The 72089-nt window shown below is 37.5% G+C and overlaps 1 long non-coding RNA gene and 1 pseudogene across 2 annotated transcripts; one reads left to right on the top strand and one right to left on the bottom strand.

The window, feature by feature from the left end:
- Positions 1-28115: 28115 nt before the first annotated feature.
- LOC113603161 (uncharacterized) lies at positions 28116-28209 on the bottom strand (annotated as a pseudogene).
- Positions 28210-42716: 14507 nt separating this feature from the next.
- On the top strand, positions 42717-52520 carry LOC106985267 (uncharacterized). Of its 2 annotated transcripts, XR_008296040.1 has the most exons (5): positions 42717-42736; positions 46212-46397; positions 46499-46625; positions 47783-47955; positions 52314-52520. It is a non-coding gene; the product is annotated as an uncharacterized LOC106985267 (long non-coding RNA). The 2 variants fall into 2 exon arrangements; XR_001431868.3 differs by lacking the exon at positions 47783-47955.
- The last annotated feature ends 19569 nt before the right edge of the window (positions 52521-72089 follow it).

Below are 72089 nucleotides of genomic sequence, written 5' to 3'. Positions count from 1 at the left end.
AATTATTGATAAGTAAAATCACTCTTGCAAACAGCTTTTGAGTTTTATGGCCAGACAGATAACTTATCAGGGATATTGTACATCATGGGCTATAAAAATTCTGTAAGTCTATTAACATTCACAACACTTGTGTGACAATTTGCTTTATTGTAATGCTGATATTCTAGAAAATCCTATATGCTATGATAGCCAGAATAGACAGCAGTTATGCTTCATGAGAAAAATTCAAGTTTTAAAAGTGACTAATAAAAATTTAACTGATTCAGCATAACTAGTTTTTTTTTATGTCTTATAGAGCTAGAAAAGCAAAGAGAAGGAAACAAATTGGTAGCTCCTATCCCTTAGAGCCAGGATAGATACAGAAAAGCAAAGGAGAATATTCTATTTAATTGGTTTCCTTTTATATACTCTGTTGGTATTTCGCAAATCCCATTTTATTTTTATTGACATCTTAGCTCCTCTGTTCATGTGCCCCACAGCTAGTGATTTTTTTAAGCATTCTCAATACTCTGGCTCTATTTCCTTTTCCTTTGTGTTTAAATAACTGCTGGGTTCTATTCTCTTTTCACTTGTATCCCCCACAGATGATTCTTTAATTTCCTCTCTGTTCAAAACTCCTGTGCCTGGATGACTCCAAATTTGTCACATATAATCTTGATGATTCCCCGAATGACATTTTCATAAACTTTTCAACCTGTAGTACTATGTATGACCATAAATAAGTAAGTAAGTAAATAAATGTATGTGAGGCCAGTTTTGACATGAAGGATAAACATAAAGATTCTTCCCTGAGCAGTTAAGTGGTGTATAAATTTGACCAATGAGTCATGATGAGAATTACAGAAGTTAACAATAGGTAATAAAACCTTATGAGAAAGCACCTTGTTATTCCACAGCTTTGATAATATTGTGGGTCAAATCATCTCTCTCAATAACAGAAAAAATGTCATGACTGTATCTCCTTAATGTAGTCCACATAATTATGTATCATCATTTTTCAGCAGATATTTGAATGTCTACTTTTTGTATAATATACCAATATTATGAGTGGGTTATTTTGTTATTGAATTTACAAAATTTGTTTCTTTTCATGACTCAGAGAATACTTTTTGGCTTATCTTTTTACAGCTTTTAAAATTTTATTTTATTTTATTATTATTTTTTTAATATGAAATTTATCATCACTTTGGTTTCCATTGAACCAATGTTCATCCCAACAGGTGCCCTCCTCAATGCCCATCACCAACCCTCCTCTCCCTCCCACCCCCCATCAACCCTTAGTTTGTTCTCAGATTTTAAAAATCTCCTATGGTTTGGATCCCTCCCTCTCTAACCTCTTTTTTTTTTTTTCCTTCCCCTCCCCAATGGTCTTTTGTTAAGTTTCTCAGGATCCACATAAGAATGAAAACATATGGTATCTGTCTTTCTCTGTATGGCTTATTTCACTTAGCATAACACTCTCCAGTTCTATCTTAAATTTTATTTTAGAGAAAAAGAGAGAGAGAAGGGGAGATGGGCAGAGAGAGAGAGAGAGAGAGAGAGAGAGAGAGAGAGAGAGAGAGAGATTGTAAGCAGGCTCCATTGTCAGCATGAAGCCCAACATGGGGTTTGATCCCACAACTCTGGGATCATAATATGAACTGAAATCAAGGGTTGGATGCCCAACGGACTGAGCCTCTCAGGTGCCCCTTTTTTTGGCTTATCTTTATAGCAGTTTAAAATGGTAAGATATTCAATAATAAAGCAAAATATGAGAACCCACAGCTATTCAAGAAACATTTATAAAGCACCTACTGTGTGTCCAATTTAGCAGCAGGCATGTAAGGAGGCAGGATGTATAAATCAGTCCCAGACTTCAGCAATCTATGTCCTAGAGAAGGGACTGGGTGGGGAGGGGGAGAAGAGATAAACCAATATTGATTGAGCAATGTGCAAGATCCCTCACAAGTGTTCTTATTTAATCTTAATGACAATATTGCAATGTACATGTTACCTTTATTAGTATGGACTATTAGTATTACCTTTATTTTGGAGAGAGAAAACTGACTCTCAGAGCAGTCCCATGGTCACAAGGCCAGTATACACCACAGCGAGGATTTGAATTCAGGTCTGTCCTCCTTAGAGTTTGTGCTCTGTCTCTGTACTCTACTCTGGCCATTAATAGGAAGAAAAAAGTACCATGGAAATAATTGACTATGGGAGTTCATAGTAGTATGACTTCATGAAGCAGGAAGTGAAGCTGATAATCTATTGGGTGAAGCTGGTAATTTATCAAACTGGAGATCAGACTTTCCCTTACCATCCTTGAAACAGTAAAACAGACCAAAAAGCCCAGAAAAATTATCTACACTTGATTGAAGCAGAACTTTTCAGACTGTGCTTGATTTCTATTTTCTCCACAGCCCGACTCTTCAGATGTGTTCCATCTAATATCAACAGCTCTTACAAGTGCAAAGACAAGTGGTTGCCTTTTTATAGGCATGACTCATGGGAGAGGACCGATGGTGAGATAGAAGCTAAGTTAGAAATGAAAACGCGTCTCATAGCTCAATATAGAGCTCAATATAGAGAGATAATAATAGTGACCTAAAACAGGCCTGGAGATACACATTAATATATATAAGTGTTTGTCTACTCTAAATTTACTTGTCTTTCACTTTCTGCTTCTATTACTAATCTGAGAAGAGTATTTGTGTGTGAGTGTGTGTGTGTGTGTGTGCGCGCATGCATGCATGTGTGTGTGTTTGTGTGTTGAATTCTTCACTATCCAAGAAAAAATTATTTTCCCTGAGAGTATTTTCAGTTTGGTACAGTTAGAAGATGTACCAGATGCATGAAAAAAACGAACCGAACCGAGACTAATTTGAAGTAGGTTGGAGTTGGTATGAGCTGTGCTTGGTCGCCTACATTAAGTTTTGAGTCCTTGTACACTTCAGTCACAGATAATTCCTAGGCTGCACAATCTGACAGTCATTTTACATTGGGCAAATTAAAGGTTTTTGTCTCAACACAGTGGTTGGCCAACCAAAACTGCCTGTATTTGTAGGTGGAGTTTTGTTGGGACATAGCTATACCCATTTGTTGACATATTCTCTCTGGCTACTCTCATGCTACAATGGTAATTGATTAGTAAGACCTTATGGTTGGGAAAGTAAAAAAATTTTACTACCTGAACCTTCAAGAAAAAGTATGCTGACCCCTGTTGGGAGCACCCAGCCTTCATTTATATTTGCTTGGACTCAGTACTGAAGTAAGTTGTGTTGCAGTAGAGCTTTCCAAAACCCATGTTGCATTAATGATCCTTTACTTTAATCATATATCTATATCTATATCTATATATCTATATCTAATTATATCTAATCTATATCTATATCTATATCTATGTCTATACATCTATATCTATCTCTATGTCTATATATATATTTAACGTTTATTTAATTTTGAGAAAGAGAGAGACAGAGCATGGATGGGAGAGAGGCAGAGAGAGAGGGAGACACAGAATCCGAAGCAGGATCCAGGCTCTGAGCTGTCAGCACAGAGCCCAACGCGGGGCTTGAACTCACAAACCGTGAGATCAGGACCGGAGCCAAAGTCGGATGCTCATCCAACAGAGCCACCCAGGTGCCCCGCCTTAATCATATTTTAAAATAAGTCAAAGTCCTTTGGATATAGAAAAATAGGAGTGGAATGTTCATACTTTTTGGATTTTGTCTTGCCCCAAATTCTCATCCATAGACTTCCAAATATGCATTCTCTTTCACAGAAGCTCAACTTAGTATTGAAATCTGAAATCTTTAAAGAAGATGCAAGGCACAAAAAGTGTGATATCTGGCAACAAGGGATGGGGTCAGAATTTAGTCTGTGGTTTTTAAATTAATACTCTGTGAAGTCTTCATGTCCCTTTCCTTATCTCAATGTACAGCTTGAAGATGTGCATCATTCACTATAATTCATCCTGCTATATTTCACTTTTCCAATTTCCTGAATTTAACACTCTCATCACCATTATTTGCAAAGTGCAGCAAATAAAAACCCTGTTGAAGATGGTTGGGAATTTCAATAAGCTCAAGTTTTGACTGCTTGTCATCTGAATAATAGATAATTCCCACGGTGATATAAAAGGCAATGAACACCACCAATGCTTTTAAATTTCTAGTGGTAGAAGCCTGCACAAAACCATGTATTTGCTGCATATAAACAGGGGACACTTTGGGGTGGTTTTCAGAGAAAAATCATTTCTAAATTCTCTGTGCCTTTAAGTTTTATTGATACTTCACAATACAATTGCTAAAAAACTTTTTACAAAACTGGAGAAATTTCTTGTCTGGTAATATTAGTATTATTATGACAAGAAGAGCATAGAAAGGTTCTAAAATCTGTTTTAAGGTGAAAACTCATGCCAGCAGGAAATAAACCACAAACAATCTGGAGAATTTAATGAGAGCAAGCACCCAGTTTTAATTACAGCATTACAATTATGCAGATATAATAATTACATTACCTTGATGTATATTTTCACGAGGAATCCATAAAATAAATTCAAAGGCAAGCAGACTGCTATCACTAATAGTATCATTTCTCCTTAGAAATAATACAATTGCTGCATATTGTTTTGTAAAAAAGAGATTAATGGTACCATCCCAACTCATAATACAACATTTAAATATTTTCTGTTTCTTATTTAAGATGGTTTTCCTTATGGTTTTTTGCCACAGGGTTAGAGAAAAGTAAACCCATCAAGATACTAGATTAGCTTGGTTAATTTCAGTATCTCTAAGTTTTCTCTAGATGGCAGTCAAGACACAGCATTTTTAAAACTGCTCTTGTTGAAAGCTGCATTAAGAATGCTCTAATGTTTCCACAGCAAGATTTTTGTTTGTTTGTTTGTCATAGTCCTCAGATAATGGTGTTCAGAGCATTAAACTCAGGAATTGGACAGACCTGAGATACAGTAGGTTGAATATGGAGAAGGATACACATCTTAAGGCTGTATATTGAGGCAAGAAGGAAAGGGGTATGATGAATCTATAGAGAATCAAGGGAAAACGCATGGGTTAAAATTTGATCCCATCCATGTTGCCAAGTATCACATTTTTTGTGCATTGCATCCCCTTTGAAGATTTCAGATTTAAAAACTGAGGCCAGTTGAGAAACTGAGACCATTCTCTTCTGTGAAAGAGAATGAATATCCAGAAAGTGTGAATATTCTGTTCTTAGTCTTCTGTATCCAAAGGACTTTGTCTTATTTTAAAATATGATTAAAGCAAAGTATCATTGATGCATCACTGGTTTTGTAAAGCTCTAGTATAACCTAACTTATTTTAGGATTGAGTCCAGGTAAACTTAGATGAAGTTTGTACTGGTGCTCCTCAATGGCAAAAGTGATCAGCGTTAGGAGAAGAATCTTTAACTTGCCCACTTTAGATGATTGCAAATCCTGAGGAAAACTGATCACGGAGGATAAATTCTGCATACAACAATTTTTTTTTACTGCCTACTAGTGACAGGGACTTAGGTAGGCATTGGTCCCTATTCCAATGGCTTTCTGAATGTACACTCTAGTAAGACAGATAAACCCAGAGTCAAATGGGGGCACCTAGTTTTCGTTTCATGCTTCCAGTATAGGATGGAGAAGAATTGAGATGACGTAATTAGATTTTCCACCAAGATCTTTGTTCAGGACTGGGATTTAATCAAAGAATAATGAAAACATCCACAAAATTATATTCACTAATTGTATATCCAATTGAACTGTATGTTTTAACTTTATATTCATTACATGAAGCCAGCAAGGTGGGCATTAACATCTTTATGGATAATTAAATTCAGAGAAGTAAAATGGCTTTCCCAGGGGCACATGCAGAACCATTCTTCCACTTGGAATTTCTAGAACTCTGAGGCTTATGCTATTCCCACCGCACCATGCTGCCCCTTCTTTGGAGCTGCCCTGTGTGTGCATTCAGATGGACTCATTCATGCAGGGATAATGTGTACAGGCTTTCCCAGGTTGATCTGTATTTGGGAAGGCTCTGGAGCGCTCAGTACTTAATTTAAAGGACTTTCTGTCTGATGACACAATATCATGGAATAATAAGGGAGATGTTTAAAATATTTCAAGAATATTTTAAATCAAGTGCTATCTTTTCTTGTCCTTTAAATCAAGTGCTACAGTGATTCCTATTCCTCTGGTCCTGATGTGACTTAAAATATAGCACAAAGGAAAAAGAAAAAAATGCCTTTTGCACTTGTAGGCTTGTGAACTTTGGTGTCTGAAAGTGAGTGTGAGGTTATGGTGACAATAATTGGGGATATGGAGTAGTATTTCTGCACTTTCTGTGATCGTAAAGACAAGATCATTCTACTCAGAAGCAGCCCCATGGTAAATCTCTTGATCATCCCCAGGGCTCAGTTTGAGCGATGTGGTGGGAATAAACATTTTTCTGAGAGTGTGTGGATTAGTTTCTCAGGGATGGAGTACCAAAGTATCACAAACTGGCCTAAAATAACAGAAATTTATTGTGTCACAGTTCTGGAGGCTAGAATCTGAAATCAAAGTGTTGGCAGGACCTTACTCCCTCTGCAACCTACAAGAGAGTCTTTTCTTGCCTCTTTCTAGCTTCTGGAAAAAGTTTCTGGTGTTTGCCAGCAATCTTTGACATTCCTTAGCTTGCAGCTGAGTGACTTCAGTCTCTGTCTCCATCTTCCCGTGGCATTCTTCCTTTGAATCCCTGTGTCTTCACATGACTGTCTTCTTATAAGGACACTAAACTGGTTAGGGACCCACCCTATTCTAGTATAACCTCAACCAATTCTATCTGTAATCACCCTATTGCCAAATAAGGTCATATTCTGAGGTACCAGCAGGTTGAAACTTCAAAATGTCTTTTTTGGGGAGACACAGTTCATGCCATAACTATGTGTTAAGTAAAAAGCACATTGTAGTACTAACTCTGTCACTAACTAGCTATGCAACTAGCATTGACATCTCCCTGGACTTTAGTTTCTCATCTTTAAAATGTAGGCATTAAAATATTTGACCTCTAAGGTCCTATTCTATTAGTTGATAATGGGAACATGGCCTCTGCTCGTGTACCTCTGGCCCATGGACATTTCTATTAGGACAGGATATGGCTCCCCAGGCTTGGCATGGTGAAATTCCCTTCCTATCTTTGATCCTGATCTCCTTCTTCAGTCAGTTGCTAGGCTTTGGGAATACTCAGGATCTGATATTCTATTAATTTTGCTTCTATACAGAGCTTTCTGGCTCTGCAGCATGCCATGATGTAACAAAGAAAATGATGTAAGGAAGGAGAGTCAGGTATATAACCAAGATCCTATAGAGATAAAGGGAAAAACAAAGAAAATGACCAATGCTCCAATAGGTTAACAGTGATAGACTGCAACTCAACTACTGGCTGAAGGAATCAAAGTTATTGTCTAGGTATTAAATGCAGACTATATCATGTGACCATGTTTTTCCAGTGGCTTATTTCAATACAGTGAAACAGATGTGTTTATGACCAATCATCTAAATAGCATGTTCAGAGCTAATTAAGGTCATACATGAAATTGCCAGTGGCCTTAGTTCAATATAGATCATTTCCTTTAGAAGTGTTATGATTTTTTTTTCTCAACATCTGGTATTCCCTGTCTGGATCAATGCATCCTACCTGCCCACAGTGCCCATCCAGTCCCTTCTATGGTCACAGTCACTTCTGCTTATGAGTGGTCACTCAGAAGGGATGTTAGGGGCTCTCTTTCTGCTCTCTAGTTAATTACTGTGTTATGCATCTGAGCTTAAGAGTAATAACATGTGAGGTGTCACCACCAACACTGTCACTCAAGAGAGGGACCCAGTCTGAACAGGTTTCTGGTGGCCAGAGCTTCTCTGTTTCCCTGGGTCTCATGCCTGGGATTGAACCCAGCCCTATACCCTGGCCAGCTGAACTGTTAATAAAATACCTGAATACAAATGAACAAGAAATAGTTAGTTGCTTTTTCGTTTGCCAGCAATATCTTGTTAGAAGGCTTCCTGTAGAAGGAATGTTATAGTCATAGATGTGAGACAGGAGAATGGTGACATGCATATCACATATTTGCCAACTTGCTAATTTAGATGGAAAGAGGAGATAGTCTCATTGTATTCTGTGCTGGTCAGACCACATCTGGACGCTGTGTCTTCTAGTGTTAGTGATAAAACAGAGATGGGGAATCAGAATATTGAATCATCAGAAAATTATTGCCTATCAAAAATGATTATGGGGGATATTTAAACTGAAGAAGGAAAGACTGAAGGGAAGCAAGGAAACAATGCTTGGAGTCACGAAGACAAAAGCAGATTTGTGCTACATAGCTTTAGAAATGGAATGTTCTGATGCAGCCACTTTAATGCCATTACATTTTCTTCAGCTGTCACTTTTCATGAGTCCATTCTAATTTTGCGTGAATTAAACTGTCTAACTGAGAAGGATTTTTAAGTGACCAATTTTCTGAGCCCATATTTTTATTGTATTCAAATTTCCTTTAATTTGGCACATTTATTTTCAAAACCTGGCTTAGGTTTCTCTTTTATACTTGTTTTCATGAATTTAAATTGTTAGGAAATTTCCTTGTTATCATGATACAATTAAAAAATCAATAGAATTCTAGTGTGTTAGTGACCAGTGTGCTTTTATTTCCACAAATAATTATGTATTTGAAATATATGATTCCACAAATTGTAAAGAGCATTCAACAGCAAGTATTCATCATTTTTTTTAAAAAAAAAGTTTTATTGAGATATAGTACATACACCATAAAATTTACCCATTTAAATTGTAAATTTCAAGGGTTTTTAATATTTTCACAGCACAGCATCTTAGTATTCACAGTACATATCATACTATATTCACATTAGTCAACTTTCATCACAATCTAAATTTTAGAGCATTTTATTAACTCCAGAAGGAACCTTCTGACCACTAGCAGTCACTCCCAATTTCTCCCAAAGCCCCCAGCCCTTGACAACTGCTAATCTACTGCCTGTCTCTATAGATTTGCATATTCTAAATACTACATGTAAATGGAACATACACTATGTGGTCTTTTATGACTGGCTTCCTTCATTTAACAAAATGATTTAAAGATTTATCACGTTGTAGCACGTATCAATTATTTCATTCCTTCTTATTGCTGAATAATATTTCATTACATGGATGCATTGTATTTTATTTTCCATCATCAGGTGATGGGAATTTGGGTTGTTTTCACATTTTTTAAAATTTACATCCAAATTAGGTATCATCTAGTGCAACAATGATTTCATGAGTAGATTCCTTAATGCCCCTTACCCATTTAGCCCATCCTCCCTCCCTCACCCCCCCCAATAACCCTGTTTGTTCTCCATATTTATGAGTCTCCTATGCTTTGTCCCCCTCACTGTTTTTTATATTATTTTTGTTTCCCTCCCCTTATGTTCATCTGTTTTGTCTCTTAAAGTACTCATATGAGTGAAGTCATATGATTTTTGTCTTTCTCTGACTCACTAATTTCGCTTAGCATAATACCCTCCAGTTCCATCCACGTAGTTGCAAATGGCAAGATTTCATTCTTTTGATTGCTGAGTAATACTCATACACACACCACATTTTCTTTATCTATTCATCCATCGATGGACATTTTGGGCTTTTCCATACTTTGGCTATTGTTGATAATGCTGCTATAAACATGGGAGTGCATGTGTCCCTTCGAAACAGCACACCTGTATCCCGTGGATAAATACCTAGTAGTGCAATTGCTGGGTCATAGGGTACTTCCATTTTTAGTTTTTTGAGAAACCTCCATACTGTTTTCCAGAGTGGCTGCACCAGCTTGCATTCCCACCAACAATGCAAAAGAGATCCTCTTTCTCCGCATCCTCGTCGACATCTGTTGTTGTCTGAGTTGTTAATGTTAGCCATTCTGACAGGTGTAAGGTGGTATCTCATGGTGGTTTTGATTTGTATTTCCCTGATGATGAGTGATGTTGAGCATTTTTTCATGTGTTGGTTAGCCATCTGGATGTCTTCTTTGAAGAATCATCTATTCATGTCTTTTGCCCATTTCCTCACTGGATTATTTGTTTTTTGGGGGTTGATTTTGATAAGTTCTTATAGATTCAGGATACTAATCCTTTATCTGATATGTCATTTGCAAATATCTTCTCCCATTCTGTCGGTTGCCTTTTAGTTTTTCTGATTGTTTCCTTCGCTGTGCAGAAGATTTTTATTTTGAGGAGGTCCCAGTAGTTCATTTTTGCTTTTGTTTCCCTTGCTTCCGGAGATGTGTTGAGTAAGAAGTTTCTGCGGCCAAGATCAAAGAGGTTTTTGCCTGCTTTCTCCTTGAGGATTTTGATGGCTTTCTGTCTTACATTGAGGTCTTTCATCCATTTTGAGTTTATTTTTGTATATGGTGTAAGAAAGTGGTCCAGGTTCATTCTTCTGCATGTCGCTGTCCAGTTTTCCCAGCACCACTTGCTGACGAGACTGTCTTTATTCCATTGGATATTCTTTCCTGCTTTGTCAAAGATTAGTTGGCCATATGTTTGTGGGTCCATTTCTGGGTTCTCTATTCTGTTCCATTAATCTGGGCGTCTGTTCTTGTGCCAGTACCATATTGTCTTGATGATTACAGTTTTGAAGTATAACTTGAAGTCCAAGATTGTGATGGCTCCTGCTTTGGTTTTCTTTTTCAAGATTGCTTTGGCTATTCGGGGTTTTCCTGGTTCCATAAAAATTTTAGGATTGTCTGTTCTAGCTCTGTGAAGAATGCTGGTGTTATTTTCATTAGGGATTGCATTGAGTATGTAGACTGTTTTGGGTAGCACCGACATTTTAACAATATTTGTTCTTCCTATCCAGGAGCATGGAATCTTTTTCCATTTTTTTGTTTCTTCTTCAGTTTCTTTCATAAGTTTTCTATAGTTTTAAGTATATAGATTTTTCACCTCTTTGGTTAGATTTATTCCTAGGTATTTTATGGTTTTTGGTGCAATTGTAAATGGGATCGATTCCTTGATTTCTCTTTCTGTCACTTCATTGTTGGTGTATATGAATGCAACCTATATCTGTGTGTTGATTTTATATCCTGCAACTTTGCTGAATTCATGAATCAGTTCTAGAAGTTTTTGGTAGAATCTTTTGGGTTTTCCACGTAGAGTATCATGTCATCTTCGAAGAGTGAAAGTTTGATCTCCTGCTGGCAAATTTGGATGCCTTTTATTTCTTTGTGTTGCCTGATTGCAGAGGCTAAGACTTCCAATACCATGTTGAATAACAGTGGTGGGAGTGGACATCCCTGTCTTGTTCCTGACCTTAGGGGGAAAGCTCTCAGTTTTTCCCCATTCAGGATGATATTAGGGTTGGGTCGTTCATATATGGCTTTTCTGATCTCGAGGTATGATCCTTCTATCCCTACTTTCTTGAGGGTTTTATCAAGAAAGAATACTGTATTTTGTCAAATGCTTTCTCTGCATCTATTGAGAGGATCATATGGTTCTTGTCCTTTCTTTTACTGATGTGATGAATCACATTGATTATTTTGCAGATATTGAACCAGCCCTGCATCCTAGGTATAAATCCCACTTGGTTGTGGTGAATAATTTTTTTAATGTAATGTTGGAGCTGGTTGGCTAATATCTTGTTGAGGATTTTTGCATCCATGTTCATTAGGGAAATTGGTCTATAGTTTTCCTTTTTAGTGGGGTCTCTGGTTTTGGAATCAAGGTAATGCTGGCTTCATAGAAAGAGTTTGGAAGTTTTCCTTCCATTTCTATTTTTTGGAACAGCTTCAAGAGAATAGGTGTTCACTCTTCCTTAAATGTTTGGTAGAATTCCCCTGGAAAGCCATTTGGCCCTGGACTCTTGTTTTTTGGCAGATTTTTGATTACTAATTCGATTTCTTCATTGGTTATGGGTGTGTTCAAATTTTCTATTTCTTCCTGTTTCAGTTTTGGTAGTGTATATGTTTCTAGGAATTTGTCCATTTCTTCCAGATTGCCCATTTTATTGGCATATAATTGCTCACAATATTCTCTCATTATTGTTTTTATTTCTGTTGTGTTGGCTGTGATCTCTCCTCTTTCATTCTTGATTTTATTTATTTGGGTCCTTTCCTTTTTCTTTTTGATCAAACTGACTAGTGGTCTATCAATTTTGTTAATTCTTTCAAAGAACCAGCTTCTGGTTTCATTGATCTATTCTACTGTGTGGTTTTTTTTTTGTTTTGTTTTGTTTTGATAGCATTAATTTTTGCTCTAATCTTATTATTTCTTGTATTCTGCTGTTTTGGGTTTTATTTGATGTACCTTTACTAGCTCTTTAAGGTGTAAGGTTAGGTTGTGTAACTGAGATCTCTCTTCCTTCTTTAAGAAGGCCTGAATTGCTATATACTGTTCTCCTATGACCCCTTTGCTGCATCCCAGAGGTTTTGGGTTGTGATGTTATTTTCATTGGCTTCCAGGTGATTTTTAATTTCCTGTTTAACTTCTTGGTTAGCCCATTCATTCTTTAGTAGGATAGACTTTAGTCTCCAGGTATTTGTTACCTTTCCAAATTTATTCTTGTGGTTGATTTCGAGTTTCATAGCAGTGTGGTCTGAAAATATGCATGGTATGATCTCAATCTTTTTGCACTTGCTGAGGGCTGATTTGTGTCCCAGTATGTGGTCTATTCTGGAGAACGTTCCATGTGCAGTGGAGAGGAATGTATATTCTGCTGCTTTAGGATGAAAGGTTCTGAATATATCTGTTAAGTCCTTCTGGTCCAGTGTGTCATTCAAAGCCATTGTTTCCTTGTTGATTTTTTGATTAGATGATCTGTCCATTACTGTGAGTGGGGTGTTGAAGTCTCCTACTATTATGGTATTACTATCAATGAGTTTCTTTATGTTTGTGATTCATTGATTTATATATTTGGGTGCTCCACATTTGGCGCATAAATGTTTACAATTGTTAGGTCTTCTTGGTGGATAGACCTCTTGATTATGATATAATGCCCTTCTGCATCTCTTGATACAGTCTTTATTTTAAAGTCTATATTGTCTGATATAAGTGTGGCTACTCTGGCTTTCTTTTGTTGACCATTAGCATGGTAGATGGTTCTCCATCCCCTTATTTTCAATCTGAAGGTGTCTTTACATCTAAAGTGGGTCTCTTGTAAATAGCATTTAGATGGGTCTTGTTTTCTCATCCATTCTGTTACCCTGTGTCTTTTGATTGGAGCATTTAGTCCATTGACATTTAGAGTGAGTACTGAAAGATAGGAATTTATTTGCCATTATGTTGCTTATAGGGTTGAAATTTCTGGTGGTGTTCTCTGGTCCTTCCTAGTGTTTGTTGCTTTTGGTCTTTATTTATTTGTTTTTGTTTTTTTTCATCTTTTCTTTCTCTGGTTTAGCGGTCACAAACTCCTTTAATTTTTGTTTGTCTGGGAAACTTTTTATCTCTCCTTCTAATTTGAAGCATATCCAGCCTTGTGGATAAAGAATTCTTGGCTGCATATTCTTCTGATTATGCACCTTGGATATATCCTGCCACTCCTTTCTGTCCTGCCAGTTTCTGTGGATAGGTCTGCTGCAAACCTGATCTGTCTTCCCTTGTAGATTAAGGACTTTTTTTCCCCCTTGCTGCTTTCCTGATTCTCTCCTTGCCTGAGTATTTTGTGAATTTGACCATGGTATTCCTTGTTGATGTTAGGTTTTTGTTGAATCTGGAGTCCTCTGTGGTTCCTGGATTTTGATGTCTGTGTCTTTCCCCAGGTTACGAGAGTTTTCTGCTATGATTTGCTCATATAACCCTTCTACCGCTATTTCTCTCTCTTCCTCTTCTGGGACCCCTATGATTCTGATGTTGTTCCTTTTTAATGAGTCACTGATTTCTGTAATTCTTAAATCGTGCTCTTTTGCCTTAATCTCCCTCTTTTGTTCTGCTTCATTATTCTCCATAGTTTGTCCTCTATATTGCTGATTCTCTGTTCTGCCTCATCCATCCTTGCTTCCACTGCATGCATCCGTGATTGCAGCTCAGTTATAGCATTTTTTATTTCATCCTGACTAGTTTTTACTTCTCTTATCTCTGAAGAATGGGATTCTAATCTATTTTCGACTCCAGCTAGTATTCTTATTATCATGATTCTAAATTCTGGTTCAGACATCTTGCTTGCATTCATGTTGGTTAAGTCCCTGGCTGTCGTTTCTTCTTGCTCTTTCTTTTGGGATGAATTTTTTGTTTTGTCATTTTGACGGGAGAAAAGGAATTAATGAGGCAGAAAAATTAAAATTAAAAAAATATTAAAATTAAAAAATTAAAAACACACACACACACACAAATCGAATAAATGATGCTAGATCCTAGGTGTTTGGTCTGGGTGTTGAAAGTGGCTTGAAAGATTAGAGAAAAAAGGGGAAAGAAGAAAACAAAATGAAATCATTTGAAAATTTGAAAAAAAAATGAATACACTGAAGTAGACTAAACTGAAACGATGGAAGTAAACTAGAATTTGAAAAAAATTTACACAAAAGTAAAAATATAGTAGAGGGGCACCTGGGTGGCTCAGCCAGTTAAGCGTCCGACTTCGGCTCAGGTTATGATCTCGTGGTTTGTGAGTTTGAGCCCTGTATCGAGCTCTGTGCTGGCAGCTTGGAGCCTGAAGTCTGCTGCAGATTCTATGTCTCCCTCTCTCTCTGGCCCTCCCCCTCCCGAGCTCTGTCTCTCTCTCTTTCAAAAATAAATAAATATTTAAAAAAATTAAAAAATATATAATAGAAAAAAATTAACAAAAAATATGTTTAACATAAATTAAAAATAAAAATGAAAATTTTCTTTTTCTGTATTCAAGAAAAACAAAAGAAACAAAAAAGAGAAAGGAAATCTTTTGAAAATTTGAAAAAATGAATACACTGAAGTAGACTAAAATAAAATGATAGAAATAAAATAGAATTTGAAAAATGTACACAAAAGTAAAAAATATAGTAAAAAAATTTAAAGAAAAATAGTTTTAATAAAAACTGAAAATAAAAATGAATTTTTCTCCTTCAAGAAAAAGAAAAGTTGGGGCGCCTGGGTGGCACAGTCGGTTAAGTGTCTGACTTCAGCCAGGTCACGATCTCGTGGTCCGTGAGTTCAAGCCCCGCTTTGGGCTCTGGGCTGATGGCTCAGAGCCTGGAGCCTGTTTCCGATTCTGTGTCTCCCTCTCTCTCTGCCCCTCCCCTGTTCATGCTCTGTCTCTCTCTGTCCCAAAAATAAATAAACATTGAAAAAAAAATTAAAAAAAAAAAAAGAAAAAGAAAAGAAATGAAAAAGAGAAAAAAAGAAAAGAGAAAGAAAATTGAATAGATGAACCTGCTAACAGACTGAAATACAACTGAAATTACTTTATTTTCCCCTAGAAGTCCGACTATGAAACGCATTATAGTCCATAAACTAAGCAGGCAGTGAGACTTGTGTTCTTGAAGAACGCGGTTGGCCCAGTTGGGCGGGGCTTAGTTTAATGGTTCTCTTCTCCACTAGATGGCACTGCTAGCCTACTGGGGTGGATTGTTGTGGCACTTATAGGTGCATATGCGTATGCACGGGAGCAGTGAAAATGGCGTCACCCAGCTATCCAGTCTCTAGTATTGGATCTCTGTTCTCCCTGACCAGCAATTGTGCACCCATCCTTTGTATTCAGCTTTTGTCCACTCCCTGGTTTTACACTGTCTGTGACCAAGTCCCAGGTAGTACCTCTCTCTCAAGTTTTGTCTCAGATCCAGCTGTTTTCCCCAGCCCCTTACTTCTTGAGGGACTGTGGCTTTGACCTTTTCCACCCCTCTGCGGAGGGTCTTACTGAGCAATGGCTGAATGCTGGCTGCACCCAGGAATGTTCGTGGGACCACACTGCTGCCAAAGCCTAGAGGCTGCGGCCAGGTGCCAGCCCTCCCCAGAAAAAGTTTGTGAGATAGTATAGCAGCAGTGTTTCAGGGATTATGGAAAATCACAACACACATGTGGGCCAGGCTTCACCCTTAATGACCTTTTTCTAGCACCAGTGAATGTAGCTGTTCTCTGGGGTCTGCTGGGCCCAGGTTGCCTCCAAGCCTCTACCAAATGTCCTTCCAGCAGTGGAACTGCTTCTCCCCATGTGGCCTGAGAACCTCCAGGACCCCGCTCTGCTCCTGGGGATTCTCCGTTCCCACCAGAGCACCGCCAGGTATCGAGCTGCAGAGTTTCAGACTGCGCTCCCCCTGTTTACAGTCTTAATGGAATTTAAACCCTCTCCTTTCTCCCTTTTTAGTTCAGTCCCTGTGGCTTTTTTCAATTTTTCACTTTCTCTCCAGCTGCTTTTGGGGAGGGGTGCTTTTCCCATATTCTCCCCACTGTCTCCGTCCTCTCTCCACATGCAAAAGCACCTCCCTGTCTCCATGGCTTCTCTCTCCCCAAGTTCACCTCTCCGTGCTGCGTGCCTGCTGAATTCTATGGTTCAGGTCATGTAGATTGTTGTGTTAATCCTCAGATTAGTTTTCTAGGTGTGCAGGATGGTTTAGTGTTGGTCTGGCTGTATTTCATGGACACAAAATACACAAAAAACTTACATTCTGTTCACCATCTTGGCTCCCTTGCCACAAAGTGGTTGTTTTCACTTTTTAGCTGTTATGAACAATGCAGTTGTGAACACTCAGGTCTAATTTTTTGTGTGGCGGAATGTTTTCATTTCTCTTGGGTATATGTGTAGTGGTGGAATCACTGTTTCCTAGGGAAACTGTATAGTTAACACATGGAGAAACTGTCAAATTGTTTTCCAAAGTAGCTGCACCATCTTACAATTCAGCAGCAATGTATCAGGGCTCCAATTTCTCTAATCTTCATGTATGCTTGTTGTTTTTTATCTTTTGGACTATAGCCATTCTAATGTGTTTTCATTAGCATTGTTTTCATTAGCATTTCCCTAATGACTAGTGCTGTTTAGCTTTTTTTTTTTTTTTTTTTAATGCCTACTGGCCATTGTGAAAAGCTCTGTTCAGAGCTTTTGCCCATTTTAAATTAGGTTTTCTGTTTGCTATTGAGTTGTAAGTGTTCTTTCAATTTTTTGGACATAAGTCCTTTGTAAGACATAGGTTTTGCAAATATTTTCTCTCATTCTGTGGGTTGTCTTTTAACTTTCTTGGTTGTATTGTTTGTAGCACAAAAAGTTTTAAATTTTAAACAAATTTTATTAACTTTCTATTTTTTATGTTATTATTTTTGAAGTTTTTAATTTTTATTTCAGTATAGTTAACACACAGTTTCAGGTGTACAATGTAGTGATTCAACAATTCTGTAGATTACTCAGTGATCAATATGATAAATGTACTCTTAATCCTGATTACCTATCTCCCCCCTCTCACCCACCTCCCCTCTGGTAACCATCAGTTTGTTTTCTATAGTTAAGGGTCTAGGGGTGCCTGGGTGGCTTAGTTGGTTAAGCATCCAACTCTTGGTTTTGGTCCGGGTCGTGATCTTACAGTTCATAACTTCGAGCCCTGCATCTATTTCTTGGCTTCTCTCTCTCTCTTTTTTTCTCTTGTTCATTTGTCTTATTTCTTAAATTCCATATATTAGTGAGATCATATAGTATCTATCTTTCTTTGACTTATTTCACTTAGCATTATACTCTCTAGATCCATCCATATTGCTGCAAGTGGCAAGATTTCATTCTTTCTATGGCTGAATAATATTCCATATATATATATATATATATATATATATATATATACATTTATATATATGTGTATATATATATATATTTATATAAATGTATATATATATATAAAATATTCCTTCTCTATTCATCTTTAGATGGGTACTTGGGCTGCTTTCATACTTCAGCTATTGTAAATAATGCTGCAATAAACATAGGGGTGCTTGTATCCCTTTGATTTAGTGTTTTCATATTCTTTGGGTAAATACCCAGTACAGCAATTATTGGATCATAAGGTAGTTCTATTTTTAATTTTCTGGGGAAACTCCATACTGTTTTCTATAGTGGCTGCACTGTTTTGCATTCCCACCAACAATGCATGAGGTAGAGTTCCTTTTTCTCCACATCCTCACCAACACTTATTTTTGATTTCAGCCATTTTGACAGGTGTGAGGTGATATCTCATAGTTTTGATTTGCATTTCCCTGATGACGAGTGACATTGAACATCTTTTCATATGTCTGTTGGCCATCTGTGTGTCTTTGAAGAGATGTCTGTTCATGTCTTCTGCCCATTTTTTACCTGGATTATTTGTTTTTGGGGTATTGAGTTGTATCAAATCTTTATATAATTTGGATACTACCCTTTATCAAATATGTCATTTGAAAATATCTTCTTTCATTCAGTAGGTTGCCTTTTAGTTTTGTTGACTATTTCCTTCACTGTGCAGAAGCTATTTTGATGTAGTCCCAGTAGTTTATTTTTGCTTTTATTTCCCTTGCCTCAGGAGACATATCTAGAAAAATGTTGCTGTGGCCAATGTCAGAGATATTACTGCCTGTGCTCTCTTCTATGAGTTTTCTGGTTTTAGCCTTTAGGTCTTTATCCATTTTGAGTTTAACTTTATGTTTATACTTTTGCATGTTGGTGTCTAGTTTTCCCAACAGCATTTGTGGAAGAGACTATCTTTTTCCCACTGCATATCCTTGCCTCTTCTGTTACAAATTAATTGGCCATATAAATGTGGGTTTGTTTCTGGGTTCTTTATCCTGTTCTATATGTCTATTTTTGTGCCATGCCATACTATTTTGATTACTATAACCACAACTTTATCGTATAAATTGAAATCTGGGATTGTGATATGATTTGTTCTTATTTTTCAAGATTGTTTAGGCTATTCAGGGTCTTTTTTGGTTTCATACAAATTTTAGGATTATTTATTCTAGTTCTGTTAAAAATGCTACTGGTATTTTGATAGGGATTGCCTTGAATCTGTAGATTGCCTTGTGTAGTATGGACATTTTTAACAATATTTGATTTTCTGTCCATAATCATAGAATATCTTTCCATTTGCTTGTGTCATCTTCAGTTTTTTTCATCAATGTTTTATAGTTTTCAGAGTACAGTTCTTTCACCTTCTCAGTTAAGTTTATTCCTAGGCATTTTATTATTTGGGGGGAAATTGTAAATGGGATTTCTCTCTTAATTTCTCTTTCTTGTTGCTTCGTTATTAATATATAGAAATGCAATGGATTTCTGCATGTTGATTTTGCATCCTGTGACCTTACTGAATTTATGAATCAGTTCTAGTAATTTTTTTGGAGCCTTTGGGGTTTTCTATATATATTATCATGTAATATGCAAATAGTGACAGTTTTACTTCTTCTTTATCAATATGAATGCCTTTTATTCCTTTTTGTTGTCTTATTGCTGTGGAAGGACTTCCAGTATTATGTTAACTAACAGTGGTGAGAGTAGACATCCTTGTCATTTTTCTTATAGAGGAAAAGTTCTCAGCTTTTCACCATTGAGTATGATGTTAGCTGGGAATTTTTCACGTATGACCTTTATTATGAAGAGGTATATTCCCTCTAAACCTACTTTGTTGAGTGCTTTTTTTTTTTTTTTTATCATGAATGGATGTTGTACTTGGTCAAATGCTTTTTATGTATCCATTGAAAAGATCATATGGTTCTTATTCTTTCTCTTATTGATGTGATATATCCCATTTGTTGACTTGTGAATATTGAACTACTTGTATCCCAGGAATAAATCACACTTGATTGTGGTGAATGATTTTTTTAATGTACTATTGGATTTGGTTTGCTATTTCGTTGGGGATTTTTGCATTAATTTAATCAGAGATATTGGCCCGTAGTTCTCTTTTTTTGTAGTGTCTTTATCTGGCTTTGCCATTAGAGTAATGAATTAGGAAGTTTTCTTTCTACTTATATTTTTTGGATTAGTTTGAGAAGAATCTGTATTAACTCTTCTTTAAACGTTTGGTGAAATTCACCTGTGAAGCCATCTAGTCCTGGACTTTTATTTGTTGGAAGGTTTTTGATTAGTGATTCCATTTCATTACTGATAACTGGTGTGTTCAAATTTTTCATTTCTTCCTGATTCAATTTTGGAAGGTTATCTGTTTCTAGAAATTTATCCTTTTCTTCTAGGTTATCCAATTTGTTGGCATATAATTTTTCATAATATTCTCTTATAATTCTTTGTATTTCTGGGTTGTTGTTTGTTATTTCTCCTCTTTCATTTCTGATTTTATTTATTTGAGTCTTTTTTTTTTGGTGAGTCTGGCTAAAGGTTTATCAATTTTGTTGATGTTTTCACAGAACCAGCTCCTGGTTTCATTGATCTATTTTTTTTTTTATTTCTATTTTGTTTATTTCTGTTCTGATCTTTATTATTTCCCCCCTTCTAGCTTTGGGTTTTATTTGCTTCTTTTTCTAGCTCCTTTAGGTGTAAGGTTAGGTTGTTTATAAAAGTTTTAAATTCAGAGGTACCTGGGTTGCTCAGTTGGTTCAGTGTCCAACTCTTGATTTCAGCTTAGGTTATGATCCTGGGGTCATGGGATTGAGCCCTGCATCAGGCTCCATGCTGCCATCCTAATCCACCCAAGATTCTCTCTCTCCCTCCCTCTTCCCTTATCCCTTGCTCATGCTCTCTCTCTCTCTTTCTCTCTCTAAAAAAAAGTTTTAAATTTTGATGAAGTCTGATTGATTTATATGTTTCTCTTGCCACTGTGCTTTGCCTAAGAAGCCAAGAAATTATGTGTAAGTCAAGATCACAAAGACTTACCTCCTATGCTTTATCTTAAGAGCTTAAAAGATTTGGCTCTTACTTTTACAGTTGTGATCCATTTGAGTTAATGCTTGTGTATGATGAGAGGTAGGAATCCATTTTCATTTACTGACATGTGGATATTCAGTTGCCTCAAAAAGTTGTCTCTTTTTGTGGAAAAGATTATTCTTTCCCTATTGAATTGTCTTGGCTCCCTTAAGAAAAATCATTTGACACAATTGTTTTTTATTTTTCTGTATTACCTTAAAATTTTCCTCATGTGTATACTGTTTTCATGATTTTGATATACCATTTTGTATTCTGTTTTTTTTCCCAAAGTTTATTTGTTTTGAGAGAAAGTGAGCAAGCATGGGGGAAGGACAGAAAGAGAGGGAGAGAGAGAATTCCAAGTAAGGTCCATGCTGTCAGCACAGCGCCCCACTTGGGGCTCGAACTCCCGAACCGTGAGATCATGACCTGAGGTGAGATCAAGAGTTGGATGTTTAACCAACTGAGCTACCCAGGCGCCCCTTTGTTCTGTTTTTTAATTTAACAAAACATCAAAATTTTCCAGATTTCTACAGAGAATTTAAATGTGTATTCCATCATGTTGTGGTATTATATTTTACCAAACTATTTCAATATGTTTGGATGCTTCGATTGCCACATTATATTGAAAAGAAAATAAATAGAAGTTTGGTTGGTTGAGTTGGGAAGAAATATTTTGAAGATCAGCACCTTTTGACTCAAATATACAGGAAAAATATTTTCTTTCATCAAAATAATATTTTCTTCCATCCCTATATTTTTAAAAATTAAGGTATCAGTGTGAAAATATCAAATCATAATTAAGGAACGAGATATGAAAACCTCAAATGCTAAGCATTTTGACAAAGATAGTTAATTCACATTGAGGAAGTTTCTTACAAGTTTCTTTTTTTTTCTTCCAAGTTTTCATTTAAATTCCAGTTGTAGGTTCCTTTTGAAGAGTAACACAAAGTTTGAAGAAGAAATTAAATAACAATGAGTGCTTTCCTTTGGGGAACTTTACAGGTTGGGTTAGAAGTTCTGTGAAAAATAAAAACAGCAAGCAAGAAATTCCAAACTGATAATACTGGTGTCATGTTTCAGGTGATGAAAATAAATTGCCACCTTTGATACTGAGCCGAGAAACATCAAATTACTGCAAATTAACATCATTTTTATTTTTATTTCTACAATTTAAAAAACAAAGCATGAGTTAGAGTTTTTGGTATCTGTTCCCCCTAGGGGCTCTCATCAAGGAGTGGAAAGGGTTTTTTTTTTTTTTTTTCCTTGAACATTCTCTAGAAAGCTGGTAATAAGGCACTGGGTCCAGGAAAGGTGAGATTAGCAGATGTCTTTCATTTTACCTTCATATCAGTGAAACAATGCACTACATTGAAAGCATTGAAAACATCAAGACCATAATTGATGGGCCATTGATAGCCAATTTAGAAGAGTGATTTTGAATTGACATCAGCTCCATACCATCTACTACAGATTATAAAATGTTATCAGATAACCTTTGACAACACTAACTGTTAGTTGCAGATAAAACATCCTGAAATATTTTAGGATGTTTTATCTGCAGTGAGAAAGAAAAAGTGCTGGCAGTTGGGTTAGATGAGCATAAATGTACACATTTTGGAATGGAATTGCTCTGTATTATTATCTAATTTGGTATCTAAATCATCATGGTCAGGTAAAAGAAGAAATTCAGTTATGGGGAGAAAATGGTTGCAATATGGGTTTGAAAAATCTCTATCTCTACCATCTCCATCTCTATTTAATGCTTTGTCTCTATTTCACTTCATGAGAAGTGAAGCTTGAAGTTGTCCTAGATCTTATTTGAGATGCCTGCGGGGAGATGGGAGCCCCACAGAAGGAGCTGGAGATCTCCTAGATTTGTAGGGGGTTCCAGAAACATGAACAGAGGAGGGTGCATGATCCACATCAAGGGGAGTACAGAAGTGGAAGAATTTCTGAAGAACCCATAAAAGAAAGAGTAGACTATAGACACCTGTCAGGTCCAGAAACACAAAGGAAACTTTCGACAATATTGGTTAGGTAAGAAATCTCCTTTTTCTGGGAAATCAGGACTTCTGGAAGGCCCAGGATGGATGATTCATTTCTGAGCAGTTTGACAGTTATAGGATCCAGCTCAAAGATGGCTTTTCCATTCACATATCTGGTGCCTTGGTGCTCCTTGCCTCTTTTTTCATATAGTATCTCAGCCTCCAGAACCTTTTGCATGTGGCCTGGCCTGCTTACATCCAGTGGTTTCAGGATAGCAGCTTGGGATTCCAGAACACCCTTGTAGAAGCTGGTTGTCTTCCTGCAGGCTGAGCCTGAAACCAGAGTCACATGATCCCTCATGCTCTCTATTGGTGAAAGCAGCCAGAGTCCAGTGTAGATACAAGGAGAGGGAAGATAGAATCCACTTGTCTATGGAAGGAGAATCAAAGGCTTTGCGGCATTCTTTCATCCTTCATATAGCACGGTCTTCACTTTTTCAGTTTCTGGAGCCTTCTGAGAATCTAATAAAGGTTATGGGAAAATGTACTCTCACTGCGTTGCGTATGCAGTTTTGATGGAAACACTCTGAAGACTTGAATGTCTGAAATAAAGCTGCTTGATGAGTGGAATTATAGAAATAGCATTATAATCATTAGCTCGATGTCAGGTCCATTGGTGTGTTCACTAAATCCCTATCTCCTTGGCCCCTTTCTTTCTTGTTTAAGCATCCTTGATTTCCCTCTCCCCCCACCCTTAACCTTCTCTTCCATTCCCCTTGAGGTTTGTCTCTGAAAGACTCTTGGTTGTAGTTCAGCAGTTCTAATTTCACAAGGATCATTTCTCTCAGGGTAGTAATAAACCTATGAAGTATGACTGGGTCAATATTTCTCCAAATGAGTTCTTTTGTCCATAATTTATACTCAGCAGCCGACATTCTGTGACTAGAAAGACAGAAAGGAAATAATCTCCTGGGACAGTATTTTAACTGACAACTGACTTCCTTCTCCTACCCAAACTATCTACCAGGATTTTGTTTTTTTATCAGCTACAGTAAATATAAAGGTTATTTCTCAATTTTGTTCTGTAAACATATGATTGCTGCATCCTGTAGGAATTGAAATTAGGCATCCTGGGCTTGGGAATTTTTTTTTAGAAAACAATAAAAGGCTTCTCGGGCTTTGTCTTTTTATGAGGATGCTTTGTATCCTGCTCACATGCCTTGTAATGTAATCTCAAGACACAGCTGTTGTTTCAGAGAGTTCATTCATGTCAGCAGCAATTAAAAAGTCCTTTGTTTTCCAAACATGCTTCCCTGGCTTGCCTTGAAGTGCTTTGCAAACAATGATTCCTGCAGCTTGAGGAAAGGGAGCTTTATTGTGTGTGGCAGAAAGGGTGTGCCACGTTCATTTTCAGTCTTGTTCCATGATTTACAGCAGGTACACCTGTGCATCTTCCTGACAATGAAGTTTTAAATATAGAAAACCCTCAGTCATCACTTTGCCACTTTAAGATATGACCTCTTGTAGCAATGAGTTAGAGCATGCTTAGTAGATGGGATGAAAATCAAGCCATGGTCTTGGAATTGCTATGTTACTCTGTTTTTCTTTTTCTTTTTTCCTTTCTTTTATATATATATATGTGTGTGTGTGTGTGTGTGTGTGTGTGTATCACACATTATATGAGTGGATGCATCCTTGGGATTTGAGCCTTAATAGCCTGTTTTTTTCTTCTTAGGTGAGGTGTGCACTCCAGGACAATATCTCAAGGGTTCTCTGTGTATGCTTTGTGTTTCACGTTATAGGCACCTGGAGAACAATGGAAGGAGAGACACGTGATAGAACTTCAGAACATTGAAAGGTAGATTCTTTTCCAGTCAGTCCCATTATCCTCTCTCAAGAGTAAATGAGTTTATTCCTTTGAGAGGATTGGAGAAAGTATGCGTATCATTATCTTATCTAACTCTTCCATCTGTGGAGTGGGGACTCCTATGTATTAGGATAAATGCCTGCTATGAACATTAACAAATATTAGTATCATTGATACATCTGAATATCTTTCGGATTGCTACACATGTACTATTTCTCAGTGTGTGTGTGTGTGTGTGTGTGTGTGTGTGTGTGTATGTGTTAAGGTGGTGGTGTTGGTGATTAGGAAGCTAATCACGTAACAAATCCTATCTGTTGCGTTTCTAGACTTCTTTTTGCTTTGGGGAGGGGAGAGTAGGGATGGCTGGGTTGAAGAGAACTAAGAGAACCGCTAATTGATAAAGAGCTAAAGCCACAGTGCTGCACAGCCAAGGGATTTATTGCCCCTTCACTTTTTAAATAGAATGAGCCTCCGGCATCTAAAATGATATATTAGTTTACCTACTTAACAATGAGTTTTATATTGCAAATATCAAAAACCACTATAGACTCCATAGTCTGGGGGAACACATAAAGGTAAAACAGGACAAAATATTTCCAATTCAAATTCCATAAGTCTACAGATTCTATAAAGTCTGATGACATTAGAGTAAAAAGCGTCAGACATATATTAGAGTGGATTTTTAAAAAGTGAAGTTTTAAATGTCTTGCAAGCCAGTTGGTGCACATACATCTTGGCTTCATTACAGCCATATGATTTACACGCTCAGACTTCCCTTAGCTGGAAGGCTGCCCCAGCAATAGCATACCCTTTCTCACCATGTCTGGGACTCCCGAGGAAAGGCAGCTGGAGCAGCACAAGGTGTGGTATCTTGGTCTGTCTCTATTACAAAACATTTTTCTTAGTCTGCCTTTATGAAAATAAAGGTCAACATAATGCTGGTTTGTGGAGTTAGAGTCATCTTAAGTCACTAGTGAAACCTTACTTTTCATAAAAAGGGGAAGCAACGGCAGAGAGATTAAGTGATTGCCCAGGTGAGCCCAGGTCTTTTTATGATAGGAAAAGATAGGATAAAATAGGCAGAGAGGGAAAGGATAGGACCTGAGGTCTCTGTGTGGGGAAAAACACATATTTTGGAACAATGCTGGCTGTTGGCCTGGAAGGGACCCTCAAGGAGCTCTTACAAACTATCAATTGGGTATATTACAACCGAGATCAAGAGGAGAGTAAGGAACTTACTCTAAAGAAACTCTAAAGGAACTAAAGAAAGGAGGCTTTAGAAAAAATTTGAGACCTTAGTTACAGCCTTACCTACTATTCAGACCAGACTTCCCGAGGTCCTGGCACCAAGTGCCATTTATGTGGCCATTCAGGGCACTGGAAGCGACAATGTCTTCAGAAGGGACAACTGAAGTTGAAACCCATAAGCCATGCCCCTTTTGTGGAGACAATCACTAGAAATCGGAATGCTCTCAGTGACCTTAATCTGGGAGTGCTCAGATTACCAACATCCCTGAAAGGGCCTGGGGCTCTTTACGGTGGCTCTTCTAAACAACTGTCTATGGGAAACCCAGAGCCTCACCTCTGGTAACTCTGGATATAGAAGGAAAACCAGTTGATTTCCTTCTTGACACCTGAGTCACCGTTTCTGTTCTCCTTTCCACTCCAGGCCAACCATCCAAACACAACATGATGATTAGAGTCACTGGAAAACCCATGACCACGTTTTTCCTCAGCCACTGGGGTGTGTATGGGGAGACTTGATATTTCTCACGTTCTTTTTTGATAATGCCAGAGATCCACACTCTCTTGCTAGGAAGGGATATTATGATTGAATTAGGGACTCTAGTGCTACTAGCTTCAGGACAGAAAAACAATTGCCTAAATTTACAGTAATCTGGATACCGAAGATCAATCTTTTTTTGAGGTAAAATGAAATACTTATCATGGAGTTGTTATACTTATCATCCAAATAAGGATGGAAGAGGGAGAAAAAAACAACTATAGTTAATAAGTATATATAACCAGACATGTAGGGATTTTTTGGATGGCTACAATGCATCTTCCCTTCCTAATGGTGTGGCCTTCTCCCTAGGTAGCATTGCATTTGGAATATTAACGCTTGCTGGTCTAAAACTCTTTGTATGTCATTTGTAGAAGCCGTTGCATATGCCAGAGAAATAAGATATCCAAGAAAAATTCTGCTAGCCCAGGTGTTCCCATTTTATCGACCTCTGGATTGACCTTTGAACCTGCCCTGACTGCCATTCCCCTTCCCCCGCTTTCAGCAGGAAGCAGTTAAGACCATTATCCTGGTTCCTAGCAGGAGTTAGAAGTCAAACGTTCAGAGGGGGGAGTATGATAGGAGAAGATAGGATTCAGTAGGCAGAGAGGGAAAGATTAGGACCTGAGATCCCTGGGTGGGGAAAAACACCTATTTTGGAACAATGCTGGGAGTGTCAGATGACAGCAAACCCCCTTAGGCATAAGGTTCCTCTTAAGAATGTAACAGATCCCAACTAAACTCCCCCTCAGGTTTCCCTCAGGAATTTGACAAAAGACCTCAGTATGGCCATAGACCACCTCTCATACAATGAAAATGAGCCAATCAGGATTGCACAACCCAGCACCTAGAGCTATCAAGCCAATAAAGGCAGAACCTGAGACGGAACAAGGGGGAAAGGAAGGGGGAGGGCTGACCAGAACCTTATAAAACAAGGACTCTTGACTATAGTCCTCAGGCATTCACTTTCGAATTCCCCTCTCTGTAAAGAGAGCCTTCCTACTATTCTTCCTTTCTGATCTTATACTCTAATAAGCTTTTGCCTGCTGCTCATTTTGTGTCCACCTCTTCATTCTTCAAAGCATCTGAGGTGATGAATCCTAGGTATTGAGGTAAAAAAAAAATCCTGCAACATTTTGACTTAGTTTATCTTGAATATCAAATCAGAAAACTTGACGTGCCTATACTAGGTGCTGTAGACTGAGAGTTTTGTGTCTCCCACCGCACCCCCCCCGCCCCGCCCCAAGTTTATACCCTTAAACCTAACCCCCAATGTGATGGTCTTTGGAGGTGGGGCCCTTGGGGGTGATTAGCTCATGAGGGTGGAGCCTTCATGAATGGGATTAGTGTCCTCACATAAGAGACCCCAGAGAGCTTCCTCATCCCTTCTGCCGTGTGAGGACACAGAAAAGATGGCCAGAAAAAAAGTGTATTCTCACCTGGCACTGAATCTGCCAGCACTTTGACCTTGGATTTTTAGCATCCAGAACGGTGAGAAATAAATGTTTGTGTTGTTTAAGCCACCCAGTTTGTGATAGTTTGTTATATTAATATATTTATTAGTGTAATGTATTTAGAATTGTGCAATCATCACCATATTTTAGAAGACTTCAGTATAGGCATACCTCATGTTATTGTGCTGCACTTTGTTGAGCTTTGCAGGTATCATATTAAAAAAAAATTTCTTTTTTAATATGGAACACTTCATGAATTTGCATGTCATCCTTGCACAGGGGCCATGCTAATCTTCTCTGTATCGTTCCAATGAAAAAAATTTTTTAATGTTTACTTATTTTTTGAGAGAGAGACAGAAAGAGACAGACATAGCACGAGTGGGGGCCGAGAGACAAAGGGGAACACAGAATCTGAAGCAGGCTCCAGGCTCTAAGCTGTCAGCACAGAGCCTGACACAGGGCTCGAACTCACGAGCCATGAGATCATGACCTGAGCTGAAGTCAGATGCTTAACTGACTGAACCACCCAGGCACCTGGATGTCATATTTTTTAAAATGTTTATTTATTTTGAGAGAGACAGCGTGAGGGGAGGGGCAGAAAGAAAGGAAGAGAGAGAATCCTAGGCAGGCTCCATGCTGTCAGCACAGAGCCCTCCTTGGGGCTCAATCTCATGAACTGTGAGATAATGACCTGACCTGAAACCAAGAGTAAGACACTTATCCAACTGAGCCACCAAGGTGCCCCAATATCCTGTTTTTTGCAAATGAAAGGTCTGTCGTGTCCCTGCATTGATTAAGTCTATTGGTGCCATTTTTCCAACAGCATTTTCTTCCTATCTCTGTCACAGTTTGGCAATTCATGTAATATTTCAAACTTTTTCATTACTATTGTATTTGTTATGGTAGTTTGTGATCAGGAATCTTTGATGTGACTATTATAGTTATTTGGGGACACCATGAACCACACCCATTTAAGACTATGAACTTAACTGATAAATGTTCTGTGGGTTCTGACTGCTCCAGTGACCATTGTTCCTCTATCTCCCTCCCTCTCCTTGGGCCTTCTTATTCCTTGAGATATGACAATATTTAAATTAGGCCAATTAATAACCCCATAATGGTCTTTTTTTTAATACATTAAAATTTTTTTAACATATATTTATTTTTGAGAGACAGAGTGAGTGGGGGAGGGGCATAAAGATGGTCTCTTTTTTTAATACATTAAAAATTTTTTTTAACATGTATTTATTTTTGAGAGACAGAGAGAGAGACAGAGTGAGTGGGGGAAGGGCAGAGACAGAAGGAAACACAGAATCCGAAGCCGGCTCCAGGACCTGAGCAAGCTGTCAGTGCAGAGCCTGATGCACGGCTTGAACCCACAAACCATGAGATCATGACCTGGGCTGAAGTCGGACACTTAACCAATTGAGCCACCCAGGTGCCCCTTGTCTCTTAGTGTTCAAATGAAATGAAGAGTCAGTTGGTGTGGCAAACTCCATGTCTTATTTTAATAAATCTTTGCAGCCATTTTGACCTTCGGCAGCCATCCACATTGAAGCAAGACTCTCCACCAGTGAAAAGATTGTGACTCGCTAAAAGCTCAGATGCTGGTTAGCATTTTTTAGCTATAAAATGTTTTTCAATGAATGTATTTACATTTTTTTTTTTACATAGTGCACTTGCACACTTAGACTACAATATACTATAAACATCACTTTTATATGCACTGGGAAATGAAAAAAATTCACTTGAATTGCTTTATTGTGATATTTGCTTTATTGTAGTGTTCTAGAACAAAATCCATGGTACCTCTGCAGTATGCCTGTTCTCCAAAAAGAAGACCTGTCTGCATTAGCACTTGTTCTCTGTTCACCTGCAACCAACACCACCTCCCAGCTTTTGACAACCATTATTCTACTCTCTGTCTCTATGGATTTATCTATTCTATGAGGTCAATACAATATGTGGTCTTTTGTGTCTGGCTTCTTTCACTTGGGATGATGATTCAAGGTTCATCCTGTTGTAGCATGTATCAGAACTTTACACTTTTTTATTGCTCAATAATATTCCATTGGGTAGATATGCCACATTCGTTTAGCCATTCATCAGTTGATGGCCATTTAGGTTGTTGACACTTGTTGGCTATTATGAATAATGCTGCTGTGAACAATGAGAGCAAAGTCTTTGTGTGCATTCTTCTTTTTCATAGGTGCATACCTAGAAGTGGAATTGTTGGGTCCTATGGTTACTGTATGCTTATTATTTTGAGGCCAAACTGTTTTCTACTAGTTTGCTTTTAAAACAAAGTCCAGCAGGTTTGTTAACAACCACTGTGAACAAGGGCAACTTTTGACTAATTAAAAATACATATGACTACATATGCACAAATCTGCAAATGGTAGTATACAGCTAAAACTATGAAAAGGCACAGAAATTTCTCACAGCTAAAAGTGCCTATATAAAGCAAAAATCATGGTTTTCACATCACAAATAATCTGCCCGGTTTACATTTAAACCAGCTAATGTATAAAAGGCTTTTGATCAGCAGATCAACAAATATGGCCAAGTTAACGCCATTGCAGGACTCTTCCATTCTGCATTTCTAGACATAAAAAATAACAACAGGTTTTTGATAAGGATGTTAGGTTATTAAAATAAATTTAAGATAGAAAAATCAGCAAGAGGGAAGACTGCCGTTAAAAGGAAGAATTTATTTTAATGTTTAGGTTCTCTGAACACCAATTTCAAGACTTTGGCATCAGTGTTTTGCATTTACTGGAGAAAACATTTGTCTGGAGCAGTGCTTGTAGGGCTCTGTGTAAACAAACCAGAATGAAACAATTAGATTTTTCTATTTGCATTTCTGTTAAGGCATTTGCCAGCCATTTTTCTTACCTTATACCATGTATAATGGCAGTAATGCCAAGACTGTGTGTGTTTTTTTTAAATGTTTATTTTTGAGAGAGAGAGAGAGAGAGAGAGAGAGAGAGTGAAAGTGGGGGAGGGCAGAGAGAGAGAGGGAGACACAAAATTCAAAAGCAGGCTCCTGCCTCTGAGCTGTCAGCACAGAGCCCAACACGGCTCAAACTCATGAACTGTGAGGCCATGACTTGAGCTGAAGTCTGATGCTTAGCCAGCTGAGCAACCCAGGCTCCCCCGCAAGACCCGTGTTTCATTCCAGGCTCCACCACAACCTGTGGGACATTACTCTTCATCTTGGAACCCACCTTCATCGGTAGAATAGGAATTATTACCCACCCATTCACTTCAAGGTTTGGGTGGTTACATGAGAACAAATGAGATAGTACGGAGCACACAGCACTTTATAAACTGTCAAGCTCTAAAAGATAAGGCATTTATATAGGCCAAAAAGAGCTGTGTACTCATAGTCAATGTTCAAAGGGATATTTAAAATGCTGAGAGCGGTGGTATTTATTTTTATTTCCATATATACCTATGATTGATGACCAGTGTAATGTAAAGCACTTAAAAATACATTTCTAAGCTAATAGGCACAAATAAAAATACTGGGGAGAATTGAAAAATTTCCTTAGATACTACATTAAACACAACAATGTTTTTCTTGGCATATCTTAGAAAAAGCATGGAACACAGAAATTACGAGAAATGGAATTTATATTTTGCACAATTTTAGATTGCTTTGTTCTTTTTACAATAGCATTTATTTTTTGAAAATTTATTTTACAGAGAGAGACAGAGCATGAGCAGGGGAGAGAGGCAGAGGGAGAGAGAGAGAATCTTAAGCAGGCTCCATGCTCAGTGAAGGGCCTGGTGCAGGGCTTGATCCCATGACCCTGGGATCATGACCTGAGCCAAAATCAAGAGTCAGGTGCTCACCTGACTGAACCACCCAGGTGCCCTTAATTTTCTCTTTTCTTTCATTTCCCACGAACAACTGAAGTTTATCATATTCCTAACTCTGCTTCTTGGAGCTGTTTTATATTTTTGCCAGCAAAAGTAGATGTCAAGGCATCTGGGACGGATCATTTGTGTGGCTGTTTTAAACAAAATATAGGTAACACATTTCCTTTGGTAACTTCTTGTGCCACCAGTACCAAAATAAACTGTTTTCTTAAAACAGTTTTTACAAGTTCCATTTTAAGGAAAAGGGAATGTGACATTAAGGGCTATCACTGAACAACAATTAGCAAGTTCAAAGCAATGCTGGGAATATGGCCCTGTGGTGTCTTTTTCACTTCTACTTACTTATCAATTTTCTTATATTTTCATTAGCATTTGGGATTAAACATCTTTCTGAAGTAAACTTTTACCCTAAAAACATTATGTTAACAACACAAAAAATGGTGATATGCTTTTCTTTGATGGGAGATCACAGACAGAACATAAGGCAAATAATAGGAAATTTATGGAAGAATATATCAAGTAAGAGTAAATAATTAGCATCTTGTTGAGAACATTGAGCTTTGCTACTGCCTAATTTTATGAATAGCAGCTGCTCTGCCACGTGATACCCAAGCATCAATATCTTAACACACACACTGCAAGTTTTTTTGTTATTTTTTTCCTCACCCAGGAAAAAAAGACAGGGAATTCAGCAGGTACTATTTCTGGAGAAAAATGACTTGCATTATGAACATCTTCAATTATTTGCCTCGCTTCATATAACTTCCTCTTTCCTCCCTCCCAGTTCTCATTATTCAAAAATCATTTACCACTAAATTTTAGAAAAATAGTTTCTCCTAAAGCAGAAGTGAAGTGAAGCTGGGCTTGAGTCAATAAACAATTATGAGGCTCTCAAATCATCAAAAAGATGCCACCTATGACATATGACCTGTTCTGGTCTCAAGGCGCACGGCCCCAGTTTATGGAGAGTGTAGATGGGGTTGTATTTTCTCTTATCTGGAACTGATGGTCCCTGTCACCTCAACTTCAGAGAGAGTTTTTCTTTGGAGGAACCACAACATATTAGCATTTGGAGGATATCTTGAAGATACACATGAACATCTTTTTCGAAGAAACAGTCTGAAGTTGCTAATCATATTTTGGTGAACAGAGCCTAACGTTGCTGGCTTTCAAGCCACAGGAACCTGGACCATTGTTTTATTTGTGGTTTGGTTGTCATCAGTGACTGCATAGGAGGCTCCAAAGCCTCAGTCCTCAGTTCAGACTTGCTTGCTTATGAGCAGTGTGACTTTGTCAAATCATTGTATTTATTGAAGCCTTGCTTTCTTCATTTATGAAGTATAAGTATACACATTGTGGTTTCCTTTTAAAAATTTTAAAGATTTAAAAAATTGGTCTATAGTATGTGGTGCATATTGTGTGTAGCAGACACTGCCGGGTTTCCCTGCTCTTTCCTAGCCTAAAGGATCCTAAGGTTATTTGGGTAACAGTGTGCCTGCGCTGGGGGATTAGTCATGAATGTTAATGCCACCGTGGCAATCTCGTTTTCCATCACCACAACTGGTTTGTCAGCATGAAATCCGGTTCTGGCTGATGACATGTAAGGGGAAGACTTCTGAGGCTTCAAGGGGAGACTATCCACCCGGAAAGGATAGAGGGGTGAGAGGAAACGTTCTCTCTGGTGTTGGAATTTGCTCTGGAATTTGTTTTGCCATAGCTAACTGGTTGTGGCAAAACTGAGTTTTGCCTAGACTGAGGATACAAAGAAAAACCTAGACTGAGGATTTTTCGTTGCCTAGAAAAACCTAGAATGAGGATGCAATCCCATAGTGTCATCATGGAGCAACCATGGGACTGCCTTGTCCAGCCTTTTATTACTAAACAAGAAATAGCCTGTGTTTAAACTACTCTGAGTCAGATTTTCTATTATTTGTAGCCCAAAGTATCCAGTTCAAGAAGTTGACTGTTAATGATAGGTATTAATCGGTATATTCATGTATACATGTATGTATGAATCAGTATAATATAGATATTGATCAGTAGATCTTAAACTGATATTTAGGAAACTCTTTTCATTGAATTAATAGAAAATAATCCCCAAACTTAATTCCAACTGTAATTCTATAATACCTTTTTTTTAGAAATTGAGAAATTTAAAAAACTTTTAAATATATATATATATATATATATATTTTCTTTCACAGAAGGTCTAATAATCAAATTTAGCTGATGGTAATCAGTTTTATTTTAAAACAAAGCAGACAGGCATATAATCATACACTGGAAGTGTATGGAACTCAGTCACTATTTTAGAGCCGAAGTTTAGGTCATCTTTCTGCCTCTAATTAAAGGGCACATCAAAACCATCTCAAGAACTGGGGTTTTAGAATCTTAAAAAAAGCTACAAAATCACACAATTTCTAGCTAACTCTAGGTTAGGCTCATGTTGTACATTAAGTGGTGGTTTTAATAATTATGGATGTAGGAGGATAGATTCACCCCGAATCACCCATGGATAACAACTGATCTTTTAATTTTATAATTTACATGAAAGAAGGTAGTTCTTGTTTCCCCTTTTAATCATGCAGGTAACATTCACTATACAGAAGCCTAATTTCTGCTGCATTTTCATGTTTGCTGTAGAGATCTTTCTTTTGTTCTGTTTATATCTGACAGAGCACAAAGCTGAGGGAAATATAAAACTTCTGAACATACCAATCCTAGAAATCTGAAATCTTTTTGGGTTTTATTAGACTCTGTGTATCAGTCAGGAATGTGGATTTTCCTTCGTCATTGTCTCAAAAGCTGCAGAGGGTTTCTATCATGTTCTCTAAAAAAATAAGTGAGAAATGGAACACAGGCAATTAATATATTTTATATGTGTATAAATTATATATAAATATATAAATATAAATTATATATGTAAATTATATGTGTAATTTTGTATAATAATACAAAATATTTGTAATATATTACTATTGTTTTTAAGTACCAGAAACTCTAGCAGTTGATTGAATTTGTTCAATAGGTGGCACAATGGAGACAAGGGGATGAGGGGGATGGGCTAAATGGACATTAAGGAGGGCACTTGTGATTATATGTATATGTATTATATGTATGTACATATGTATATGTACATATATATGTATATATATACATATATGTATGTATATGTATATGTATTATATGTAAGAGATGAATCACTAAATCCTACTCCTGAAACCAATAGTGTGCTATATGTTAACTAACTAGAATTTAAATAAAAATTTAAGCATCCAACTTCAGCTCAGGTCATGATTTCATAGTCGCGCTCTGTGCTGGCAGCTCAGAGACTGGAGCCAGTTTCAGATTCTGTGTCTCCCTCTCTCTCTGCCCCTCCCCCACTCAAGCTCTGTCTTTCAAAAATAAATAAATGTGGAAAGAATTGAGAAAAATAAGTAAAAATTTGAAATAAACAAAAAAGTAAAATGTATGAATCTATTTTATGAAGTAAAGACTGCAGTCATCATTAGTCATTCAAAAAGTGATTATTGCATAACTCCTATTTCACGTTGCTCTACATTCAAATCTGTAGGAGCCTTGGAGGTTCTAGGTCCTGGTTAATAGTAAAGATGCTCCAGAAGCCCCTGTTCCCCTGGCTATACTTTTGTTCCTCCAAATTATATTACTACGTGTGCATTAATGTGTGGTTAGGAAAAGCAGTCCCAGATGCTGGCCTCTGTGAAGGCATGAGTGTAGCTCACACTGACCTCACAGTAAGTGTGTTAGGCATGTGGAGTATGAGATGCTGGGATGAGGGGTATAGACCAGCAGTGTGTATGGTTTGGGTTGTTAGGGGGGCATCAGACAATTTAATCACTTCCTTTTAATGGCCCAAATTGTCATGGTCTCTGTTAATTCTCAATTTATTTTAAGCTTCTGATGAACAATCTTACTTTGGTCAACATGTTTTTGACATAAAAACTGAGGGCTAAAATGTAAGTAATTTGGGGGCGCCTGGGTGGCTCGGTTGGTTAAGTGTCCAACTCTTGGTTTCAGCTCAGGACATGATCTCACAGTTTGTGGGGTCGAGCCACAAATGGGTTTCCAAGATTACTAAAGAAAAAACATTGTGAACTGTTACTTTGTCCATGAACTGCCACGGGGGAGTAAGGATACAACTGTGTTCGAATGTAACTGGTTTCTTTTGTAATCTTGTGCATTTTATGTTAATGAATTAAAAAATGTGATTTTGAGAAGGGCCCAGGAGACTTCCCCAGACTGCCTGACAGGTCTATAAGCCAAGAAAGTTTAAGAGCTGCTGAAAGGAAATAGAGCATTTTGTGCAACAGTGGCAAAAGGAATATGGTAATTAAGATAATAAAAGCAGCAAGAGCTACGATAGTTTGGGTTTAGTGCCGATCGGTCCTGTCTCCCCAGTGGGTGGGGGTGAGGCTGGAGCGGGGACAGCCTGGCTGAAGTCTGCTGTCATGGGAGGCTCCACTCATCCTCACGAAGGAGGGTGGGCACAGCACCACATGATTCTGGGAACAACCCTCTTGGAGCTGTTGGATTTAGTCATGGCTAAAAGTGGTCATATTTTTAAAAAAAGAAGCAAATGCTAATGTTTGTCACATTGAGGCTTGCAAGCTGTCACAATTGTTTTTCCTCTGACCAAATTTGACTTTTATTGCATAGTAAAAATATACCCCAAACATTGGGAATATCAACATACTTTTATTAAATACTTTTATTTGTAAAAGAAGACATTTCCTTATGTCAATCCTGTGATACATTTTCACTTTAAGTCTACAAATTGGAAAACAGGCCCAGAGATTAGTATGTCTTGGGTAACCTTAAGTAGTTCAAAGTAGCTCTAATAGTTGGCTTCTAACTTGCTCTGTTCCCTTTTCCTCTCTCTCTCTCCTCCAGCATTAATGCAGGGTCAGACTTACGGTCATATTTTTAGAGCTACCATAATATTCTTCCAAAGAACTTCTAAAGCTATCCAGACTGTTAGGAGTTAAGACAGTTTTCCTCCAAGTGAGAAAATTGCAAATAATGAAAATCTGCTCAAAAGTTATTTAAAATCAAAATAAGATGTTAGTTTTACTTAATGAAAATAGTCATGAAGTGCTATCATTTGCAATGTACTATTAAAGACTGTTGAGCTTTAACTCTTAGCAGGTTAACAATGGAGAAACTTTGCCTTTCTTTTATGTTTCAGGACGAGAATGGGGAAGGAGACTGGCTTAGCATGGCTGAAACATCCTTGCGGGTTCTAATGTTGCCATTTGACTGTTTTCAGTTCTGTCCCTCCCTAGACTTTAAAGGCAGGGGAAGAAGTCTCTGATTTGGAAATCTGAATTGAATTTCATGTTTGCAGCTGCTCAACCTGAAAACCTTAGAATTTTCCCTGAATTTTCTTTCTCTTGCACCCCACATCCGATTTGTCAGCTGATCCTGTACTTTTTACCTTCAAAATACACCTATGCTCCAAATTTCTCACCACTTCCTCTGAGAACCTCTATCCTGTCCCTGTCTCTCACCTGGAGGACCTTCAAACTACTGGCCTTCAAGCTGGTCTTCTGTTTCCTCCCTTGTTCCATTTAGACTGTTTTAAACGCCTTGGACAGGATGTAAGTCAGGTTGAGTTACTCCTGCGTTCAGAGCTCTCCAGTGGCTCCCCATCTCGCTCAGAGACCACCTCATCATGGAAGTCCTTATCACAGCCTACCAGCCCCTGTAGTCTGCCCTGTTGGCTCTCAGCCTCAGCTCCTACTACTTGCCTCTACTCTCTCTGCTCCGCCTACTGTACCTTTATGTCCAAAGCCTGGATTAGTAGCTGGCACATAGTAGGTGCTGAATCAATTTAGATAAATAAATGGTAATAACTCAGATACATTCTGGGCTCATACTGTCTTCTGAAATTGAAAGCAAAATTGGCTTCCATCTTCCATTTTCTGTTTAGCACCTAATACCTCTTGTGAGTTCTGGGAAACTTACATTTCTTTTTAATTTCTCTTGGCTCTGAATGGCTAGTCCTCTGAATTGCCCACTCCCATTCTGTGTTGCGCTTTCCCATTTTCTATTCCCTACTGGCCTGGTGGGTATGGTTCAGATTGTCTCTCCCTGAATTTCTGTGTGTAACTGCCTTTGTTGGAGATTTGGGATAGTGGAGGCTATGACAACACATAAAAAATTAAGTTACAGAACAACACCTAAATTAAAAATTTTAAGTATCTGTTTTCTTAAAAGTCATTATTTTCTGCCCTGGGAAGTTATGGTTTCATGTGCTCAAGCTTCAATGTTCCCGACATTTCCTTGGTCCTACATTTTTCTCTCTGCCAAGGTATGGCTTTCTATCTTAGAGCATCTGACTATCATGACATGCTTTCATTAGGGAGCCAAAATCCATCCTGTAGAATTTTTACCCATTTATGGATAAAATTAGTTTTCCTAATCTATGGGGTCCATTTAGAACAAATAGCATCCCCTTTGCAGTGGTACCTGTCTTCTAGGGCTCTATGAAAGTGTTTAAATTCTGTATGTATTTGACTACAAATAGTTTTCTTAAAAGTACAAACATTCTTCGTATGGGAAGTTGTATTCATTTTGGAAAAACAATATACTTGGTATGGCTTAGGCTTCACATTTAAGCTCATTGGGTACATAATAGGCTGCAGTTTTTGATAACATAGATTTGTAACAATACTCCTATAACTGATCTCTAGATACAGTAAAAACTTTGAATAGGTTTTGATAGTCCAATAGGCATTTTATAAAATATAAAAATATTACATGTGATATGTGAATTTATGGTTTATTGCTAAAACTTACACAGAAACTACATGAAACACCACATTTTGTTGGAAGAAACTTTTTTGTTTTGTTTTGTTTAGAGAGAAAGAGAGAGAGAGCAAGCACGATCCGGGGAGGGTCACAGGGAGAGAAAAAAATCTCAGGCAGGCTCCATGCTCAGCACAGAGCCCAGCAGGGGGCTCGATCTCACGACCCTGGGATCAGGACCTGAACCAAAATCAAGAGTCAGGTGCATAACCAATTGAGCCACCCAAGAGCCCCGTAAGAAACTTCTTATGAGACTTCATGTGCAGTTTATCCAGAGCCTACACAAGACTAGCCTACTCTTGTAGGACCAGCTATTCATTTATTCATTTCTTGTAGAGAAACTTAAGTAAAACAATGTAGGCAGCTTCCCTCCAGTTCTTGGCATTAAGCAACACTGATGATTAATGAACTACAGTGGTAATTGGCTCTTGGTTACAGATGCCTCGGACATTCAAGAAATGAGACTATAATGGATGGAAATATCTCAGTAGTTCAACTAGTGCTTATTCACTGAGGGATTAAGGTGACCTGACATGCTAGGATAAGCCTGGTTATATAAAATTGCATATGCTGTTTTTAGCTCTCCTTTGCATGGCAGCAATTTTTTTTCATTAAACAAAAATCTTAGAGCTAGGAAGTATGCCAAAGAGAGAACACTATGAAATAAGTGCTATCAAAAATTCTTGAAACCCACCTGTTAGTCAGCCTAAGAGAAATAGTTCTTCATCATGGGAACAATGTTGCCTAATACTCTGCTGCTATGTGAATGGGCTGCGATGTTACGTTCTGTCAGTCTTTAGCCTTGTAGAGGTCTGTGTTCACGAGAAAACCCAGGAGAGCGCAGTAGTGGAGTCCTGGGTCCTCTAAAGAAGCATCAAGTCAAGAATCACTGTTCATGACCATTTTACAGATACATCAAATGCCCGGTAGACAAAGCATGCCTTTTTCCTTATTAAATTTTGCCAGCTTTGTACTTGGATTTTCCTCCTTCAGATTTCAAGGTCCCTATATATTCAGATTTCTCATTTTAGTCTTAAACTTTGCCAGTATCTGACCAATTCATGTCCACCCACCTGCTTTTGCCTCAAGGACTAGTTTTCCACAAGTCTCTACTCTCTTTCTGGCTTCTAATCAGAGACTGCAAATCTGTGTAGTCTGGGGATATGGTGGTAAGCAAGAGAGCACTCTCTGCACATGAACCGGTGGGAGAAAGGTTTGCAAATATGAATATTTGGATTGTTTTTGGAAGAAGGGATATAGTTTAGCATGGCACGAGGTGTGTGGATGCATACCATGCAGTGGCCTCTAAATGGTAAGCTATGCCATATTTAGGGGCTTTAGTGTCACTTGAAAGAACTTGGTAATATTTCTCAGCTGAAGTTTTCAAGTAGGACAGTGAAACATGATCAGATATTCATGTGTTTTGGAAAGATAGCCCTTGTGTTGGTGCAAAGGACTTAAGGGAGAGGGAGGAGCTTGGAAGAGGCACTGGATGTGCCTTTTCATTAGTTCACTGCCAAGATCACAAGGTCTTAAATTAGGAAGAGGGCATAAGATGGATGGGAAGAAGATCTGAAGAGCTATTTCTGTGGTCGAATAGGCTGGCATGACACATAACAGAGGTAAGAGAAAAGGTGAAGAGCTGAAGCTAGCCCAGAGTGTTCTAGCTTGTGGGACCAGGAACGATGATGGGTGAGGTGTGCAGGACACGTGGAGTTACAGAAAATTGTTGAGGTTTGGAAGTATTGAGTTTGAAGGACTATTAAGTCATTTTTCTGCTAATTAATTTTTGACTAGCAGGTAGGATTTAGGGATGTGGCCAAGATGAAAGATAGAGGAGACGATCATCTTACTAGGAAATGTCTTCTCCAATATAAGCAAATGGTCACTCCTTGGGAAGGCAAGTCCAAGTTTTGTTCACTTATGTGTTCTCAGCCTCTCGCACAGTGATTGGCATGAACATTACACTGAATAAATGTTGAGTGAAATGTTGTGTCATTTTTACCATTCCCCTGCTTTTATTTTTTTTTTCCAGTTCTCTACCAAATGCTTCAAAGAAAAAAAAATGTTAACCTTAAATATTTGACCGTTATTTTTCTCTACCTACATTGGAAGATACATTTACACGCTGGAGGCAGAAAAGATTGGAAATTATTTCCAACATGTTGGTTAAGAGTATTCTAGATTTTTTTCTTTTCAGTCTTTCTAAAGCTAGCTTTGTTTTTCTTCATATTATGATTAATCACTTCTGCAAAGGCTTGGAGTTTATCACAGGTCCTTCAACTAAATTAATTTTATTGTTTGGCTGAATGCTATAGCAACACATTGAAAAAAGAAATATTCAGTTATGTAATATTAGGAAAAGATTGGTTTTCAACAAAACATGTAGCCCTTCTAAAATAGAGTCATGCTTAAGATAGTAAACTAGGTTACATATAGAAGCAGTTCTTTATTAGTAGAGTATTTAAGGAAAGATTTTTGAATTTATAATTTTTGCTTGATAATTAAAAGTTTGACTTCATCATCAGTTTTAGCCTAATTGTTCTGTAGCCCAAAGTGACTAATTTCAAGGTTTATAGTGGTGATGAGAAGGGGTGCAGGGAAGGTTTAAGAATTTTTGTTGCTTCTTGACTCCATTCTGTTACTTGCACATTATCTTTCTGTGTTTTTAGCAATTCCCAATGATTTTTTTTCCTGAAAAAGTATTTTTTATCCCTAAAATCAGCTTTTAAGAACTTTGACTATAAAAATAACTTTGGAAATGGCATGTGGTATACTGTGGTGAGGAATAATTGGAATAGTAATTACCCACCACTTGTAAACTCCTTGAACAAAGGAACCGAGTCTTTGTATGTGTGTGTTGATGTGTATGTGTGTTGCAGCATTTATGTCCAATAGAGGATATTTGTGTAATATATATGTACTATATGCATGCTGAGTGTAGGGGAGAAAATAGGTGGCCATTGAATAGTGATTGTATGCAGCCTATCTTCAGAAGCAAATACTACATTTCATTGGTTTCAGGAAGCATCCTTATTTCTTAATGTAGCTCTTGAACCAACGACTTTCAAAGCTGTTCAGGAGGATACCATTGGTAAAGCTTGTTTTCTATCATTTCAGTCTGAGAATAACATGGTATATTCAAACTGGCAGACCAAAGTTAGAGATCGTCTATTAACTATTCTTTGTTCCCCTGGTGAGCAAGTCAAAGATGCAGAAGACTCTCAATGTCTTTTCCTTTCACATTTTCTTTTCTATTCTAAGCCAAATGTCACACAATAGGGAAATCTGAGCATTGATAGTCTCTCTTCTGAAGCATAAGCTGCACCAGTATTTTTTTTTTTTTCCGTCAGGAATACCAGTCAGGGTTGTTACATTCCCTGGGGGCTCTGACCACCACAGGATCCATGCCTGTGTAAGCAAAGAAGGCAACCTCCTCTTGGGAGTCATATGCCATGAGGCCCAGTAACTCCATGCATTCTAAATGTGTCAGAGCACGAAGATGTCAGATTCAGCAGGGAGCTGTCCCTTGTCACTCCTTCTCATTTCTCTGCTCTTCATCCCTGTGGCTGCCTTGGAGGAAAACATAAAACCTTCCAGACTGTTTCTAATTGCATAATCCCAGGTGGGCAAAAACTGCTCCTTCTCTCCAACTAATGATCAGTTTATGATCTAAGGGAGGTGGGTTGAAGGTCCTGGTTATTTTTTCCTTATTGGTGTCAGCACAGATGCTGTGCTCATTCTGGTAGGTGTCCGGAGAGGTCTCTCCCTAAGGCACATGACAGAAACAGACTTGGACTGCTTTCTGAGGACCAATCCGGGAAGTTTTTCTTTCTTCCCAGACCTTCAAGTACTGCACCAAGATTACCTATGGAGTCTTTCAAAAGGAAAATAACTCTTTTGAACAGAGTGAGCTCCATTTCTCCACTGTATTTCCTCCCCTCAAGTGAATTCTGTGCCCTCCTTCACTGCCAGGCCCCTGGACCTGCTGCCACTCTGTGTCCTGCCCCTGCCCAGGCCCTCTTCCTGGTTCAGGCACAGAATGCCAACCTGACTCCCAGCATGGAAACAAATTAGTTTCTGATGGAAAGGGATTTGACTCAGAAGGAGAGAAAATGCTTTGGAAGCCTCTTTACCACCAGGTAAGACTTTGGTGGGACGATTGGGTGGCTCATTTGGTTAAGCATCTGACTCTCAGTTTTGGCTCAGGCCATGATCTCATGGTTTTGTGAGTTCAAGCCCCACATTAGGCTCTGTGCTGACAGTGTGGAGCCTGCTTGGGATTCTCTCTCTCTCTTTCTCTGCCCCTCCCCTACTCACGCTGTCTCTGTCTCTCTCAAAATAAATAAAAAAGCTTAAAATAATTAATAAAAGACTTTGGCTACACACCTTTGTTATCCTCATGAGGAAACCTCACAAATGCTGGCATGGTTCCTCTTGCCTCTTGTCTAAGCCTCTGCTTCTGAGAGAACTAGGGCCTCTGATCCTGACATGGCACATTCTGTCACCTGGAGATGAGGAAAGGCATGGAAAGATAAACCCATGAAAAGTCCTGCTAGGTGTTCCTGGCTGGGGGCTCCTCCCCTGCAAAGAGCAACTCAGGGATGATCTCCTTGTTTCCACCACACAGAGACCAGCTCCCAAAGGGAGAAGCCACCTAAGAGGGTATAGAAAGGCCAGAGGCCAAATGATGCCTTAACTCAGAACTTCCTTTTGTTTTCTCTGTACTCTGAAATAATCCACTCCCTTCTGCAGTGCCCTAGTTGTGTCCTTGGAGCCCTTTCTACCTTGACTACTATTAGAACTTCTCTTTCTCCTTGGAGGTGGATGAGGTGAGAGAAAAAGAAGCATCTACTTATTTCTGGAAGTCACTCATTCCAGTCAATACCTTTCAAATGATTCCATGTTTCCCTGTTTGGGTGCATACACCAGCCTTTGACATAGGCCTGGCCCCCTCCTTCTTTTGGGGTTTCATGACCTCAGCTGATAACACCTCAGGCGCTTCCCTGGGCTCTTGGTTCCTGGGTGGGTCCTATGTGTCAGGATTCCCTGGGAGAAGCTGAGTGCTCCTGGGCACGCCTGCCTTCTGCTCCTACATTCTGGTCTCAGATGTGGTGCTGCCTTGAAGCTGGAGAAGGAGTTCAAAGCACTGGTTTCCCATGGGCAGGAGATGGGATGGGTGGGCCACAACTGTATTTCCTTTCGCACAGCCTAATTTCTCTGCAGTAATTCACAGTGACTTATTCTTGCCTCTGCGCCATCAGTCAAGCTGTTCCTCCTTCCTGGAATCCTTTTTAGATTTTCAGATTTGATTAATCTCTCAAGGCTTTTGTCATTTTACCTTCAAAGGACTATGGTCTCTTTTGGAAATTTAGTGGTTTACTTCATACTATCTTCTACTTGTGTTCAGTGAGACACCCTTGAGCCTTATTCTAATTCTACACCCCCTGCCTTATTCTATTCTGCACCCCCCTCCCCCCCGCCTCATATTGGTCAAAGTTATTTTGAGTTATTTGCAGAGTTACAATGAATACACCTGGCCAACACTTCCGATCTTTTCAACCTGTAATCTAAATGTCATTTGGGACCCAGGCTACTTTTTAGGGATCTGATTACAGTGAATCAAACCTACTTCCCCAGCCGGTGATAGTCTAGAACTCTTCCTACAATTGCTGAATGTCTGGGATCACGTCCTCATTACCTAGATAAGGCTGCTTTGTTTCTTCTGCTTCTTACTCTGGTCTAGAGCAAGGGTTGGCCAACTATGACCATGACCTGCAGGTTGAATTTGGCCTACTGACTATCTTTGTAATCCCGCTTTAATTAAGAGTGGATGTTACGTTTGTATATGGTTGAAAAAATGAGAAGTACAATATTTTGTGAAACATGCAAATTATATGCAATTCAAATGTCAGTGTTCAAAAATAAAGTTTTATTAGAACAGATACGAGCCATACCTATTCATTCACATATTGTTTATGGCATGATACAAGGGCAGAGTTGAGTTGCTGTGACACAGACCATATGACCTGCAAAGCTTGAAGTACTTATTATTTGGCCCTGTTAGAAGAAAGTTTGCTGATCTCTGGTGCAGAGGCAAAGACCAGTCTTTCAGTATTCCCACAGAGATTCACTCCCATCCAGGCTTTAATAATTTCAGTAATTATTATGATTATGATTCGGAGAGAAGTTACACTGCTGACACATTCCTTTTCTTTTTTCTTGGATCCACACTCCATTCTTTCTTTTCGTTTTTCTGCTTGACCCTCTCCCTGTCTAGAGTATCTGGCAAATTTGTCTCTCTATCTAACAAAGCTCAGTTTCACCTAAAACGTTATCTCTTGGAATCTTACCAGTATTCTCAGAGCACATTTACCTCCAATGAGGAAATCTTTCCACTTGTTAATAGAATTGCATTTCTCATCTTACTATATAGTTTTTTGTGATCTTAAACAAAAAGCATGGTCTCTAATTTTTGTTTGAAGATTTATTAAAATATTTGTGAAGCAATATAGCTGATAACTAGAGTCAAAAAGTGTAATCTATATGTTAAGTTTGCCAAGAAGCATGGAGCATGGTAAGGCATAGGAGGTGGGGGATGATGAGAGCTTAAAGAGATTCCTGATTCACTCAAGGTGCCACAACTGGTGAATGGTGGTAGTTGTTCACCTAAGACCAAGACTCACGTTTCCTGACCCCCATTATGCCACACTAGCTCTCCACATTTCTTTTAACTTTCCTCCTAGCAAAGAATAATGAAAACAAGTACACAAATAAGCAAACTCAAAATGTTACGTATTTAATCAAGTGGAGCCACATGGTCCAATGTAATAATCCTGATGTGATGCTAATGGTAGAAAATTATGCAGGAGAGAATTACAGGTGAATTACTTGAGATGGCCATAGCATTCCTGTGCATGCAGACAGGTAGACAGAGTGTCCCTTCTGAGATTCCCTTGTTAAATATCACAGCACCAAAGATAATTGGCTGTGCTGGACTGCAAAAGCAATAATTATTCTATCTCCTAGGATATTCTGCTTTTTCTGTTTTCCCACCTCATCACTAATTTAAGGTAACTTGATGGCATTTAAGTAGGAGAAAAGAATTTGTATGTAAATGAGGGAAAGGGCAAAAATTGGCTATTAAAGTCCTTTGGATTCTAGAAAGCTTCAAGTTTGATTAAGAAACCATGACTTTACAAAAGCGTTTAAAATATCTGAAGAATTTTTTCCCATTAAATTATTTTATTTTGAGAATAATGAGATTTTTATTCTAGAGTAAAATGAATCCTGCAGCAGCTTTGTAATAAAAAAGCAACAAGGTGAAAAGTGTCTGACAACTTTGCCTACTTGAATTATACATAGCCTTATATCATCATATTATATTAGGGGGTAGAGACATTTCTGCCAATTTGTTCTTTTTTTAAATCTGACTTTTGAAATGATATACACATATGTGATGTGTGTGTGTCTGTACATGTGGCGATAGAAATAAAACATTATAGTGTTATAAAGTAGCAAAATTATGATCAGCTTCACATAGATACTTTGGAGCTTTAAAATCATGTAAACAAATTACATGGTTAAAATAATTCATGTTAACGCTTATTATTGAAGGTGGACACCAATAATCTCTAAGAAGATGCGAGGTACCTTATAGTTGTAAACAATTGTAGTATCAGATCTTTTAAAAAAGAACACAGCAGAGACATCAGTTCAACGTTGGAGAAATAGGAAAGATTTCATGCCATCAAATCAGGGAGGCTCTTGAAACATCGCTGACGTCCTAATCTCCTTTTTCAGGTAGGAAGGGGAGAGGAGGTGGGGGAGAGCAGACTGAGTGAGAGCTTCAGTTGATCAGTAGTTACAAACACTTGATACTGTGCTTATACATTCTGTTTTAGGTTTTTAAACATCTAAGAATACCAGGTAAATTTATCAGTACTTATCTGGCAAAGAAGAGAGAGGGAGAGTATGTATGTGCATGGAGAGAATAAACTCTGCATAAGTTTTCCAGCATCGCATGGCAAGGTGAGGGACATTTAATAAAATTAAAAAGGAATAAAACTTAACTCTTCTAACTACTATTTATAATGCTGCTATTGTTAACCAACTTTGACCTTGATTAAAGAGAGATTGTTAGGTGTCCTCTTATTGGAAAAAATACACTTCTGAATTTGTTCGCTGAAGGTTTTACTTTGTAAATCAGAGGGATATACGATAGATACGCTCCTTGAAATCCTTTTGCTTTATTCAATACATTGTATCAATTTTGTATAGATGTCAACTTCTTAGATGTGTGTATATCATCAATTTTCACTGAGTTTTTGGCATTATGTTACAGATTTTGTGATTATAATGTTACCCTATTCTCCAGAACATGAACGTGAATCTCAAGAGTAGTTATTAGCTAAATAAGATTTTGAACAAAATTAAAGAGCATGGCACATTACTTTGAGTTATGAAGGGTGTTACTTGATATCTTTGTAATATCAGAAAGAGTGGTAGGAAATACAACAGGGGTTCTTAACGTGTGTGTGTGTGTGTGTGTGTGTGTGTGTGTGTGTGTGTGTATGTTATGGACAGGATAGTAGGCAGAACAGTAGTCTCTTAAAGATATCCATATCCTAATGCCTAGAACCTGTGACTATATTACTTTACATGGCAAAGGGGACTTTCCAGATGTGATTATGATTATCCTGGATTACCTGGGTGGGCCTAATGTTAATGACAAGTTTCCTTGTAAGTGAAAGAAGGAGACTGGGTGGTCAGAGAAAGAGCCACCATGATGGAAGCAGGGACTGGAGAGATGTAATTGCAGGCTGGGTGCAATGAGACAAGACGTGTGTTCCTCTCTAAAGCTGGAAAAGATGAGAAAACAGATCCCCCTGTCAGCGTCCAGAAAGGGCACACTCTGCTGACACTTTGGTTTTAGCTTCATGACCCTCCATTTTTGACTTATGCCCTCCAGATCTATAAAATAATAAACCTGTGTTGTTTTAAGCCTCTAAATTTGTGGTAATTTGTAACAACAGCAAATGGGACACTTTAGGGCAGTCTGGTGAAACCTGTAAATCCCTTTTTAGGATAATATTTTATCTATTTATTTATTTATTTATTTATTAAAAGATTTTTTAAATGTTTACTTATTAAATTTTTTTTAAATATTTTTTTTTTATTTTTGAGAGAGAGAGACAGAACACAAGCAGGAGACGGGCAGAGAGAGAAAGAGACACCGCCTACAAAGCAGGCTCCAGGTTCTGAGCTGTCAGCACAGAGCCCGACATGGGGCTCCAACTCACGAACCATGGAGATCATGACCTGAGCCGAAGCCAGTTGCTTAATCGACTGAGCCACCCAGGTGCCCCAAATGGTTATTTATTTTTGAGAGGGGTGGGGTAGGAGCAGAGAGAGGGAGACACAGTATCTGAAGCAGGCTCCAGGCTCTGAGCTGTCAGCACAGACCCCAATGCGAGGCTCCAACTCACCAACCACGAGATCATGACCTGAGCTGAAATTGAATGATTAAACGACTGAGCGAGCCAGGTGCCCCAGGATAATATTTTAAAATGCATAAAATAAAACATGTAGGATTAAAAAGGAAACCAATTGTATTAAAATGCTTTTGCCATAGGATTAAACAAGTTTGTGATATAGTAATATATGTGCTTCGATATTCATGTATTAATTGACCAGATAAACAATTTAAAATATAGACAAGTTAAAGTTCAATGTTATCTTTTAAATATTTGTCAGTGTGAAGGCTAACTACTCGTGGACCATGACCTCTTTATGTTCCACAAGCAGTGCTGTCCTATGGAGGATTAGGAATTGAAATTTGATCTACCTAGATATGAAAAACGTCACCATATAAGTTTTCATCTTTTTCCACACTTGGTCAACAAACAAGTGCAGATGCAGAACACTGGAAAACACAGTCATTGTCTGGGTATCTATGCAAATACTAGATTTCGCTATTAACTGAGTAACTCTGAGATGAGGAATTATCCAGTAGTTTGGCCAGCTATGTTGCGTGAGCATCTTTATTTATTATTTTTTAAAGTTTTTTGTTTAAATTCCAGCTAGTTAACATATATATAGTGTAATATTAGTTTCAGGTGTACAATATAGTGATTCAACACTTCCATCCAATACCCGGTGCTCATCACAGCAAGGGCACAAGCATCTTTAAGCAGGAAAGTTGGGTGCAGTCAGGAAGTGGTTTAATAACTATCATGATATCAAATTAGGCATGAGCATAAATAATATTTTGAGATATCTGTCACTGCCATAGTGTGATATGAAAATATGTCCGTTATTTGTGACAAAATGACAGGCATCACTGATACTTCTTTCCTACATTTAAAATTGAATGCATTACTAAATTTCACCTAAAGTCATTTAAAATAATAAAGATGTATTTTTTCGAATCCAAGTTCGTGGACTCTCTCATTCTATCTATGGGTCCCAGGTTAAGAACCCCTAGAATGGAAGCAGAACAATGAGTGGTTATATAGGAAGGAAGGAGCGATTCGTTTTCTTCCTTTTCACTCTAATTTTGAGGGGAAGGATTATCTTTTTTATGAATGTAGATCACATTATAATACAGGAAACACACAGGGCACATGACAGGTCTGTTTTACAATGATCTGCCAGCTCCTGAGGGTGCACCTTAGAGTGGATATGGTTAAGTAGTCCAAGTTCTCTTCTTACTTGCCTTCTTTTTCTTCCTTAATCAAAATGTTTCTTCTCTTAGGGAGACAGGTAACTTTATTTATGCTCTGATAATGAGAAAATCACATTCTATGTCATAAGAAAGAAATTAAGTGGGAGGTGAAGAATGGAGATTAGGTAGATACTTAGATCAGATCGCTTATGCAATGATATTTATTAACACATAATATGGAAATTAAGGAGGAAATGCTATTAAGGTGTCTATATTATCATTTTCTCAAGGGAAGTTATATAATCTATTTTCGCATGAACGTCCTGATACCACAAACCAGTCCGACATCTGTTACTTACAGAACAGACATCTTGTCCTATCAGGGAGTGGATTGTATGGTCCAAGAGATCTTCTACAGCTTTAATTGTTTCATCTACCTTAGAGAGTACAGTGAGTGCTCTCCAAACACTCAGATGGGTCTCCACTGATTCAAAGAGTGAAGTTCCCAGTGTTTAAAATTCAGAGAAACAAAAATGGACTCACTGCCCACAATCCTTTGTAGATTTAACATTGCTCATTTTTCATTAGGGAAACCCTCTTCTCTGTATGAAATTAGTGCTCTTATTTAACTTGCTGTCATGAAGACAAATTGAGCTAGTCAAAAGGGTAGTAAAACAGACCTCTGTTCAGATGTAGTCAGTAAAAAGTCCAGCTATGTTGGCATTTTGCAGGGTGTGCATTAAAGTAAGAGAAATGATAACTTGTGGAAGAGCAAACCAGGCAAAACAGCCATCCAAGTTCAAGAGAAAGTTGAATCTGGAAGCAAGGTCTGAGCTTTTTCAAGATGACAAGTAAAATTGCACCTGGATTCTGTGACCATGGTGGATTTGATTCTATCACTTAGCCATGTGGGACCGAGGTGAATCTCACAAGGTTTTTTAAAAGGACCCAAGGTGTATTATGCCAAGTGGGAGTAGATAATAAATCAATAGCTAGATGCTGCTGTTTATAATGGAAGTTGTTAGTCATAGCAGAGACTTTGGATTAATTTTCGGTGTAAAAAAAGCCATCAGAAATAGCTGACTGATACTTTTAAAACCTGAGGTGAAGAATGTCTTGTTTGATTAAAGACTGAAGGGCAGAAGTAATATTCATCATTGTGTGAACGTTCCATTTTAAACAACTGATTTTTTGTAGATAATCTTAGATTTAATGTATTTTGATATTTTTTTCCTGCCTCATTGACCAGCCTCCTTCATTTGTTGTTGTGTATATGCATTTGTACATGTGTGTGGTAGTGTGTGTAAAGAAAATGTGGACTTATGAATGTGAATTTCAAGTTAAGCAGGGCTATTAGGTATATAATGGACATATTGATCAGTTCGGAGTGTTTTACAGTTATCTGCTAGGGTTCTTGGAGTCCATGGAGCTAAGCACAGAGCTCAGGCTGGATCCTGAAACATGCATAGCTCAAAGCCTAAACATTCCTTGAAGTTCATAAACACTATTTATGACTATTATCATAGCACTCCAATAGTTACAAGGACCCTTGGAAATTCACCAGTATGTACAAGTGGGCTGGCTATTACCCTGTAGGTTTTAGACATGATGCCAGATTCATGAACAGGGGAGCAGGGGTTAGGAAGTAAAACACCTGTGATCAGGCCCTAGGAAGCAGAGGAGAGAGAAGGTAGTGATTTCTTTTTTTTTATTTTTAAAGAAATTTGTAAAGTTTATTTATTTATTTTGAGAGAGAGCAAGCGAGTGGACAAGCAGGGGAAGGACAGAGAGAAGGAGAGAGAGAATCCCAAGCAGGCTCTGCACTGTCAGCACACAGCCTGATGCAGGGCTCAAACTCATGAACTGTGAGATCATGATCTGAGCCAAGATCAAGAGCTGGACATTAACCAACTGCCCCATCCAGGTGTTGGTGATTTCTATGTCATACATTACTTGGTTAAAAAAAAGAGAGAGAGAAGAAATCAGTGCTTTTCATTTTGACATGACTGACTAGGTAGTGTTAACAGGAGTGCCTCAAGCTGATTATGTCAAAATGTCCATCTTTGTCCTTTTTGCTGTTTTCTGGACGTCAGTTATTTCTTTGATCTTTTGGATGAGGAATCAAATCTTTTATCCATCTTTCATCTCGTTGTTTAATCGTTTAATATTCAGGAGATAAATAGTGAACATCTGCCATGTGCACCTTCTAAGCATTATGGATACATGATGAACACAAGATCTCCTGCCTGCAAGGAGTCTGAATTAAAGTTGGGGATGTACATATACAATTTCTTTTCATTTAACCCAAGAGATTCTGGCTGGAGGCCTTGTTTTTAAAGAAGGGAACTAACATTTACTGTATTTTGACTAGAAGCCTTTATATTCATTATACAATACTTAATCCTTGAAAGAGTCCCCTAATGGGATGGAGTCCCCTCAGCACATCTACCAGTAGCCAGTAGCTCTGAATTGATTTTTAGACAGACTGAGGGTTGAATCTTACTTCACTGCTTTCTAAATGGATCTTGGTCAAACTACTTAACCTTTCTGAATACCAGTCTCCCCAATCTAATAAATTAGTGAAATTAATAATCTACTTACTTCACAGGGTGAAAATGAAATGAAATAAAGTAATTTAAAATATTGAGCCTACTGTCAGAACTCAATAAATGTTTCCTCTCTTACATTCTTCCTATTTTACATTAAAATTAAGGCAACTGTTCATCTTTCACACATGGCCCTCTCAGGGATAGAGCTCCCACAGCACATGTATCATTGGCAACACTGGAAAGTATCCAGTGGAAATAAAGGCTTATGATCAATGGTCAGGTCTTGTCTTCATCCTATCAGTGCTCCAGGGACACACAACTCCTGCTACGCTGGGCATGAAATGATTTAACTGTTATGTTCTGTGCTACTGTTAACAGGGGATGTTTAATAGTGTAACATGGGCAGCATCATCGCTCTGTGGGAACAGGAAGTTCATTCTAACTCACTTTCTAAAAAAAAAAAAAAAGAAGTTTAATTTTCTTCTTCTCTTCCCTTTTTGACAGCAGGAGGATGCTGATTTCACCAATGAAATAGCTAATAAGAGCACAAAAGCAGACATCTCAAAAGCATTCCAGACTCCAAAGAAAAAGAGAATGTTCAGAAGAGGCTTCCAACCTGCTGGAATAAATCCCTTTGAACCTAAGAGAGGAAGAGTTCATATAAGCCACACTAAAAGTCAGAATTTGTTGTTTATCAGCATGTTTAATAAAATTAATAAATCAATAAATTTAATTTATATTATTAATATTAATTTATATATTTTATAAATTTACATATATTTTATATATTAATATTAATATTATTAATATTAATTTATAAATTTAATTTATATTAATAAAATGATAAATTAATAAAATTTATTTTGAAAAGTGTATTAAGCAGTACAATAAAATAATACCTATCTGTATTAAAAAATCACACTATAGATTTAGCCTGTTTCATACTGTTGCTGGTCCTGCCAATATACACCTTTGTTCACTGCTTTTAGATCCTTGAGATGACCTTTATCATCTAAAATAATATGCTTACGCTTTTATTTATTGTTTCAACAGCTATAGATGGCGTCTCTTAACACTCTGCCTTATAAATGGGAATTTAACCTTTGTAATTCTTATTTTTATATCTTTTTCCCCCTCTTGTTAAAGTCAACCTCATACACAAAAAGGCAGAGGAGGAGGTCATCAGGCAAAGAAGTCAGGAACAAAGGTTTAAAGAAAATACGACTTTTTAGAACAGGTGTGTTTTCTCTGGCTTTTACTTCTTTCATTGTCTACCTCAGAGCCCTCAAACTTTGCTGTGTGTGTATAAGAATTAGCTGGAGTGTTTCTTCAATATGTAATTTCTGGCATTCAAACTGTAGATATTCTGGGTTGGTATCTTTGGAGCAGGTATGGAAACCATCGTATTTACCAAGCACCACAGGCAATTTTGAAGCAGGTTGCTCTCAGAGCATGCTGTGCAAAATATCAGATTTTCCTTCCCCTTGGTGATGAATAACTTTTGGCCCAAGAGAGCAGGAGATGCCATTCCAAATGTGAGCATGTGCATTCTAAACCTAGTGGAATGGCCACTTTTTCTTGAGATCATACACAACCATAGGGCTCTGGAGTTGTTGGAAATAACTGGAACTCAGTGGATGGAATCTAGGGAATATATCTGTAGTGATGAATATTATCCACCACCATGCACAAATTTATGCCTTGGGCTGATAGATAGCACTATGTCGTCCTGCACCCTGAAGGAGATCTTTCAGTGAGAACCAATGGCCTTAGGAAGTGGCTCACCTGGTCTTTGTGGTGGTAACTGGAGTGCTCCCCAAGAAGACCGCTGACCTGATCGGTTTACTGAAGTCTAAAAAAGAAATTGAGGATATTTCCCCTTCAACAGAAGAGATGTTGGAGCTAGTACACAGTATTCCAGTGGCATAACTCCAGGATACTAGGAGAGATGCCACTGGAATTTCCCTTTAACTGTGATGCTATGGCAGATATCTTCGAGGCCCATCCATCCCTACTTTTGGATGGGTCAGGGCATACGATAAGGAACCTCACTTCTTTTGCATCTAACTCCAGGGACAAATTACAGAGCATAATATATCTTTGCTGCTGCTCAGCATAGCCGAAAACAGTGAGGGTGCAGTCAGGAAAGCAGAGTCACTGTTAAGGGCTCTGAATTCAGGGGTCTTCCACAACAGCACAGATGTTGAGGAAGCGAAGATCCAGAAGAGGGCGCTAGAGGATCAGATAAAGAATATTAGCCAGCCTTCCTTAAGTCCCGGTGTGGGTGGGGGGAAATAAATAGGAGAAGCCCTGTCTGAGGATTCCACAGGCAAGAGGTCTTGGCTCTGATCCTTCTGTGCCGGAGAGATGGGGACTGTCGATCAGATATGAGCCCCTAGGAGAGAGAGCAGTACTGGAGCCGCTTTAAATCCTGTTCAAGAGGACTCTGAAACGGGGTGGACTCCTGAATTTACAGACAGAGAAGACCAAACGTGCCTGCTGGAGAAAAGTTTATTGCTGCTGTTTCTGTAAGTGTAGACAGTTGTTCTCAGGCTAAACTGAAGTACCACATGCCAGCCAAGGAAAGGAATCAGGTTTATTCCCCGCCCCCGCCCTCCCCAGTGAGGGGTCACCACAGACACCTGCCTCTAGAAACCAGCACCAGATGGCACTTGTTCTGCCTCTTACCTTTCTTTCCTCTGCTCCAAACCCAGAGGGACGCAAGTCAGAGTTGGAAAACCAGCTGGGAGAAGAGGTAGTGAGGGAGGGAAATAGAAAAGAAGTTGAATATAGTTCCATTATAGCCTCCTGAGCTTGTTGAACCCAGGAGGGGCAAGATGCTTTAACTTTAAGTAAAAGTTCAGACTTTTAGAAAATTGCACTAGGCTGGATACATTTATTACTATTCTTATGCTTGAAATTGAACGGAGGTCCTCTTATTCTCTAATAGTGATTGAAGACGCTATGGACTTTATCAGTGATTTCTTACAGGGGTAGGGAAAGAACTAGTCTCACAGTGTAAGCTTAAATGGCATAGGACAAAGAATAAAGTTATTTCCTGATTGAGTCCTAAGGGTCTTGAATGTTCAGCTTAGCAGTTAACTGCCTTGGTTAAAAAAAAAATCAAGCAACACATAGTAGGTAAACCAGCTTATCTTGACTTTATTTACTTTAAAGGCAGTAAGAAGAAAGGACTTTCTGAGTTTTGGGAAGATTTTGCTGAAGTAAGCAAATACGGCTATGTGTAATTTTAGGAGTATCAGATAATACAAATTGAGTCTTGTTGCAGAAGAAAAACTTGTTCAATGGCACTGGGGCTACTGACTGCCATGCCTTCAGTCACCGCTTTGTAGTTTTCAGAAAGTGCCTTTGCCTCCTTTGAGACTTTCCTAGCAGAACAGCTAAGCCTATGACAGGAAACTTCTACTGCTTTGGGGATTTCAAAGACTGTATTGTTTTGCTGTGTGCATCTTTCCCAGCCTGTAAAATTCTTGCAGCTGAGATGAAATGTCTCTTTTTCTACCCAAAAATGTAGAAAATGAAATCACAGGGTAATGTCATCATTTTGAATTATTTAAACCCCAATCTCCTTTTGCCTGAATTTATAAACTTCCGTATGCTAGTGAACTATTTAATATAGAGTTGAAAATGATATGGCTTATTCAAAATAGGATAAAAAAATCTTAGACATAAAAGTAGGAACAGAAATAAACTGGAATATGATTTAAAAATAATCCTAATGTCTACCCTCGGAAGTAATCGTAATTCTTTTTCTAACCCTAACCCTAACTCTCCAAAGAATCTCTGGGAAAGGATTCATTCTTGTTACTATAAACATTTTAGTTAACCTTTACATTTTTGAATGCAAAGAAATTCTGAGAATGAAGCATTTTGGTGAACTAAAATTGTTTTGCTAGTGCTTATAAGCATTGGTTTTTATTCTTGCACTAAATATAATCTCTCCAGGAGTGAATCAAAAGTGACCACGTGAGAAAAATCCTGGAAAGCTGGTTTACCTGTGCTCGCTGTCCCATGTGAAGTGGGCACTCTTAGGGTTAAAATACTAGTAAAGCTTCTTGTGGTATCTACAGTATGCAGGTCTACCCTTAATTCCAGACAAAGGAATTTACTAGGTTTTCATCCAGGAATATGACCCTAAATTGCCCTATTCTAGCCTTTTAAAAATGCCCATTTGAAAGAAGTGTCCATAAGAAAAGACCATCTCAGGGAAATAATTGACATCGACTCCTCAGCAGGCTTTAAGTTGTGCCCTTGAGTTGGATTCTATGGCTGAAAAGCAATGTACTTGGCCATCAGCTTTGCCCTTTCCAGACGCCCTCCCTGTGCTGCAACGTAATGGGATTTTCTCAGTTTTTATGGAGGTCGCAACAAGAAAGAGGCATAAGAAATTTGCTCCTTCATTTACTCTGACACCGTCTATTACATTATTTAATGTGACCTATATAAATCCTCATATGAGACATTCTTTTAGAATTTGGTTCCAAGAAAAAAAAACTTGTCTCCCCTGAGAAACTCATTGCTAAATACCTTTCTTTCTGATATAGGAACTTACTATGATTTATCTGGTTACATTTTATTTTCATGGTTCTGAAATACAACTGCAGCTTATTAACCTTTTGAACCCATGTTTTGTATGTTTCAGATTACTTTGAGAAGGGGTAGAAGTTAACAAACAAATACATAATCCTCTGTGATTTGCCTTTTTTTCCCACTCTGAGAAATCTCTTTTAGGAATGTTTTAATTACCAAGTTATTTTAAAATTATAGCATCAAAAAAATCCTTCTTTTAACATGGAGATAACATTAACTATTTCATGGTGCTATGGTGTGGACCATAAGAGATAACATATCTAAAGCAGTTAAAACAGAACCTGACCTCCCCACCTAAACAAAATAGTTGAATATATCTCCATTAATTCTCCGATGGCACAGAACAGTGCACCTTGCCCAAAGAGCACTTTTTAAAAATGTATCCAGTTTTCTTATTATGTATAGTTGTTTATCAAAAGTCAAGCCTTCATTATACAATAAGTATACATCTTCACAGTAAAAATTATGATCGATTTATTTACTGATTTAAAAAACATATTCCCCAACTCATTCATTTAAAAAACATTTTTTAATGTTTATTTATTTTTAAGAGACAGAGCATGAGCGGTGGGGGGGGGGGGGCAGAGAGAGAGCATGAAAGAGAAAGAGAGAGAGAGTGAGAGAGACAGAATCCAAAGCAGGCTCCAGGCTCTGAGCTGTCAGCGCAGAGCCAAATGCAGGTCTCAACCACACCAACCAGAGATCATGACCTGAAGTCAGACACTTAACTGACTGAGCCACCCAGGCGCCCCTCATTCATTTTGTAAATACTGCTTTTGTCCATTTCAAAGGAGCAATTAACAATATCTAGTCATTGTTTTTCTGATACAAAGTTCTCTTCATGATCAGTTGCATTTTTGTCAGCATTTTGAAAGCAATGCTTGTTTTGGTTTCCAACTTCTTTTATTCCACAGTACTCCACCTTTCTCTTAAAAGAATTTCAAAGGACATAGAATACAGCTATCTGAATTGTACAGTGGAACACATTTAACCATCATCAGGTTATTGCTGAAATAGTTTCTAAGGCAACTATTTTCTGCATAAGTAATTTAAATTACAATAGGTTTTTGAAATATCAGAATGAAAACTTCCATAGTTAAACTTGTCCTTTATAAAAGTAATAATTGTTATTTTTTAAATCTGTTGATGAAATATATAATTCCTAGAAAAAATGTACCTGAAGAAAGATAAATTTTGTTTTTAAGGAAAATTTAAAACCATGTGGGTTTAACATCTGCCTCGCATAAATACCTAGACTGGTTTAGTAGTGTATTCTTAAGCTTATACTTCCGTAAGTTAAAATTGCTTCATTGTACTGCTCCTTCGTGGAGTTTTTGAGTTCTTAGAAGCTTAATGACCCTATGTTTCAACCAGTAGAAACAGGTAATATTTGTTACAATATCTAAGGTATTTAGGATCTTACCCCTAGGCTCATATAATATTTAGGCTATCACCAAATACAACCAGGAGTCAAAACAATAATGAAAAATTGAGAAAACAATGAACAGTTTTCTTTCCTGGCTGCCTTTCAATCTGTCCTTCCTCCTTTCTTGCAAAATGAAAGCCTCTGGATTAGTTTGTTGGAGAGTGCGTGAGTTGGGGAGGGGCAGAGAGACAGAAGGGAGAGACAGAGAGAATCTCAAGCAAGCTCCATTCCCAGTGCAAGCCCCATGCAGGGATCAATCTCAGGTACCGTGAGATCATAGCCTGAGCTGAAATCAAGAGTTGGAGGTTTAACCGATTGAGCCACCGAGGTGCCCCCCCCACACCATTTTTTGAAGGTTGTGAGAACCGAGGAGTAGGGAGGTTTACAGCATCCCAATACTTGTCAATACAAAACAAGACAGGACAGAACAACAATTACAGCAACAGCAACAACAACAACAACAACAAATCAACCTGTGAAATTACAGTTGATCCTTGAACAACATGGGGATTGGGGCACCGACCACCCCACACAGTGGAAAATCTTCCTATAACTTTGATTCCCCCCAGAATCTAACTACTAATAGCCTATTGTTGACCAGAAGCCAGACCAATAGCATAAACAGTCAACTAACACAGATTTTGTGTTCTATATATTATATACTGTATTCTTACAATAAAGTAAACTAAGGAAAAGAAAATGTTATTAAGAAAACCATAAGGAAGAGAAAATACATTTACAGTCCTGTACTGTATTTATTGAAAAGAATCCACTTATAGGTGGACTGACACAATTTAAAACCCACGTTGCTCAAAGATCAACTGTAAATTTGTAAGTGAGGTACTTCAACACGAGAGGGCTCTGCTTCCCTAGAGAGAAACCGTCATATACATCTCAGTAGTTCTATTGTCTTTATTTCATGTTGCCAAGATTCATATTTCTCTTGTGCCTTCTTTGTCATGATTCCTGCCCCAAATGGTAAAAGTTCAGAAAGAAGAGGGGCACCTGGGTGGCTCAGTCAGTTGAGTGTCCGACTTCAGCTCAGGTCATGATCTCGCAGTTTGTGGGTTCGAGCCCCGCATCGGGCTCTGTGCTGACAGCTCAGAGCCTGGAGCCTGCTTTGGATTCTGTGTCTCCTTCTCTCTCTGCCCCTCCCCCACTTGTGCTCTCTCTGTCTCAAAAATAAATAAATGTAAAAAAAGTTAAGAAAAAAAAGTTAAGAAAGAAGATTAACATTTCATCCCTTCGGCTGCTTTTTGCCATGTCTTTTCATGATTAAGACCTGAAGAAATGAAATATCCTTAATTTTTAACTTAGAAAAAAATAAGGAAAGTATTTGCTGGGTGCTTAATAGTGGTGACCTATTGAAGAAATGTGGCTGGCGGCATGAGCAGGAGAAGGTGAACTAGCCTGATGAGAGAGAAAAAGGGAAGAACATCATACAAGTTTGGAAGGTGAGTCAGGGAATTTCCAGGCAATAGGAAAGCTTTTAGTTCTGGGTAGCTGAGGGAGCCCCCCAACCCTTGGGAAGTGGTCTGCATTCTTCAAGAGTTGTGGAGCCTATAGGGCTGACTGGGGCCACCAGAGTGCTGGCCGTGGTGTCCACGGTGTCCGACAGAGTGCCCCCTTGTGTCATTCTCCTTGAAAGCTTTCACCCCGGCTTCCTTGGGGACCTTTTTTTCTTAAAGGGAACATACTCACATTTTAAAATGGAATTCATTTTTGATATTATAATTCAGTGTATTGAAATTTAGAGTCATCTTTGTTAGAAAATCTTAAAACAGTTGTTACTGTTACTGTCATTGAGCAAAGCCATGTAAAATGTGTTTTGTTCCATGTGTCACTATGTCTCTATAAAGTGGAATGAGCCTGTAAGTAAGCTTCCAAGACTTGTGTTGATAAGGGTTTTAGTGCCCTCTGTGTATTTTTGCTTTGTCTCTTTTTCCCTCCGGTCTTTTGATACTTAAAACTTCTCATTTCTGTAAAGGAATGTTGATATCATCCAGGCTACTTAAAGCATGGTTCATGAATCTAAGGAAATGTTCAATATTTTATAGTCAGAAAAAATAGATTTTGTATCTTGACCTTTAAGTTAAGCTTTTCTTTTCAGAACTATATTACCTTGCAAAGTACACAGGGAACTGGAGCCAGCTTGTGACCTTTTGTTAACACGTAGTTTTGAGAAATGGGAAAAAGGCATTGCATAGATCAGGAATTTTATTACCAAAAAGAATTAGGAGTCAGTTGCATGTTCTGCCTTTCTTAGAAAGACAGCTAGCCATATAATTTCTGGGACAGATGTTCTCTTTTGGAGAACACTGTGAGTAATCCCTGCAATGCCACCCCAAGGCCTCTGTGTAAAGTGAGAAGCAATTAGACTGTAGAAGGTGAAGATGGGAAGGGAGGTGAGGAAATATTTGGCATGTTGCTGTCAGGAACATCCTGGAAGGTTGTTCTTACTAAAGTCAGCTTGCTTAAAATGTGGCAGACTCTAATTAATGCTAATTGAAAATCCACCTAGTGGGTTAAGAGCTCAGCTGTGATTGGGTAGAGACATTAACTAGACGAGAAGGTGCAGTCACATGTCCATGAGGCAGTGATGCCCAGATGGTTTGTATCAACAGCTGATCCTGTGGGTACTACCTTCAAAACATATCCAGAATCTGACTGATCTCACCGTTGCCCCTGTTGTTCCTCGGAAACAAGCCACCTGGCCACTTTGATTATTGCAAAGCCCCTTGACTGGTCTCTCTGCTCCCACAACAGTTAGGGAAATCCTGTTAGCACAAAGTCAAATTATGTCCCTTCTCTGCTCAGAACCCTGCCACAGTTCCCATTACACTCAGAAACAAAACAAAACGAAACAAAACAAAACAAAACAGTCCTGCAATGACCTACACAGCCCGTGTGGTCTGGCCCTCGGTCGCTTCTTGATTTCATCTCCTGTTGCTCCTTGCAAGGGCACTTTGCTTCAGTCACATTGGCTTCTCTGCTCTCCTGTGACCATGATCAACTCTTGCTTGTATCTCTTGCTGTGTGTTCGATGGCTGTGTGTTCAAATGTTCTCTTCTCAGCAAGGCCTTTCCTCATCCCCCTAAATAGAAGAGCAGCCCTCTTCTCCCCACACCCACCTGGCCCACTTGCCTCTTTACCATCTCCGCTTTCCACCATAGCAGGCACCATGTGTTGACTTCTTTGTTTATATTGTCTGGCCTTTTCGCTGTAATGTATGCCCCTTATGGACAAGAGCTTTGTTTTGTTCACTACTATTTCCTCAGCACTTCAGACATTGCACAGAGTGGATGCCCAACAAATATTTGAGTGAATATTAAAACTCGCAAAATAATTTCATTTTTAACAAATGCTTATTCAGGAATTATAATTTTTTTAAGGGTTATTTATTTATTTTGTGTGAGAGAGAGGGTGAGCAGGGGAGGAGTAGAGAGAGAGGAGAGAGAAGGAGAAAATCCCAAGCAGACTCTGCTCTGTGCGCAGAGCCCAATGTGGGGCTTGATCTCAAGAAGTGAAAGATCATGACCTAAGCTGGGATCAAGAGTCAGATGCTTAACCAACTGAGCCACCCAGGCGCCCCCGGAACTATAGTGTTTAAAGAACCTTGTTAAGTACTTGGAAGACAGAATGCTCCAAGAAGGTAAATTTCACAGGCTCTGAGTGGGCCAGAACTAAGACACAATCAAATTAACAGACTATTGGCTATTGGCATGCTTTCTCAGTGTGCTGGAAGAAGCAGAAGACTTTGATGAAATGATAGGATACTGTCTATACTGTGTGGCAATCTAGCCGTCTAATGAATAACAAAAAATTGTTTTCCTTATATAGAAGGAGACTACTTTTTAAAAAGTTTTGTCAAGATACAAGTGACATGTATTCTGTGTAAATTGAAGGTGTAGATCATAATGGGTTGGCTTACAAATTTTTGTGAAATGATTACCACAATAAATTTAGCTAACATCTACCATCTCATATAGAAACACACACACACACACACACACACACACACACACACACACACAAAGAAAAAAAGTTTCTTTTACTTGTTATGAGAACTCTAAGAATCTACCCTTTTAATTTTCAAATATATAACCCAGCAGTGTGAACTATAGTGTCTTGTGTCCTTTACATCCCCAGTACTTATTTATCTTATAACTGGAAGTATGTACCTTTTGACCACTTTTATCCAATTAATTCCCCACTCCTCAGCCCTGCCTCTTGTAACCACAAATCTGATATTTTTATATGACTGTGTTTTTTCTTTTAATATTCCATATATAAGTGAGATTATACAGTATCTGTCTTTCTCTGAACTATTTTGCATAACATAATGCCCCCAAGATTTCTCCTTGTTCTCACAAATAGCAGGATTTCCTTCTTTTTTTTTATGATTGAATAATCTCTCTCTCTCTCTTTCTCACTGTATATATATATATATATACACACACACACACACACACACACACACATATATATACATATCACAATATCTTTATCGATTTATCCACTGATGGACCCTTGGGTTGTTTCCATGTCTCTGTTGTTTCCATGTCTCTGCTGCTATGAACATGGGGGTGAATATATTTCTTCAACATAGTATTTTCATTTCCTTTGGACATATTCCCAGAAGTAGAATTGCAGATCATATGGTAGATCTATATTTAACTTTTTGAGGAAACTCCATACTATTTTCCATAATGGCTGTACAAATTTACAATCTCACCAACTGTGCACAAGGGTTCTTTTTGTTCCACATCCCTGTCAGCATTTGTTATCTTTTCTCTTTTTGATGATGGCCATTTTAACAGGTATGAGTTGATATTCCCTTAAAGTTTTAATTTGTATTTCCCAAATGATTAGTGATGTTGAGCATGTTTTCATGTATGTGTTGGCCATTTGTTTATTATCTTTAGAAAAACATCTATTCAGGTCCTTTGCCACTTTAAAAATTGGATTATTATTATTATTTTGCTATTGAGTTGTAGGAGTTCTAAATATATTTTGGATATAAACCCCTTTTCAGATTTGTGGTTTGTAAATATTTTTCCCATTCTGTAGGTTGTCTTTCTTGTTTTGCTGTTTATTTTGCTGTGCAACACTTTTTAGTTTCATGTAATTCTACTTGTTTTTTTATTTTGTTGCTTGTTCATTAGATGTCAGATTCAACAAATCATTACCAAGACCCATGTCAAGGAGTTTTTTCCTATGTTTTTGCCTAAGAGTTCTATGGTTTACAGGCTTACCTTTAGTTTTTAATCCATTATGAGTTAGTTTTATGAATGGTATAAGAATCTTTTACCATGTGAAAATCCAATCTTCTCAGCACTATTTATTTAAGAGACTGTCTTTTCTCCATTGAGTGTTCTTGGTACCCTTGTCAAATACTAGTTGACTATATATACATGAGTTCATTTCTGGGTTCCCAATTCTGTTCCATTGTCTATATGTCTGTTTTTTACGTCTGTTTTTATGCCAGTGCCACACTGTTTTGGTTACTATAGCTATATAGTATAGTTTGAAATCAGGAAATGTGATGACTCTTGCTTTGTTCTTCCTCAGGTTTGTTTTGGCTATCCAGGGTTTTTGTGGTTCCATATAAGTTTAGAATTGTTTTTTTCTACTCCTGTAAAAACTGCCATTGTAATATTGACAGGGTTTGTTATGAATCAATAAATGGCTTTGGGTAGTATGAACATTTTAACCATATTGATTCTTTCAATCCATGAACACAAGGTACCTGTCCATTTATTTGTGTCTTCTTTGATTTCTTTCATCAATGGCTTGTAGTTTTCAGTGTGGAGATATTTTACCTCCTTGGTTAAATTTATCCTAAGTATTTTATTGTTTTGCTGCTATTGTAAATGGTATCACTTTCTTTATTTCTTTTTTCAGATAATTTATAGTGTATAAGCACAGTACTGATTTTTGTATGCTAAGTTTATATCCTGTAGCTTTACTAAATTTATTGATTAACAGTTTTCTGGTGAATCTTTAAGATTTTCTATCTCTAAAATCATCATTTACAAGTAGAGCCAATTTTACTTATTTTTTTTTCAATTCTTATATCTTTTATTTCTTTTTCTTGCTTGATTTCTCTAGCCAGAACTTCTAGTACTAAGTTGAATAGGATTGGTGACAGTGGGCAACCTTTTCTTCTTCCTGGTCTTAGAGGAAAAGCTTTCAGTCTTGTATCATTGAGTATAATGTTAGCCATGGGCTTGTAATATATACCTTTATTGTGTTAAAGTATTTATTTTCCTTCTCTACCTAATTTGTTAAGAGTTTTTATCATGAATGGATGTTGAGTTTTGTGAAATGGTTTTTTTTTTCTGAATCTATTGTGATTCATATGATTTTTGTTGTTGTTGTTCTTCCTATTGATGTGATATATCACATGTATTGGTTTGTGTATGTTGAACCATTCTTGCATCCCAGGGATAGATACCACTTGATCATTGTGAATCATCCTTTCATGTCTTTCTGAATTCATTTTGTTAGTATTTTATTGAGAATTTTTTCAATGATATTCATTTGGGATATTGGCCTGTAGTTTTATTTTTCTTCTGGTTTCCTCTTCTGGCACTATATCGGGGTAATGCTGATCTCATTAAATGAGTTTTGAACTTTTGAAATGTTACCTCCTCTTCAATGTTTGGAAGAATTTCAGTAGTTTGATGTTAATTTTTCTTTAAAATTTGGTTAAATTCACCAGTGAAGCTCTCTGGTCCTGGGATTTTCTTTACTGGGAGAGTTTTGATTACTGATTCAATTTCATTTCTAGTAACTGGTCAGTTCAGATTTTCTGTTTCTTTATAATTCAGTGCTGGTAAGATGTAGTTTTCTAAGAGTTTTTCCATTTTTTTCTAGGTTGTATAGCTTGCTGGCATATAGTTGTTCATGGTAGCTTCTTATGATCCCTTGTATTTCTATGGTATAAGTTGTAATGTCTTCTTTTTCATTTATAATTTTGCTGATTAGAGTCTCTTTTTTTTCTTGATTAGTTTAGCTTAAAGTTTGTCAATTTTATCTTTTCAGAAAACAAACTCTTGGTTATGTTAATCTTTTGTGTTGTTTTCCTGTTCTCTATTTCATTTATTTTTGTTCTGATCTTTATTATTTTCTTCCTTCTGCTAACTTTGGCTTAGTTTGTTCTTCTCTTTCTAGTTCCTTGGGGTGCAGAGTTAGGTTGTTTATTTGCAATCTTTCTTATTTGTTAATGTAAGCATTTATTCTTATGGACATTTCTCTTAGAACTGTTTTGCTGTATCACATAAATTTTGGTTATCATTTGTGTTTCCATTTCTGGTTGTCTCAAGATACTTTTTTACATTTTCCCTTTAATTTCTTCTTTAATCCCTTGGTTGTTCAGGAGAGCGTTGTTTACTTTCCAGGTATCTACAAGTTTTCCAGTTTTCCTCCTGTTACTAGCTTCTAGTTTCATTCCATTGTGTTTAGAGAAGATACTTGGTATGATTTCAGTCTTCTGGAATTGGGTAAGACTTGTTATGTGACCTAACATATGTTCTATCATAGAAAATGTTCCATGTGTGCTTGAGGAGAGTGTATGTTCTGCTGTTGTTGGGTAACATATTCTGTTTATCTGTTAAGTCCACTTGGTGATAGTATTCAAATTCATTGTTTCTTTCTTGCCTTTCTCTGGGTAATATATCTATTGTTGAGAGTGGGGTATTAAAGTCCCTACCTATGATTGTATTGCTATTTATTTTTCCACTGATTCTGTTAGGTTTTGTTTTATATATTTAGGGACTCCACAGGGGGGTACATAAATATTGATAATTGTTATTTCTTCTTGATAGATTGACCCATTTATCATTATATAATGTTCTTCTTTGTCTCTTTTTACCCTTTTTAGTTTAAAGTCTATTTTGCCTGATAAAAGAATAGGTATCCCTGCCTCCCCTCCCCCCCCTTTTTTGGTTATAATTTTATTGAAATATCTTTTTCTGTTTCTTTACTCTCAGTATATGTGTGTCCTATGTACCTTTAAGGCTAATGTGAGTCTCTTGTAGGCAGTATGTTGAATCTTGTTTTTATTAATCTTTTCAAATGTAATTTAATCCATTCAAATATAAAATTTATTAATAGGTAAGAACTTACTACTGTCATTTTATTCATTGTTTTCTGCCTTGTTTTTTAGATCTATCATTCCTTGCTTCTTATCCTACTATCTTCTTTGTGTTTTGATATGTTTTAATATTAGTATCCTTTGACTTCTTAAAATCATGTTCTTTTGTGTAATTACCACCAATTTTCCCTGTGTGGTTACCACAAAGCTTACATAAAACATATTAAAATTATAACACCTGATTTTAAACTGATAACAATTTAGCTTTGATAGCATTCCTAAACTTCACACTTTTACTTTCCCTTCACCTCACATTTTAGGTTACTGATGTTACAGTTGACTTTTACACTACATTTTTTTGTTTTATGATTGTAATTGGCATCCTTCTGCTCAAAGGACTTCCTTTAGCATTTCTTGTAAGGCAGTCTTAGTGGCAATGAAATTTTTGTTTGTTTGGGAAAGTCTTTACCTTTTCTTCATCTCTGAAGCATAGCTTTGCGAGCATAGAATTCTTGATTGACAGTTTTTTTTTTCCTTTCAGTATCTTGAATATATCATCTCATTCTCTCCTGGTCTAAGTTTCTTTTAAGAAATCAGCTGATGGTCTTATGGGGGTTCCCTGATGTGCAACTTGTTTCTTCTTGTCTTGCTACTTTCAAAATTCTTTATCTCATGTCTTTGAATTTTGACGGTTTAATTGTAGTATGCCTTATTGTAGCTCTATTTGGGATCTTTTGGGCCTCATAGATATGGATGTTCATTTATCTTCTAAGGTTTGGGAAGTTTTCAGTCATTATTGCTTTAAATATTTTCTGTCTTTTCTTTCTCTTATCCTTCTGGAATTCCCATGATGCAGATACTCTTTCTTTTGGTTGTGTCCTCTAATTCTTGTAGGCTTTTTCTTTTTTTTCATTCTTATTTTATTTTTTCTCCTTTGTCTGGATAATTTCAAATGTTTCCTGTTCTAGATCTTTGATTCTTTCTTCTGTATGGTCAAGTCTGCTTTTGAAGCTCTCTATTGAATTATTCAATTCAGTCACTGTATTTTTTAGCTCTAGGATTAGTGTTTGTTTGATGGTTTCTATTGGTTTGCTGAACTTCTCATTTTGTTCATGCACTATTTTCCTAATTATGTTTAGTTGTCTGTGTGTTCTTGTAGTTCATGAAACTCCTTTTTCTGGGATTTATTTTATTTTATTATATTTATTTTTTCATTTAAATTCAAGTTAGTTAACATACAGTGTAGTATTGTTTTCAAGAGTAGAACCCAGTGATTCATCACTTATATATAACACCCAGTACTCATTAAAATGAGTGCCCTTCTTAATGCCCATCACCCATTTAGTCGATCTCCCCATGAACCTCCCCTCCAGCAACCCTCACTTTGTTTTCTTTATTAAAGAGTCTCTTATGGTTTGCCTCCCTCTCTGTTTTTATCTTATATTTCCTTCCCATAGGAGAACTATGTTAATCTGTTGTGTTTCTTAAATTCCAAATATGAGTGAAAGCATATGATATTTGTATTTCTCTAACTTATTTTGCTTAGCATAATATACTCTAGTTTCATCCACGTCATTGCAAATGGCAAGATTTCATTCTTTTTGATTACTGAGTAATATACCATGATATATATCATGTATATATATGATATATACATGTATATATATGTATATATATATATGATATATACATGTATATATATGTGTATACATATATATATACATATATATATATATATATATGTATACACACACACACACACACACACACACACACACACCATCTCTTCTTTATCCATTTATCAGTCAATGGACATTTTGGCCCTTTACATAATTTGGCTATTATTGATAGCACTGCTATAAACATTGGGGTGCATGTTCCCTTCAAATTGGCAGTTTTGTATCCCTTGGATAAATACCTAGTAATGGAATTGCTAAGTCATGTGGTAGTTCCATTTTTAACTTTTTGAGGAAATTTCATACTGTTTTCCAGAGTCGCTGCACCAGTTTGCATTCCCATCAACAGTGCACAAATGTTCCCTTTTCTCCACATCCTCACCAAATTCTGTTGTTTCCTGAGTTGTTCATTTTAGACATTTTGATTGGTGTGAGATGGTGTCTCATGGTGGTTTTGATTTGTATTTCTCTGATGATGAGTGATGTTGAGCATCATTTTATGTGTCTGTTAGCCATCTGGATGTCTTTTTTGGAAAAGTGTCTCTTCATGTCTTTTGCCCATTTCTTCCCTGGATTATTTGTTTTTTGGGTGTGGAGTTTGGTAAGTTATTTATAGATTTTGGATACTAAGCCTTTAAATGATATGTCATTTGCAAATATCTTTTCCCATTCTGTCAGTTGCCTTTTAGATTTGTTGTTTCCTTCACTGTGCAGAAGCTTTATATCTTATTGAGGTTCCAATAGTTTTTGCTTTTCTTTCCCTTGCCTCGGGAGACATGTTTAGAAAGAAGTTGCTGCAGCCAAGGTCTTGGAGGTTGCTGCCTGTTTTCTCCTGATTTCCTATCTCACATTTAGGTCTTTCATCCATTTTGAATTTATTTTTGTGTATGGTATAAGAAAGTGGTCTAGTTTCATTCTTCTGCATGTTGCGGTCCAATATTCCCATCACCATTTGCCTTAGAGACTGTCTTTTTTCCATTGGATATTCTTTCCTGTTTGTTGAAGATTAGTTGGCCATACATTTGTGGATCCATTTCTGGGTTCTCTATTTTGTTCCATTGATCTATGTGTCTGTTTTTGTGCCAGTACCACACTGTCTTGATGATTACAGCTTTGTAATACAGCCTAAAGTCTGGAATTGTGATGCTTCCAGTTTTGGTTTTCTTTTTCAACATTATTTTGACTATTTGAGATCTTTTGTGGTTCCATAACAATTTTATTTTATTTTATTTTTTTATTTAAAAAAATTTTTTTTTAACGTTTATTTATTTTTGAGACAGAGAGAGACAGAGCATGAACGGGGGAGGGTCAGAGAGAGGGAGACACAGAATCTGAAACAGGCTCCAGGCTCTGAGCAGTCAGCACAGAGCCCGAAGCGGGGCTCGAACTCACGGACCGCGAGATCATGACCTGAGCCGAAGTCGGCCACCTAACCGACTGAGCCACCCAGGCACCCCCCATAACAATTTTAGAATTGTTTGTTCTTGCTCTTTGAAGAATGCTCATGTTATTTTGGTAGGGATTGCATTGAATGTGTAAATTGCTTTGGGTTGTATAGACATTTTAACAATAATTGTTCTTCCAATCTATGTACATGGAATGTTTCTCCATTTCTTTGTGTCTTCTTTAATTTCTTTCATAAGCTTTCTATCATTTTAAGTGTACAGATATTTTACTAATTTAGTTAGGTTTATTCCTAGGTATCTTATGATTTTTGGTACAATTATAAATTGGATTGATTACTTGATTTCTCTATCTGCTGCTTCATTATTGGTGTATAGAAATGCAACTGATTTCTGTACTTCGATTTTATATCCTGAGACTTTGATGAATTCATGTATCAGTTCTAGAAGTTTTTTGGTGGAGTCTATCAGTTTTCCACATAGAGTATCATGTCGTCCATGAAGAATGAAAGTTTGGCTTCTTCCTTGCTGATTTGAATACATTTTATTTCTTTTTGTTGTTCGATTGCAGAAGCTAGGACTTCCAGTACTGTGTTGAACAAAATTGATGAGCGTGGACATCGCTGTCATGTTCCTGACCTTATGGGGAAATTGAGGATGATAATAGTTGTGGGTCTTTCATATATGGCCTTTATGATGTTGAGGTATGTTCCTTCTATTCCCACTTTCTTAAGTGTTTTTATCAAGAAAGGATGCTGTTTTATCGAATGCATTTTCTGCATCTATTGAGATCATATGTTTCCTATCCTTTCTTTTTTAATGTGGTGTATCACATTATTGATTTGCAAATATTGAACCAGTCCTGCAGCCCAGGAATAAATCCCACTTGATCATGGTGAATAATTCTTTTAATATACTGGCGAATTTGATTTGCTAGTATCTTGTTGAAAATTTTTACATCCAGTTTCATCAGGGCTATTCGTCTGTAATTCTCCTTTTTTAGGGGGTGTTTGTCTCATTTTGGAATCAAGGTAATGCTGTATTCATAGAATCAGTTTTGAAGCTTTACTTCCATTTCCATTTTTGGGAACAGTTTTAGAAGAATAAGTATTAATTCTTCTTTAAATTTCTGGTAGAATTCCCCTGGGAAGCCATCTGGCCAAGGACTCTTATTTGTTGGGAGATTTTTGATTGCTGATTCAATTTACTTGCTGGTAATGGGTCTGTTCAAATTTCCTATTTCTTCTTGTTTCAGTTTTGGTAGTGTGTGAATTTCTAGGAATTTGTCCATTTCTTCCAGAGAGCTTAGTTTGTTGGCATATAATTTTTATAGTATTCTCTCTTATAATGGTTTGCATTTTTGTTGTGTTGGTTGTGACCTCTGCTCTTTCATTCATGATTTTATCTATTTGGGTCCTCTCTCTTTTCTTTTTGAGAATTCTGGCTAGGGGTTTATCAATTTTGTTTATTCTTTCAAAGAACCAGAATTTAGTTTCATTGATCCGTTCTATTGTTTATTTTTCTTTGTTGTTGTTTGTTTGTTTCTGTATTATTTATTTCTGCTCTAATCTTTATTATTTCCCATCTATTGCTGGCCTTAAGTTTTATTGGTTGCTACTTTTTAGCTCCTTAGATGTAAGTTTAGGTTGTGTATTTGGAAACTTTCTTGCTTCTTGAGATAGTCCTCTTAGCACTGCCTTTGCTGCATCCCAAAGGGGTTGACTGTCATGTTTTCATTTTAATTGGCTTCCATGTAATTTTTTAATTTCTTATTTAATTTCTTGGTTAACCCATTCATTCCTTAATAGGATGTTCTTTAACCTCCATGTATTTGAGGGATTTCCAAATTTTTTCTTGTGGTTTATTTCACATTTCATAACGTTGTGATCTGAAAATGTGCATGGTATGATCTCAATCTTTTTGTATGTGTTGAGGTTTGATTTGTGACCCAGTATGTGATCTATTCTGGAGAATATTCCATGTGCACTCAGGAAGAATGTGTATTCTGGTGCTTTAGGATGAAATGTTCTAAATATATCTGTTAAATCCTTCTGGTCCAGTGTTTCATTCAAAGCCATAGTTTCCTTGTTGATTTTCTCCTTAGATGATCTGTATTTTGATGTAAGTGGGGTATCAAAGTCTCCTACTATTATGGTGTTATTATCAGTGAGTTTCTTTATGTTTGTGATTAATTGATTTATATATTTGGGTGCCTCCAATTTGGGGACATATTTAAATTTTTTTGATCTTCCTAATGGATAGAACTTTAATTATGATATAATGCCTTTCTTAATCTCTTATTACAGTCTTTGTTTTAAAATCTAGTTTTTCCAATATGAGTATGGCTACTCCAGCTTTCTTTTGACATCCATTGCCGTGATAGATGGTTCTGTATCCCCTTACTTTCAATATGCAGGTGTCTTTAGGTCCAACTGTCTCTTGTAGGCAGTATATAGATGGGTCTTGCTTTTTTTAATCCATTATGATACTCTCTGTCTTTTGACTGGAACTTTTAGTCCATTTATATTCAGATTATTGAAAGATTTGAATTAAGTGCCATTGTGTTACCTGTAAAGTTGGTATTTCTGATGATGTTCTCTGGTCCTTTGTAATCTTTGTTCCTTTAGTCTTCTTCTTTTTTTTTTTTCTCCATTCAGAGTCTCCCTTAAAATTTCTTACAGGGCTGGTTTGGTGGTCACAAACTCCTTTAGTTTTTGTTTGTCTGGGAAAGTCTTTATCTCTCCTTCTATTCTGAATGATAGCCTTACTGGATGATGATTTCTTGGCTCCATATTTTTCCCATTCAGCACATTGAAAATTTCCTGCCACTCCCTCTTGTTTGCCAAATTTCAGTGGACAGATCTGCTGCTAACCTTATGTGTCTACCTTTGTAGGTTAAGGGCCTTTGTCCTTGGCTGCTTTCAGAATTTTCTCTTTATCTTTGTATTTTTCCAGTTTCACTATGATATGTCATGGTGTTGACCTGTTTTTGTTGATTTTGAAGGGAGTTCTCTGTGCTTCTTGAACTTGAATGCCTGTTTCCTTCCCCAGATTAGGGAAGTTCTC

The sequence above is a fragment of the Acinonyx jubatus genome, chromosome B1 (assembly GCF_027475565.1).
Source record: "Acinonyx jubatus isolate Ajub_Pintada_27869175 chromosome B1, VMU_Ajub_asm_v1.0, whole genome shotgun sequence".
In the NCBI taxonomy this organism is placed as follows: domain Eukaryota; kingdom Metazoa; phylum Chordata; class Mammalia; order Carnivora; family Felidae; genus Acinonyx; species Acinonyx jubatus.
This window is presented reverse-complemented; position numbering and strand designations above follow the sequence as displayed.